At 45.3% G+C, this 72,089-nt stretch overlaps 1 protein-coding gene across 1 annotated transcript; it reads right to left on the bottom strand.

The window, feature by feature from the left end:
* Nucleotides 1–42,146: 42,146 nt before the first annotated feature.
* Nucleotides 42,147–66,343, bottom strand: LOC142903036 (cadherin-10-like). Its single transcript, XM_076048457.1, has 12 exons — nt 66,038–66,343; nt 60,481–60,827; nt 53,751–54,045; nt 52,198–52,317; nt 51,087–51,254; nt 50,803–50,984; nt 49,928–50,181; nt 48,423–48,559; nt 48,182–48,303; nt 47,552–47,660; nt 47,168–47,419; nt 42,147–44,803 (listed from the first exon to the last, which is right to left on the bottom strand). Exons 2-12 carry the CDS (start codon nt 60,691–60,693, stop codon nt 44,313–44,315), a joined length of 2,343 nt encoding a protein of 780 aa, XP_075904572.1. The 5' UTR covers nt 60,694–60,827; nt 66,038–66,343; the 3' UTR covers nt 42,147–44,312.
* Nucleotides 66,344–72,089: the final 5,746 nt, after the last annotated feature.

The raw sequence follows: 72,089 nt of genomic DNA, 5'->3' as shown, positions 1-72,089 counted from the left end.
GTTCATAAGCGGCGAGCGCATTAAAGGCGGCAGAGAGTCGCCCGAGGATCGCTGCTTTTCCTCCGAGTGAGTGATGATTCGCCATGGAGCAGATTATGATGCCATCTCATATTCATGGCCTCTAACAACCCCAACTTATATTTAAGAACCATTTTGAACTAATTTCAGTCTCTCATAAAATGACAGTGTCGATTTATCACGGATGGGATCTGCTGCTCCTTCTCTTCTTTCCTTCTTTCCTTTCTGTTTGGTCCGGGGTGCGTGAATGCCTCCCCATCAATCGAACGAAATTTGGCTTCACACAGCCTGAAAACCAAAACTTTCCTCCTCATTCAAGACTCACACTTTGATGGCCAGATTATCATTTTTCCATCCATCTAACAGAGCAGCAGTAGATCCTTCATTGGAGTCGAGGAAAAAAAAAATCCTGTCGCTCCCCAGAAAACAGCTCCGCTTCCTGTGAAGGGAAGGGGTGTGTGTGTGTGTGTGTGTGTGTGGTGGTGGTGGGTGGGGGCACCTGGCTGGATGGGGGGGATGGTCACTGACCCAGGAGAGGTATCACTGAAGAATCAGTGGCCTTTGTGACCTCACAAGGGGCTGATTGGTGATCCAGCACACAGTCCCTGAAAAGCTGAGTCAACAGAAGTGAGATGGATTTTTTTTTTTTTCACCGATAACATGGGAACACTGTTACCAGGGTGAGAGCGGCGACAGCCCATAATACTAAGGTACGGCACACTGTGGCAGGGAAGTCAATATGATTTTAAGAGACCCTAAAGATAAAGTAATAGTGAAAAAAAAAAACAGAAGAAGCGTATAAATTAGCATTGGTTTTATAGGACAGGGGCTGCACGCTTTACGAGGAGACATCGTAGACGTGTCGCTGTTTATTGGAGGCAGTGGACACGGGATTTTCACACCCCTCTACTATTTTTTTTTTTCTCACGCAGCCGGATAGAAATGTGGCATCAGCAGAAATCCTCCTTCCGCCTCATTGCTCCCATCTGTCCAGAAACACCAGCAGTTTGCTGCCAGATGCAAACGTTACTGCCGGACCCACCGGCCCACCGACCACCTGCTCCACTTGTTTTTGTTTGGGAGGGTTGCTTGCCAACATGGCATCCTGACGCTGTCGGATGTTGCATGCCTCACCCCGTTTTGTCGGCATCCTGTGGTCATGCCACATCACTCAGGGGTTAGAAAAGAGTTTTGAAAAGAAATCAGCATCGGACGAGCAACTTTTGAAATGACTAGTTTGGCTTTTGAGAGGACAGAGTTTGAGTTTGTCCAAGAATGGAGCAATATTTGCATTTTCGCTCACCCCGGCCCGAGCTGGGGGTATTTCCCAGGAAAATATCCCCATTGTCCTTCCTTTGAAGTGTTCTCTAGGAAATTTCCATTTCAAGAGCCTTCGCCAGTGCCAGGATCTGGACACTCTGCGCTCGACCGTGAGCATGCAAAACAAAAAGGATGAAAGGGGCAAAATGGGATCCAGCCAAAATGTCAAGCCGTGTTTTTTTTGTTGTTCTTCTTGTTGTTACAAACTCCAATCAAGCGCAGCTTTGTGCAAGAGCCAACATCAGCGTCCTCAAAACTCTCTTGCTCCAAGCCAGACTGTTTGGAATGTGCTGTCTCGCTGCGTCGTCGCACCGCAGACTGTGAACCCGGAGAGGTGTGCATTAGTGTCGCTCGCTCGCTCGTGACTCGTTATCAGGAAAGGCTTGAAGTGGGGGCTGTTAGCAGCGGGAACGAAGCGGCGGCGGCGGCGGCGCCGCTCCTGCGTTGAGTGGTGTGGCACCGCTGGGGATCTTTTTCTTGATCGCTGCGGATTTCATCCGGGAGCCTGATATTCATCACCAGCGCGGAGATAAACCGCACGTGTCTGAAGTGCGACGTCGCCTCTTGTTTCCCCTCGCGTGCGTCTGCACGCCGTGTGCGCTGCGCAGCTTTCAAGAGAAGGTTCACCCTGAGCGCCGCCGACAGAGGCTCCGTCTTCTGAACCGTGGAAGCCTGCCGCAGTTTGTTGGGTTTTTTCGGGTGTCTAGAAATCCACCCCCTGGTTGCCTTCAAGTCGCTCTTTGCACTTGATGCTCTTTTTACTGCTTGTGTGTGTCGTGCACGTGTCCACAAGACTCAAAGTGTTGATGCTAAATATCCAATATAACACCAAAATATCCGCCCTGGCCTCCTGAAGAGGAGCATCAGCGAGCATTGCAACATTTCCCTCCGACGTTTTCTCATTTCTTGTGCAGTGCAGAGTTTAAATGAACTTCACACACCGTCTCCCTAATGTTCCACCGCAGGCCGTCTTCCAGCAGGGTGTGCACACACACAGCCGAGTCGCCTTCTTGCGCTCGCTGACATGAATGTTGATCCCATGCAGCAGCTCTCAGTTAATGTTTTGGTGGGAAAAAAAAAAACAATGTGGTCATATTGCTGCTGCTGCTGAGAGAGAGAGAGAGAGAGAGAGAGAGAGAGAGAGAGAGAGAGAGAGAGAGAGAGAGAGAGAGAGAGAGAGAGAGAGAGAGAGAGATTGGAAACTTGCATGATGGAGCCATGTGTTGTTTTTCTTTTCGCATGAAATCAGTGAAACTCCAGCTCATCTATAAGCACAGCGGTTGATATATGTGCAGGAATTTTCAATTTGTCCATCCAGGAAGGAATGAAGGAAGGAAGGAAGGAAGGAAGGAAGGAAGGAAGGAAGGAAGGAAGTAAACATTCCTACGTGGTGGAAAACACCTTCATGCAAATTGCTGCCTGGCCTGACTATAAATGACACGATAAGCGCGGACTAAGCGTCTGACGGGTTAGTTGCACGTCTGCTCTAATTGGAGGCTTCGTGACTTTTCTTTTTTTTTAATCCCCTGAGAGCGATTACAAGCATGCTGCAGCCTAATCCATTGACTTTACAATGTGGCTGCAAGATGAATGTTTATTGGCGCTAATCCCCGGCTGTGATATGTATACGGGCGTTCCCTCTCGTTCAGTTCCCCCTTTAAACCCCCCCCCCAAAAAAAGAAAAAAAATAAAATCAGGCGCTCCAAGCTGTTGTTCTGCATTGCAGGCGCCATCCGGCTGTCAATCTTTTCATACAGCATGTATTTATTTACCGGCCGAAGGCTCCTCACCGTCGGCCTTCATAAAGTATTTCTGATGTAGGCGTTGACACCTTCTTAGAGGAGCATCAAGGCTGTGTCCGGGTGAGCTGTCAGCGGAGCCTAACGGATGTCGGCGTCGTCCCTTCACCGCCGCGGCCACACGGCTCCGTTACAGAGAAGCAGCGGCTGAACTTCCACCACGTTTTTCACTCCCTCGCAAAAATTAGATGCCCTGAGGGGGGGGTATACGAGGGGTATACGAGTCACTCTTCTATCCGTACGGACAGCAAGCAACTCCTTCAAGCCAGTTTTCTGTTAGTTGCTTCACACCACTGCGTTTGCTTTGAAGGAGGCGTTGGTTATTTGAGCAGGCGGCTGCACGTGGCTGCTGTGATTCTTCATGGCACACAAAGCGGATGGAAGTCGGGGCACAAGTGGAAGTGATTGCTGAAGCGCTTGACAGCGACCACCGTGAAATTCAAGGGCGCCGCTATTGCCGACCGAGCAGTCATCAGCTCATTAACGAGCGATGCTCACTGACAAAGTGAGTCCAGCGACGCTTCCTGCCGAGCGCGACTCGGCCATGTCTGTTTTTTGGACGATGCACAATGTCAACAGTTTTCTCTTGTACATCTGCAAGCGGCTGCGCGAGTGAGTCGTCACATTTCAAAGGCGGTGGCCGCTCAGGGGACGAGCGGAGAAACGTCTGAGGCATCAGCATAAAAACAGCTCCGTTCCTGGACGAGCCTCCGAGGGTCCGCGACGGCGGCGAGCTCAGAGGAAAGAGGTCACCGTTACCAGTTCAAACCTGCCATTAGCGTGTCTGAAGTGGTTTGTGCTTGCGCTGTTGTCCTTGCAGTGCAGACCTTGACCGGGTCCAAGGACTCCCAGAGTGCACGGCCAGGACCATGATGAAGGCAGCGCAGGAACCCGCCACCTCTCCAGCTCCCGGTGACACTCAAGCTGTGCTGTGCGCCGTGCACTCACTCTCTTATTTCATTTTATTTTTTTTGACACCAGCGCCAGCTAATAATGTGCCGCCACAGCCAGCCAATGCATGACGGACACGAGGTGTGAAGGATGTGCACCGGGTGCAGTTGTCGAGGCCGAGAGGGCAGCTTGTCGGCCAGCTGTTGGCTCGGCACATCGAGTCGTCTGCGGGTCGGAAGATGTGCACGCGTTGGCTGGACTTGCAAGTAAATGAGAAGGGACAAGTGGAGGAGCGCCACATCGTCAAGGTGCATCACTTCTCTGCAGCCTTTATTGAACGCACATCATCGGCAGGTTCGCTGCATTAAACGAACAACCAGTGCCAAATGTTTAACAAAATGATAATGCACATCGTGTCCACCTATTTAAAGTGTGCACATGTGGGCTGAAGGTCGTCCAGAGGACAAACTCCCCGTTTGCAGCTGCAGTGAGGACTCAGTGATGCCCGGTCACTGCGGCCCTTGAGGGATTCTGCAGCAGCCATCATCCAGATTGCTGAGGGCGTTTTAATCAAACCCTCCAAAACGGAACCTCATACATTGGTCGAATGTGTGTGTGTGTGAGTGTGTGTGTGTGACACACACACACGCACATATGCAGAACTGCCCAGAAAGAAAGAGAGAGGGGTGAAAAAAGACACCGGCAAAGTGATTTGCCTATTTACTCTTTTTTTTTTTTACAGACGCAGCAGCGAATGGATGCAAATGAGATGCATCAAACACATCGCATGCCTGCGTCTCGTCGGAATGACTTCAGCGCCATCAAACAAACAAGACGGCAGATTAGGTTCGCGGGAAATAACGCTCTTAAATGAAGTGTTGTGATTGTGTGACATCATCAACTCCCTCTCTCTCACTCTGTCGCTCTCTTTCCCAGTCTCTCATTTAAAAGAAGCGCACCAACAAATCCATCACTGGAAACGACTCTTCCCATCACAGCAGGCGAGACGCCAAGCGGTTGCAACCTTATTCCCTCTCTTTTTTTCTTCAATGTTTGAATTTTCAACCCATTTGGTTCTGACACCAGATAAGAATAAACAAGGCTCATTAGCATGAGTCTAATGAGATCTCTACCACGTCTGTGTAATTAGCTCCAAAAAGATCTTTTCACATCTCTCAGCTCACATCAAAAGGGAATCTCTCTCTCTCTCTCTCTCTCTCTCTCTCTCTCTCTCTCTCTCTCTCTCTCTCACTATCTCTCTTTGTCTGCCGCCTCCATTTGGATGCAGACTCCCGGCTTTGTTTACCTTTTTACGGGTATTTTTTTTATGGTGCGACGCTCGACAGATGCCGTCCATACAACCACCGTATTTCTGCTGCACCTCCAACTTCAGGGTTCTATTTTTAGATGCTCGGCATCCTTTTCTTCCTTTTCTTCCTTTTCTTCCTGCAACTGCAAATATTTACCTTCAAAGCCAAGTGACTTTAGCTCTAAAGCCAGTGAGTGATGATGAGTTATGAGTGCACCCTGAGTTTGCAATCTGTCTCCTTTGGACAATTGTGAGGCCCTTTACAGGCAGCGTGCAGCGGTTTGCTCTGGATTTACATGTTTGAACGAGTGACTGGATCATCGGTCCTATTGACTGACTGTTGAATGAAGCGCCCACAAAGGCTCATTGATTCCTTTCTCGCGAGGAGCTGGATCACAGACTCAGAAGTTGTAGAAAAAGTCATCGCATAAAAAACCTGCCGGAGTTCCGTTTCCTTCCGTCGCTGCGTCTTTTTTCTTCTGCATTTATTTTCCTCCAGCCACGCGTCACCACCGCAGCCCTTTCTTTTTAATCTCCAGTCATACATTGATTTTCGCATGGAGCTGCAAGGAATAAAGGGATTTGTGAGTGACCGCCTTTATTAATGGAGAATTATTCTGTCACTCAAGCCTTTGCCTTTCACCACAGAAATGTCATGGATTTTTTTTTTTTTTTTTTTTTTTATCTTTGTTTTTTCTTTTTCAATTCTGACGTTTCTCACAGGGCATTCGTACTAAACCTGTCATCCGACTGATTTGCCGAGAGAGGCCCCTCTTAAATATGGAGGGCCTGGCCATCATTCAGTGGCATGTTGTGCAAAGCGGGAAGGTTGCAGCACTTTCAGACAGGCATTGTGTCATTGCGTTCCCACTGCAATCAAATGAGAAAGTGTGACGGCAAGGCGAAAAAATAAATCGCTCACTGAAACTGCGGCACAAAGAAAACATTGTGTCTAAAGTCTGTAAGATGCTGCTGAATTCGAGCCTCCTCCCTTGCTTCCTCCTCGTCAATGCAGACATCGTAGTTGACCGAGACAGAGTTGCTCGTTCAGTTAGAGATGTTTTGGAGGTTTTCACCTCAAATCCAAGACGGTTGTTCTTAATGGAAACATCTGCACATGCACCTTGCAGTACAGCTTTTTGGTTTGTTTTTTTTTTGTGCTTTGGGTGACGTGAGCGCCGTCACTCGCCAACCATCAAACCAATCGCACGGCAGGAGCCAACAGACGTTTTGACACGTGCAGTCCGAACGCTCCTGCTTGCTCACAGCGTCTCATTCAATTAACGGGCTGTTCTCATCAAAAATGACACCGAGACACATTTATGTGCTCCAGCTATATAATCTATACTTCTGTCTGAGCCGTTGCCCTGTCCATTTCCAGGGTAGCAAATTCAATCAGATTTTAAGAGGAGAATGGCGGCCTTATTAATATCTCATGTTGCTCCCTCCCTGCCCACCGCACCAATTAATATTTCAAGGGTTAGTGGGAGAATTACATTTCAAAAGTAGACGGAGAAACCAAGATCTAGTGAGATCACTGTTTCTAGTCCAATACATTCTGATTGTGGAGGCGAGTAAATTCATTTCACCAGAAATGAGGAACTCTGAGTGTTTTTTTTTTTTTTAATTGTACATAATAAAAAAAAGTTCCAGTTCAAATTGATTGGAATTTTCCATCACAAAAGAATGAACTAGGAAGAAGTGGGTGAACTTGAATCTTGTCTCTTGGACTTGAAAAGATGCCAGCATTTCACATCCAACATTAAATCATGACATTTTTCCTGCTTGTTGCGCAGACAGTCTGGAAGACACCTTTTAACTTATGCAATAACCAAATCAATAAGTAAAGATGTAAACAGACGCGGCGATATCTCGGCTGACATTAAAATTAAAATAGGAAAAAAGAGAGAGGCCAATAAATCAGGAAGTTAATGCAGAATGGGATCTGATGCAGCAACGACGTCTCGAGCAAGATGGGCTTTCTTTTCTGACCGAGCCTTCTGATTGGAGCAGATCCGGCCCAGGAGTGGATATAGAGTCTAACAGCGGTGGGGACTCCTGCCTGTGTGCTTCAGTCCCCACCAGCCACCCAGTAGGCCTCCTCATCGCTTATTCACACCAAATCCCGCCGGGCGCTGCATCAAAACGAGGCTGACGACAGAGCGGTGCGAGGGGACGCGTCGCTTAATTAATGATATGAAAGGAGCCACCGGTGGCAGCGTCGGCGTCTGATCACTCAGAGACCAGATTAACCACGGCGCACGTTGAGCGCGTCTCAACTTCTGAAGCCCGCCAGGGTCCAATCCAGAGAGAATCCAGATGAAGCAGGAGACCGCAAGACGGTGGCTGTTGTCGCCGCCCGCCACAGTGACACCTGCCACGGTGCAATCAGCGATGATTAGCGCTGGCTTTGGCCACTTTCTGGGACTTTTTTAACTTTAGCAGAGCATCATCTCAGACTGAAAATGTTTGCCGTGCCTTCCACGCTCAATTTGAGCGACTGGAATAACTGAAGGACCTGGGGGAAAAAAGTTCCTATCCAGAATCTGATGTTATTCTCAAAACATGGGGTCATGCAAAGGGTATACTGAGGTCATTCAGCGGTTTTCATACAATGATGTATCATATCATTGTGTTCGGGGACACGCAACTGATGCCCCTGATTCACTGCTGCGGAATCCCAATGTGTAATTACCACTAATTTCACAGCGGTATGTTAATGAGTAAAATCTAAGGGGGGGAGGGGGAACCTAGCGGGTACTCATTTATTACCCCTGCATCATAATTTATATTTTCTCTCCCCCCCCCTCCCTTACCCAATTAGAGTATACCCCCCTCTGTGCCGCGAGAGGCGAATCGCGACCAGTCGGTGTGAGACATGAAGAGAGAGACATAATTAAAGGTGGAAAACAGCAGCAACCTCTGGCTCTCGTTGTAGAAACCTGGTGAAATCGCACCACGCTGCATAATGCATGACTTTTACTCCACTGTTTGAATGGATTGCCAAACTGGGAAGGGGGGATGAGGGCAGGGTGAGGGCGGAGTGAGGGGGGCTACCAGACCTACAAACAGATGTAGGGTTGTGTTTTTCCAAGTGAAAGGATCACACAGATCCAAGATGTATATGAACTCTCTATTTTTTTCAATCACATTTGTATTTTTCTTTAACATTCCATTGCACTATATGGGTTTTAGCCTTTCCTTTTTTTCAGCACACATTTCTATTCCATTGCTGTGTATAGTTTGTGTTCGCACCTGCAAGGCCGATTCTACAGTATTCCAACTCTCCAAATCCATCAGCAGTGGACACAGTTTGCACAGATTTCACTGAAATACCCACAAGAAGGCGTCGCTGGGAGGAAATCATCAAATCAACAACGATGTTTTATTGCGCTCATGCATGTTAATGTCTGGTGCGAGTGGCCCCGAATACAAAAACAGTATAAAAATGAACACAACACGCTGGCACGTTGAATAAATGAATAAATAAGTCAATTGCGTTGTTGTCTTTGGGGGGTAAAAGACAAACACTGGCATTATGTCCTCAGAATCAGTGGCATTGTTTAATTTTTGTTAATCTTTAGCCACACAACATCTTGTTTTGCGCACGCTATCGTGCAGTCTGTGACATTTCCCTAAGCCTTCCTTTGTCGACTGGGGTGAAGCAACAATCATCAAAGCCAGCAATGAAAGAAAGGAAAAGAAAAGTTGCCATGTTGCCTGTGTGATATACAGTCATCTGTGGCAGCTGCTGACAAAGTGCCTGTGTTCAAAGCCACTTGCACCACCGCAATGTATTAGCAGCCAGCAGGGGGAAGCGTGGGAGTGCGAGCTCCAGCTGCTGCTGACTTTGCTCTCAATCTGAGGCCCACCACCACCACTACCCCCACCACCACCAGCTCACCCCAAGCACCCCCTGCTGTCAGGCGTGATGCACGCAGGATGTTGGAAAAGAGCATGCAGGCCTGAAATGCTAACAGGTCTGGAACAGCGGAGTGATTGGTGTCCCACAGCCGGCAGCGGACCCCCAGCACCCAGTGCTGCCCTTCAGACCAGGAGCTGCAGAGAAGACAGGCACTCCCCCCCCCCAACTAAAATTAGCTGCCACCGCACTGGGCTGCAAGGGCCTGTGTCTGCAAATAAACTAAACTAAAATAAATGAGGCCGCGTTGGAACTGATGAACCACGGAAACAGATGAGAAGCTCCAGTGAGAAATAGAAGTGTGTACTTTCACAGCACTCCCCGGTTTTGGCAGCTGCCAGTCAGTAACATGATTTTCAGTCCAAATAAGAGATAAATGGCTGCGGCAACAGCTCACTGGCATGCGTTGCAACATGCTCTTGACATTTTAGTGGGGTTTGTTTTGGTTACAAAGAGCTCTTCAACCAATGAGCCGTTGATAGCTGCTCGTGCAGTCGTGTTCATCCACGGCTCCTTCACTGATGTTGGATTATTTTGATTTTTTTTTAAAAACAATCCAAAAATATTGACGCCATGATTCATTTGCAATCATTTCTGTGCTGCTTGTCACTCGTTGGAGAGTCTCGACATGTTCACTGTTCAAACTCAAGAACAGTGTGTACCCTGTTTTTATTGTCCTAAATCTAATCTGAATATAAAAAGGAGGGGAGTGGAGGCAGTAAAAACTTGAGGATAATTTGCCTTGATTAGCCCCTTGAAAGAAATGCAATAACTGTTGGGAAACTGAATGTCCTTATCTTGGGGGATTTTGTATTTTATTTTATTTCTTTTTTAGGTCTTTTTGCGCAGTCAATATACAAAGAAAAACCAGTCAATCAAGTGTGTGGGCTGCGGACTGGCAGCTCCTTTCTCTTCTATTTTTCATGTCATGGCCAGCGGGAGGATGTCAGAGCAGCCACAGTTGCTCAGTGCATGTCCACACGTACACGGATATTTCTTTTAAAAATTCATGTCCTTCAGTGCAATTTGACCCTTTGTCTTGTGTGGCTGGAGATGTTTAACTCGTGTTAGGACTGTAAACAAAGAGGTAAATTACCCACTCTTACATATATTTCCATTTGACACATTCTGCACCAACCAGGGCTCAGTGCCTCTTGTTCCCAGCTGTTGGGATTTCACCCGATGCCCTTTCCTGCTATTGCCGGGTCCACTGGGGAGGTAGCGCTATGTAAGTTTTAGTTTTGGACATCCAGTGGGGCCAGGGGGCCAGTTGAGGAGCAGCAACCTTTGAGACCCCTCCCACCCCTCCAGAGCTGATCCAGGCTGGACCTTCTGGGAGAAGATGCAGGGGCACAGTCGGACTCACTGAAGGGATTTAGATATATACATGTATATACACACACACTTACATACCGGCTGGCCTGGGAGCTCAGGAGGAGGAGCTTCATGGCCCTGCTGCTGCCAGTGCAACCTGAGGTGGGTGGAGGGATGTTTCCTTGTGGTCAGAAACACCACGAAACACCTGATCATCCGACATTTGGCATTTGTGTAAAGATGAAGATGGAGGGCAGCCCCCCCACCCCCACAATCACACACACACACACACACACACACACACAGTCTGAGTCTGATTTTTTTGGGTTTTTTTCCACCCGCAAGTGTAGCTGCTGTACGGCAACTTCTATCGCTTAGCGGGGCAACTTTCATCAAGGGCAGCCTTTAAGTCAAAACCATTAAAGCAACTGCTTTTAATTGAATTACCTTATAGGCCTGGCCCTGCATGCCCGCACAGGTTTGTCGAGGGATGGAATGGGAGCGGAGCGAGGCTGGGGTGTGGTGAATGACTTCTAAATCTTCCCGCAGAAGAAAAGAAGGGGCCGGTTGTGATATTGCATTTCCGTTTAAGTCTTTGAGATAATGAGCTTAAGTGTAGGAGCCACGCGGCAGACATGGCTGCCGTGTCACCGGCGGAGGAAGCAGAGGAACTCGAGGGGGATACAGCTTCTTAAATCCCTCCTCTCTTTAATGTCGGAACTTTGCCCGCGCTGGATGCAGATTTAAGCGTGGACGCAGGGAGACATTTAAAGGGGGGGAACATTAACAATTTGTCACGCCTCCCCACAGTTAAAGCAACTAAAAGTTTTAAATAAGGGGTGAGGACTGCAGAGGGCCTGCCGTGTCTCCACGGAGCATGATTTCAAGTACTTATTCTTGAAACCAAATTAAATATATTGCTCGGTGTCTGAGCGAACTTGGGAAGAGTTGACCACAAAGGCAAAGAAAAAGTCATTGAAAAAATAAAAAAAGGTGCTTAAATTGGAACCAGCAGCATCCTCTTAACATTCCCGGAATTTCATTCTGCAGAAAGCACAGTGAATTAATAGTTGAATTGCTCAACTGTCATCATCGAAGTGGTAGTGCAGGACGTACGGGAATATTTGCTCATGTTAAAAAGCTGAATCCATTCAGAAAAACTGGTTTTGTTTTGCTCATGGTGAAAGTGACATCACTGTTTTGAAGAAGCCAGAGACAGAGGCGGTTCCGGAGGTCCTCCGAGCCCGAGTTCATCTCAGCTTCCTGCTACCAACAACAGCAACAACAACAAAAACAAAAGAAGAAAAGAGGCTTCTCTGTCGCCTGAACTCCTGCAGGCAAGGGCGAGAACAAACAGAGAAGTCGGATCCTGCCAAGAGTTGCATCTTGCATAACTTCTTTAAAAATAACTTATACTTGTCAAAAACACTCTTCCTCTGCAACGGCGGTCTGCAGAAAGCCGCAATGACAATCATTCAGACAGTGCTGGGTGCCAAAAGTGGCTCCCGCCTCTGAGAAATAAATAAATCAATGCATAAGTAAATAGAAAGTCAAAGAATATTTGGAAGGAAAAAAAAAAGATTCCCTGCCCTCAAAACGACAAAGTCATGCTGCTAAGTCAGCAGATGATGAGAGACACTTAGGAGCACTACACTTTGTTGGGGACAGCTGTCTCTTTCTCTAAACAGATGTTCCCTCTAATCCGTCTCTTTTTCTGTCCTCTCTCCGTTTTAGTCCCCGCTGCGTTGATGCAGATTTGGTCTCGTGCAGCCACGGCCCGACCCAGGCTGTTAAAGAGCTTTCCCAGCCCCTGCTCACGGGCCCTGCACGGCCTTTTCTTTTTTAATCCAAATCAATTAATGCTGATAGAGACGAGCACAGAACGTCTCTCCTTCCAGATATATGCCGCTAGTTCCCCGTGGTGACAATAGGCCTTTCCCCAGACATCAAACGGCCCACGGTGCTGTTGACATCCAAAGGCTGCGGCGGAGTATTTAAGCAGTCAAAGGCAACTATTGCTCCGACTGACATGGTGTCCCTCAGGGGAGAGAGGGGGAAAAAAATGAAAAATAAGAAATGCTGCATTTCATCTGGCAGTCTCATCCGGCAGTTAATGGTATTCTAATTCTGTTCAACGGCGTCAACAAGAACCCTGGGAGCGCAAAGCAACGTACCTATGTTAATGAAGCTACTTCACGCTTTTTTTTTTTTTTACATTTTTTACGTTTTTTTTTTTTTTTTTTATCCAATAGAGACCACTAATGAGACGTGGATTGGCAGTGGGGATTGTTATGTGTTTGAAATGCTAATTAAATTTAGGAGTGAAATTAGAGTTGGGTCACACAGCACCACCCAGATAGTATGGTTGAGAACTCGGCTAATAAAAGCGGAGCCACGAGAGGGAGCAGGCAGCATGAAAGAAGAACAACACAATGAACACTTTTTTTTTTTTTTTTTCTTCATTTTCTAACTGTGTTCTTCGGGCTTTTGTGAATTATTCCAATGGACGGCAGTCATTAATTTCTTCCACCGCCAGTAGCTTAACTTCCCTGCTGTTATTACTGCAAGTCAGATATGTTCCCCGGCTCGTCATTTTTTCTGGTACAAATGCTCAACATGGTCTTGAGGTTGCCGGTGTTTCTGGGAGAAAACTCTTCAAGTTTTCCACATAGTTTAGATCCAAAAGCCGCAAAGGCAAAGAAGGCAAGGGGGGGGGCACTATTGATCACATCTTGAAATCATAATTGGCGGTGAATATATTGACGATGTTCTACTATTCCTTGTGTCTTCAATAGTTTGTTCGATTTGTTGTGTTCGATCTCTGACATATCTACAATTTTTGTAATCGCTGCAATTCTGTTGTTGTTGTTGTTGTTTTATTTTTTTAAAGCGGTCATCTACTATGATTACACACCCAGAGGTCTACATCCAATCCTGTCACAGCGCTGCCAAAAGAGCAGCGGCGTTTCGCTGGAGTGGCCCATTGTCTTGCTGGCAGGCCTGTGAAAAAAAAGCAGCACATCCGCTGGGACTTGCGGGACGGGATAGATTCAGAGGTCAAGCCATCCCTGCCTGGTCAGGACTGCACTCTGTGAATAAAGGCTGTTAGAGCATTTTAGCTTTTACAGATATATATATATATCTGTGAAATAAATAATTTAAAGCTCAAATTGGTACCTCAGCCTCGCTCTCGCCTTTGGCCCCTGATGCTCGTATAGCTGATGGTTAGTGCTCGGGTCTGTTGGTCGGCTGTGATTGACACTGGCTTCTGGAATGAAAGAGTGTGAAATGAGTGAAGGGATTAGCGCTGCTGCTCACTCTGTGTGTGTGTGTGTGTGTGCTGACTGTGGCCCACGAGAAGAAAACACCACAACTTTGCGGCCACGCTGACAGCCGAAGAGCGAGTGTATGGACAGCAGCCCTGCAGGCTGATAAAGCCTCGTTTTCCACGGTAATTCATAAGGATCCTGTGTCAATAAATAAGCAAACTTTGCATTTCAATCAGCATATAAAGACGAGTACTTTTCATTAAAATGGAAATGAAACAGGTGTGTTGGTTCCGGTCGGACAGCTCATTAAAAGCGGTGATTTATATTACTGTCATAGAAAGTGGAGGAAGTGCGTGTTGTGCCAACCAGAAGCTATGTAGCTCAGACTGTGGATTTCATCAGGCTGCGGTGATTTGGCCATCATGTCACAGCTGATGTAAGAAGAGGTGACATCAAGCATGACGTCAAAAAACAGGGATGAAGTTCAACATTGTTTGCAATATAATTATTTCCTATAGGTGGAGCCAAAAAAAAAAAAACAGTGACTAGCATGTGTGCAAGCATGCACTAGCAAGTGCATGACTACAAATATAGCACGTCAAAAATCCAAGTCTCAGTTTAAACAGCCATTTCTTTTATAAAAATGAGGAGGAGGAGGAGGAGGAGAGGGGGCGGAGCCTTTTCACGCTGGCCGTCTTCGTTTAGATCTGCTTTGAGGATGAAGAGCCAAGCGCTCGTAGCGAGTTCCTGACACCTTGGGATTAGAACGTGTCTTCACCCACCGGCACTCACAAATGCCAAACTAACATTTGCTCTCTGAGACAAGACAGTGGCTTCCACCGTCGGCAGGACGTCGCAGGCTTCTCAGAAGAGGAGGTTGACCGCCAGGATATTTTTAGTCCTTTAGCGCTGTTTTTAATTGCTCTCACCTGGTTGAGTCAGCACGCTTTGTGTGTGTGTGTGTGTGTGTGTGTGTGTGTGTTCTACTGCTACTTTTATCTGTGGACTCTGCTGGTTCAAGGGTCACTCCTTCAGGGCTGGAACTTTTGTGTTGACGGGCAGATTAAATTGCATGAGAAGATGAACTCATGCAGCCATGTGACACCACACGTCCCTTTTTGCTGGCTGCAAGTGGAAGAAGCGGCTACCTGCCAGTTTAATTGCGTTTCTCAGTTTTGGCTAATCAGGCCAGACACGATGGCCCTCTGGGCAGCCAGCCAGCTGGAGCAGAAGGACACCCAGAGTCAAATTTATTCCCTGGCAACAGCAATGCGGCAGGAGTGCGTGCCACCACCTCCCACTCTCCATGTTCATTTCATTCATTGTGTTTATTGAGGTTTTGTTTTGTTTTTTTTCCCCACGTGTCCTCCAGAGTGCACATTTAAAAGATGGCTGAAAGCAACAAGGGGCCCTGCTATTTTGGGGCGGGACAATCACACATTAATTGGGGAGAACGCAGCTGTGTCCTGGTTTCCTCTTAGCAAGTGATTCATGATAAATGAGCCCCCCCCCACCCACCCAAAAGAGCGGCCGTAACAAATAAATGACAAAATAAGTAAGTCAAAGCAGCAACAGCCACTTTTACACCGCTTTAACATGTCATTATTATGGAAATGCTAATTGCCTAATGTAATGGCTGCGAAATAATGAGGCCATAAAAATTTAGATTGCTTCCATAAACCCTGCTCTCACTCTGCAATTTTTTGTTGGCAGGCGGCGACTTAATCTGCCGGTGGAAATGAAGGCTGACTGGTCGGGCTGGTGGTGGGGTGGCACCATTTCCACCTGCTTTCAGAGGTCTCTATTAGGGAGTCACCCTTTTGTCCTGGGCTCTTATTGGTCGACCCAGTGGAGCGGCTGAGCGGCAGGGCTACTGGCAAGATTTCGGGGGGGGTGGGGGGGGAGAAAGTGAAAGAAGAAACACGGGAACAAAAGTGTGAAGAGTGATAAATGAGACAGCAGTGGCATCTCCCCAAAAAATAATTGAAAAGGTTATGGTTGTTAGTGCAGCAAGTGTGTGGACTGTTGACCCTTCCTCTGGGAGCCTCCGCAGCTCCTCTGTCACGCTGACCGTCACTGCTTTGATGAGGTTTGGTGTCCTGACCACTAGGAGGAGACACTGATGATTGATCTGCACCGTTAATTATTATTTTCAGGAAATGCATGGCTGCCATTTGGTGCCAACACTTTTTCCATGATTTGCATTTTTGTCTTTATTTGTTCCCCCCCCCCCCCCGCACCCCCCCTCAGCTTTGCCTTGATGCTGTAATGTGATGGTTTCCTCCGTCTGGTCGCCAATAGAAGACAGCAGCCTCTGAGGCGGCTTTGCCTTAGCATTAGTGTGAGTCGCTATTCAATAATCAACAAAATGATTCAATTTAGAAAAAAGCTATTATCTCCCACCGTGCACTGGGCTGAGCAGGGTTTGTTGTTTTTTTTTAATGTTATTGCAGGCAGTCTTTTGGCCCCGGGCCACGGCTCTTATAAAAAAACAGAGGCTCTCTGAATCAATGTTTTCTGACATCTGTGTCCATCGAGTGCTCGCCGCAGCTCTATGTATTAATGGAGTTTGTTTGCCTCACAGCACTTTATCATTTTCCAGCTGTGATTGTCTCTCTCTCCCACACACACACACACACACACGCGCACACACACACACACCTGTGCGGCTGTGTGTCTGCCTTGTGCTGATATAGGACAGCTATCTGCAGCGGATAGAGAAGGTGCTCGCCCTTTGCCCCGGCTCATAAACAGCGAGCTGGCCTTGCCGGGGCATCATGGGTAATCTTGTGCACGCTCAGCACTGCCCCAGATTGCCTGGCTGGCACTGAGGAGGCGGCAAAGCGGGCGACCGCCGCTCCGTCGGGTGTAATTACATGCAGTGGCGGCAGCGGTGGCGGCGGCCGATGCTATCTTTAGGCCAATTGTGTTTTCCGCCCTTATTGCACTGTTGTGCACATGATTCCTGGGAGAGGATGCAGCAGCTCGCAGCGGATTAATTGGCCGGCCGGAGCTGCGCAGGGAGCGACGCGTGTCCTGTGTCTGACGTAGCCCGCTTTTTTTTTTTTTTCCAAGTTGTTTTGGTAATTAATCTTTGAGGAATTTTCTCGGCCACTTATTTTAAGGCCCCTCATTATCCTGCCGAAAAATCCAAGGTCACGCTAACGAAGCGCTAAGTGACTCACCGCTATTGCCCCTCTGCTTAACAGTCAACTCATCACGGGTTTCAATTTCCTCATTATGGTCACCATCAGTATTCCACGACGGAGCTTTAATCTGGCGGCGGCTGTTTTCTCGTCTCCCTCTGCTGACTTCCAACTCCACTCGACAGCTTTCTTTTTTTTTCTCTTCTCTTTTTTTTATTTATTTATTTTTTTTCCTCTTCGACGGACCTGTTCAAACAAATAAAGCTCCAAGGAAAGACAGCGCAAAAATAATATATATATATATATACATATATATATATATAAAGATGTATAAAACAATTTCCAAATCTGCTGAAACGCCGAGTGGAAACAAAGAGAGAGTGCTTACTGCGGCGGATTCACGGCCCCGTGACGGCATCGGAGATGACAGCGGAGGAGGGTTTCCTCAATTCGCTTTGATCTCTTCCACTTACTCACCAGCTTTTTCATAATTAAATCCCTTTAAGTTGAAGCTGAACCAACATTTCACAGGAGAGCGTGAAGAGGTGAATAATAGTGCTTCTTTTTCTCATTTGGATTGGTAAAAAACTAATGAGCGCACGAGGAGGGCTTCTCATTTCAACATGTGCAAATCTTTTGAGTTTCCTTTGTTGTCTCACCGCTTCGTACAACAGTCTCCTCTGTGATTTGTCCTGATGAGTCCTCTCCTGGCTGATGTCATAACTCGGGAAGATGCGTTCGATCATACTTGACGTGCGCCAAGTCTTTTCTTTTTGGTAGTTCCTGGAGAAGTTCCTGTTGAGAAATATTTTTGCAAATCGGTTCTGAGCGGAGAGCAGCCTCAATGTTGATGCTGCAAGTGTGCGTACAAAGTTACCGGAGAGTCCTGCCGTCTGCGGAGGCAAAGCTGCCTTTTGTGCTGCTCGCCGGTGCCACGTGCTATCCCCTCTGTCTAAAAAGCCATCTTTCATTTCTCTTTTTTCCCGTGCAAGGCGGATGGAATCTGCCGCGGAGACAGTTATTGTCAAATACCAAGCAAAGTATAGCAGCGGCGAACTGTGTGGCAATAGGTGTGTTCCGAAATGTCTTATCTTATCATACAAGCGCTGTCCTCTGCTTCTGTAACAGCTGAGGGAGGTTGTCTTGTTGTTGTCTTGTTGTTGTCTTGTTGTTGTCTTGTTGTTGTCTTGTTGAAGGAGTCGGTTTCCAGAGCGCTAGAGAAAGTGAGGAGCGGCGCAGTCATCGTGTGGGTTCGCGGGTTGCTTTTGTGCAAACGCAGCAAATGGGACAACAGCTAAGCCGCATAATGGGATTCATTGCAATTAACCGTACATGGGAATTGCACACAATCGGGCCGGCCTTGTGTTAGACATTAAAAAAAATGCCTCTGCAAGCCATACAGGCGAGAGGTTCACGGTACCTTTGAAATTACAATAGCTTATATAACAATTTAATGAGTGGCCTAGCATGAAATTAGATCCTACTCAAGCCCTAAAAAGGCATTATTGGATTTCATCTGTGCAATGGTGTCTCTCGCACCGCCCCTAATGCCAGAGCTGGGCCAGATGTGATAGCAGTGTAAGCGATACGCTCCGGGGCGGCGGGCAGAGATTAACAAATTTAATCTTGATAATCAAATAACATAAGGGGGGAAGAATAACAAAAGCGGCGCGGTTGCGATGGGTGAGTTGATGACTGGCGAACGGACGAGCCCCGCCCGCTCACCTTTAACTCCCCCCATCTCAATAGCTCACCCCCGGGTTGTCTGGAATGCAGAGTCATGCCCTCCTCCCGTCTGCCGTAACATCCCTGCTTTGAACGGGGCCGAGCGCTGAGCGTATTTGCCCACGCAAATGCTCACTTTGCTGTTGTTTGAGGCGACGGCAAGGCGGCTGGCACCGCCGCGGAGGGTACCGGCTACAGATTGTTACACAATGAAGCAGTGCATTATGCTAACTAACTGCAACAGCTCCTTTCATATGTTCGGCGGAATAAATTGTGGCCGGCGCTAATGGCTAAATTTTTCATGCGTTAATGTTCCGTCCATTCGATTGGAAACACACGCAGTTCATTTGTTTAACGCTCAAACGCAGGCGAGCGAGGGGCTCGCTGGCGCAACCAACAGCCTGTCTGGTGGCAGTGCATTATGGGGCGGGACGCCGGCGTCGTCATTTGGTTATGAGAAATCAGCCTCCCATGATAATTGTTGTCGTAACGGGCAGATGTTTGGCCTTGTGGATTTATATATTTTTTTTAAATGCCATCGTTGCCTGAGCTTCTGTCCCTGGATGTGTTTCAGTCGTGTGCCACAAAGACAGAAGGCGGCAGACGGCGGCATTAAAACATCAAGAAATCAATTTTTTTATCGATCTTATTTAGGAGAAACTCGTTTTTTTCCTTGTGTGATTTTCAGCTTGCTTTTTTGGCTTTGTCGAGTGAAGACATCCAAATAATAGATAATGGCCCTGCTCTGTCCGGCACACAAACCACACTGCAAAAAGAGGATCATGTCTTGACAGAATCCTTATTTCACCTCACATTTTTTATGTTTTGTTTTTTTTGTTCTCTGCTAGCAAGCCTCGTCTGTGTTTACCCAATCTCTCTCATTTGCCAGCACTCCGTCTCTCTTAATGTTGGTTCTCACTCCTTTCATGTTAATATAATGAAAGCCGCTGCTGTCCACCATCTGCTGCCTTCACAACAGCAGCAAGCAAACACGTCCGTATCAAAGAATGAGAACTATTCCGGAACTATTCCCCTCTCACGCACAATGGTGGAACCTGAGCCACTAAAGACACGAGGAGAGGTGAACTCTGGTCAGGTGCTCATGTGAGATATATAGACACTGGGATAGAATTAAAATACAGCACAAGTCACTTTAAAGACCTGCCTGTTATGTTCTCGTTGCTTTCTTTGGTTTGTTTGGTTGTGTTTGTTTGTTGTTTTTTTTCGAGTTGGCAGCAGCTTACAACCTCGTGGCTGTCGCTCTTGGTTTAGATGTGTTCGCTGTGTTGTGACACTCATCCATCATCAATCATTCTTCAGTGGCACCGAGGACCTGGCCCACGGTTTGTCAAATCAGAAAGGCACTGCAGGGACGGAGCCCATCTTTCACAGGCACTTCACGGACTGCATGGATTGTGCTGTATTTATTTAATGAGACGGCGAGAGATAATAAGTTGTGTCAGACTGTCAATACCGTCAAACACGCCCTTAAATCCCTCCTACCACTAGGGGAGAGTCTGGCTACGTTTTAACAAAGGTCACAAGCTGCGCATCCTTTTAAACAACGGGCCCAACAAGTTCAACATCAAATCACTGTGGGGAACTTTCACAACACTGCCGTGTGTTTATTTAGCCGTCGACAAGAAAAATGGCCCATCCGTCCCCAGCTGTTCACAATATAACACATAAATATGCAGAAGCCGCCTCTAATTTGGACCTTAAGGTTGATTGGTTCATATGCTTTGCTTGCCAGATGATTTGATGCAGTAGCATTTGGTGTATTCTGACAAGAAAAGTCAAGACATTTCATTCTGGCACCTCGGTGCCCTTTTGAAAGCACTGCATCTGCTGCCTTCCGTTGCTTTTCATGTCTTCCAACTTTACTTATTCTTTTTTTTTTTTTTTTTTTTGCCGGCAGTATTACCTCGCAGTCAGAACCCAATGTCTCTCCCGCTGACGTTCGGCACCGCCCAAGCAGATAACTCATCCTGAATGTTAAACAGATATGACACGGAGGTCTGATTGTAAATAATTTGGCTCAAGCTTTAGGGGTCAGCCAGGCGGAGAGCCTCCACTCGCTCTTCATATCAAGGCCGTCTGTTCCTCCAGCTGCCGAGCTGCCTGTGTCTGAGACAGGTGTCAGCGTACAGCTATACGTGAAACACCTCCACTCCACTTGATGCTATTATCACCCGACCGGCTCGGTAACTCAACCTACAGGATGGATCTCGCAGCTTCCAGGAATACTCGCCGCCTGTGCCTGCCGTTCTTTGACATGAGTGATTATGTGTGTGTGTATGTGTGTGTGTGTGTGTGTGTGTGTGCGTGCCTGTGTGCGTGCGTGTGTGTGTGTGTGTGTGTGTGTGTGTGCGTGCCTGTGTGCGTGCGTGTGTGTGTGTGTGTGTGTGCGGAGCTGACCCGCTGTAATGTGGTTCCCTTTTGAAAAGAACACTGCCGAGCGGAACCTCCACTGTTATAAATCAGTGTGTTAAACAGACTCATATCTCATTGCAAGGGGAAGGGGGGGGTGGTTGGGGGGTTGCATCCACCTTGGAAGTTGCAGAGGCTTTTTTTATATATAAAAATGAGTATACTCTCAAGAAGAATAAATACATCCATCTTAAAGCAGGAGAGGAAGGCCCGGGACGTTTGTGAAGCTGCCACGAGCTGATGCACTTGGGCTGATGCAGTGGTCAGTCCACTTGGTTCCTTCCCTGCAGACTGATGAGAACATGTGTTTTTCTGTTAATTAAAATCACCAGTGGCGGCGGCGGCGGCAGCGGCCTTGCATGATTAATTACCTCGTACATCGCTGCTGCCTGCAAACATCGACGAGCGAGGCACTCGCGCCTCGCCGGTAAGACGCGCGCCATCCATCAGCCCGCTGTAAGGTCAAATCCTGGACCTGCAAGTGTGTTCTGTAATTACAAGTCGCCGGTTCCTTTCCGTGTTTCCCCCAGCGCCGGCTTTTTGATTTTGACAAAATACGCTCTTGACTTCGCCCCTTGTCGGAATGCCGATTAGCTTGCCAATTAGAGCTCGCTGTGTGCGCGCGGCGCAGGACATCATGTCAGACGCTAATCAAGCAAATGTCCTCTCAGCACCGCCGCTCTGCCGTCATGTCGCAGGAAATCAGGAGATTCTCGGGTATCTCCGAGTGACGCGGCTCGGATGTGCACCAGAGAGACGACGAACCAGAGCCCTTCCTCTCTTCTCTCCGTCAGAACCAGAGCCTCTCCTCTCTTCTCTCCAACAGAACCAGAGCCTCTCCTCTCTTCTCTCCAGCAGAACCAGAGCCTCTCCTCTCTTCTCTCCGACAGAACCAGAGGCCCCTCCTCTCTTCTCTCCGACAGAACCAGAGCCTCTCCTCTCTTCTCTCCGACAGAACCAGAGTCCCTCCTCTCTTCTCTCCAGCAGAACCAGAGCCCCTCCTCTCTTCTCTCCGACAGAACCAGAGCCTCTCCTCTCTTCTCTCCAGCAGAACCAGAGCCTCTCCTCTCTTCTCTCCGACAGAACCAGAGCCTCTCCTCTCTTCTCTCCAGCAGAACCAGAGCCTCTCCTCTCTTCTCACCAGCAGAACCAGAGCCTCTCCTCTCTTCTCTCCGACAGAACCAGAGGCCCCTCCTCTCTTCTCTCCGACAGAACCAGAGCCTCTCCTCTCTTCTCTCCGACAGAACCAGAGGCCCTCCTCTCTTCTCTCCGTCAGAACCAGAGTCCCTCCTCTCTTCTCTCCGACAGAACCAGAGGCCCCTCCTCTCTTCTCTCCGACAGAACCAGAGGCCCCTCCTCTCTTCTCTCCAGCAGAACCAGAGCCCCTCCTCTCTTCTCTCCGACAGGGGAAGAGCATCGCATACCTCCGTGGCTTTGGAGAATGCCATCCGGCAAACGTGTCTCTCTTGACACCGTGACTTAATGATCAGCCTGATTCCAGATAGGCAATGCATTTTGAGTCACTAGCGAAGCGTGACAATAACCTTTAACATTATCATTTACACGCATATTATACAGGGGGACAGATTGTCTATAGGTTGCCGCGCAGCAATAAGTCATTCGGCGCCGTCCTACATTCCTCCACCATAGGGTACGTGACTTTGAGGTGGCTGGCGGGCGCCCCGGAGTCGTCCATCTTGGGGAATTTCATTTTTGTCTTTTTCCAGAATGTGTCTCTCAAGGTGAAATATTGCGACATCGCCGCGGGCATAATGTTGGGGAGATTAAAAAGAGGGAAACATGCGGAGAAATGAAATAGAGTGAATCTTATCACGGAGCTTGTCAAACAACATTAGTTTATGCTGAGATTTGAATTACTGTGCGCCTGGTGGCTGCCAGGCAGGGGCAACGGTTTCCTGGCCGCCGCCGAGAGAGGAGATGAAATATTTCGGCGGAAATGCGGATTGACAGGCACCTCGAGAATCAAAGCTGCCGGAATGCGACAATTTGTTATGAATCATGCCAGGCAGCCGCTAATGGTGGCGCTCACTGATGTTGTCTGCTGTCTGTCATTTCTGCTGCGGCAGGCCGTCGTGACGGCACAGCAAATCTAATCAAAAGGACGCAGGGAATTAAAACGAGCTTTATTAATGAAATCAGACGTGTGGAATTTGCCTTGTAAATAGGGGATAAATAGAAGCCTTTGATCGTTATCGCTGTTTAATGCGGTTTACGGCATAATTGGTGCCAGCACCAACTGGGGTTTGCAGGATTTGTTCGTGGCACAAACATGAAAATCCTTTTTTTTTTTTTAAAGCCAACATGCTCTTCTTTTTCAGGCTTAATCAAAGTTGAGTTGAATAAAAATGCAAATATTATATATGTTGGGGATGCATAGGGAAAAGGATGCAATGGTAATCATGCATTTTTTCCTCTCTGTCTCAGTTATGAACCTGTCAAGACCAAAATGCATGCTTGCTTTGGTCTGAACCTGTGCACCAATCCAATAATCAGGGAAGGAAAAGCAAATACTTACATGTTAAACAATAGCATATTTTTCTGAGAGGGAAAGATTGTCTAAATACACACACACACACACACACACATACACACACACACACACACACAACCGGTGCCAATATTTTGTCAGCGCTATGTGGCCCATCTCTCCTCCTGGGTCCGCCAACCCATCACTGATAATCACCGACTGCTTGCACAGTCAACTCTGTCTGTTGCAGATGTACTTAATTAATCCCTCTCCATCCGACAAACGGGCTACAGGGAGACGAGTTAAAGGAGCTTTATTTTGTCTACAATTAAAAGATGCCCTTCCACTCAAACGTCCTCCTTAATCGATGGCGTGAGGCAAAGCTGACGCAACGCAGAGGAACCACCAAAAAAAGAGAAGGACTTCAGTAAGTCACACCATGACCTTGGGGAAGCTTGTTGGTTGTCACTCTCTTGGCCACTTTCTGTTCCACTTTGGTTTTTGAGATGTAGTGCATCAAAAAAAAAAAAAAAAAGAAAATGAAATGAAATAAAAACAAATGAAATAAAATGAAAACAAAATGAAGGACCTACTGGTAGGTGTAGGTGTTGCAGGTTCACCATTCTGATTTTTTGCAGGCTGTTGGGTGTAAGCCAGACCAAGGCAAATATATTGTCATGTCATTCATTTATTCATATGAGTCATTCAGTCGAGACATTTTGGGCAAAATTTGATTTATTTAGCTAATGGTGTTGCAAGCAAGTTGCAGGTGGAAGGATGAGTCATCACAGACACACACAGACACACATGCACAACCACGCAGCCGCACTTTGCTCAGGCTGCTCGCAGAATACATGAATGGACAGGAAGATGGTTACCGCAGCTTTATTCCCAGTTGTTTAATTCCTTCCTGTGATGGGATCTGCTGTGTATGTTTAAGAAGAAACCAACAACTCCTTTCAGTTAAAGTCAAATATGATCATTCCAAAACCACGATGTCAGGTGGAAGCCAATGCGATGCATGCACCTGGCTTCGGGTGAGAGGAGGTGATTGAATGCCGTGGGATGCTGAAAGGTGTTATATGCGGCTTCCTCTTTCCTTACACAGTGCTGCAGATGTTGCTCTGCCGTGTAAATAGCAGCTGAAAGAGAAACAACTGGGACGCCTCCAGCTCGCAGGGGCGCGCAGCTCTTGCAGAGAGCAGTGCCGTGTTAGGAACGGAGCAGAAGGAAGGGTGGCAGGGAACATTCACTCGCGCCACTATTTAGAGGAATAAATGCAGCAGCTGAATTGACAGAGGGTCAGCTGCAGTTAAATTATTCTGCACAAAGCTGCCTTTGACCAGTGAGCCAGGAACAAGTGACTGACCTGCACCAGTCGAAAAGAAACAAAAGCAACAACAAATGCACAAGAAACATTCCATTGCCTTAAGGGGTTTATTCAGGTCCAGTCCATGTTGAAAAAAAAAAAAAAAAAAAATGGTGTGAAGCATTTCGCAGCTGAGCCGCCGGCGGACTCGTACAGTGACCCGTGCCAGAAGGGTCAGTGCGGCTGGAAGGTTTAATAATTAGATAGACTGTTCTGGAATGGAAAGGCCACAAGTTTAAGTTTCCGTGAGACTATTTTTACATTCTCGCTGAGTGCATTTCAGCAGAATTCTGAATTTTTATTTATAGTGTCACATTGGTGTCAACTTGCAATTTCTAATCATCACTGCCAAGCGCAAATATAAGACTAAAATGGCAAAAAGGTTACCTGAGTAATATTCTTCAGGGCGTTCATGAAAATTTAACCTGATTCTAAGAAAGAATAATAATTCATTGCTCTGAAAGGAGACAACTTCTCACCAATGTTCTCATCTTGAGGTGATTTTGGGCAAGGCACAGCACACCTTTTAAATATTCTTCATCACTTATTACTCATCCTGACTCAAACTACTCATTAACACAGCAAATTAAAAAACAAAGTGGTCATTGCATGATTACTGCGGAACTTAACATTGCACGCCTCACATAAGTACACAGCAGGTACCAGTAACTGTCCTCCTTCATCCTGTCACGTCAGCATCACAGCATCCAAACAAGGACGGCCTACATATGGCCTTCTCCCCTTGTCTCTCTGACTGCTTTCTCGTTTGACCATGCAAATTCTAGAGGGAATGCCCCTTTAAACTGAGTTATTAAAATAAAAAAATAAAAAAATAAAATCAATTCGTTATGCATATTCGCATGGTTAGACTGAATTTCAGAGTTTCTATGACGTCGCAAAGTCCAGATATTTATAAGAAGATATAACCTCTGCCGCCCGCCTCCTGTAGGGGGCGGCAGAGGTCGACGGGAGAGCGCCGGCGGCGGGGGGAAAAAAAAGGGAAGCTATATAAGAGGGGGGAAAAAAGGGGGGAACGAGCCTGGAATACGTACGTGACTCATGTGCTTGCTTCACTTGGGAGAATGGGTCCACTTAAGGTGTGTACGAGGAGGAGGTAATATGTAGATATATGTAAAATATGTAAATAAAATAAGTGAATAAATACATAAACGAATGAGGAATGACAAAGCTGAATTAAGGCTCTAATTTTCTCTGAAAGGTGCCGACGAAAATGCTCCGTCACCATCGTCAAGGAGACGGCTCGTTAAAGCCGCAGAAGAAGAAGAAGAAGAAGAAGTAGAAGAAGAAGAAGGAAAAAAAAAAAAAAAAAAACCCTCTTCCCTTCCACCTCAACTGACCTGTGTGAGTTTGTATAAAATATATATACACACACAGACCTTATGTGGCGCTGTGGTTTCACTCCTTGAAGGCGAAAGAAGAAGAAGAAGAGGACCTGGAGCCTGGTATAGTTACAGAAGTAGCAGTTAAGCTAGCATAGCACGGTAAAGGCGGCAATGAACGCGCGCAAAAAGACGGTAAAGACGGTGCGGACAGACGACAAAGTTGAATTTCTGCTTCGAATTACTTGCTTACTATCGCCGCCATTTTTGCAGCGTATCCACAAAGGTTTTTGCCCCAAACATATGCAGGCGCAAAAACGACCTAGACCGTCAGATATTGGAACGTTGGTGCAAACGGGGGGGGGGGGGGGAATAAATAATAATAAAAAAAAAATCACCGGATGTTTAACTGCCAACGGAATATTTTATATTTTTATTGCTGTCATGAGCATTGGCTTTCTCCTCGAACTCACGCCAAGAAAGATACAGTTGCAAAAATCACCTTAGCCTCAGGGCTCCGTCACCTTCTTAAATAGGCAGTATGTTATTTGATGGCAATTGGGGCATGGTGGCTTCTTTGATAGTTAATGTTGCCGACCCCTGGTTTATATATAGCTTAAAGGCAATAATAATAATAATAATGATAAAAAGTTACATGCAGCATATTGTTTAATTTTAAATCTCAAAAAAGGTTTTGTGGCTCCCAGTGTGTTCTTTTCCTTGGGAAACGGGTCCAAATGGCTCTTTGAGTGGTAAAGGTTGCTGACCCGTGGCCCTGCGATGAACTGGCGACTTGTCCAGGGTGTCACCCTGCCTTCGCCCAATGACAGCTGGGATAGGCTCCAGCAGACCCCCGTGACCCTGAATAGGAATAAGTCGGTATAGAAGATGAATGATGAATGAATGAGGTTGCTGACCCCTGCCTTACAGGATGTACTTGTTTAAAAACTTAAAATAAATACAAAAAATAAAAAAATACGAATGAGGTCGACACTTTGAAAAGAGTTTCAAATGCGATTGATTGGACACATTCAAATGTTTATATATGTTACGTAATTCTTAATGTATAAATGTATACTGCATCTGATTAAAAAGTAACTGTAAGGTGCTCTGTGTGTTAGTGTGTGTGTGGTGATGGAAGCTGTTGTGATTCTGATTTTTCATGGTGGTTTCCTGGCTTGCAGCAGAAGCATCAATGGAATGCCGTTGAGCTCCGCAGACTCGATGGATGGCATGCAGATGTCCCATCCTGAGACCGTTGGCTGCAGACAATGAGACGCTACACTCATCCACCTCCTTGGTGCATCACTGGTAGCAGATCGGGGCAACCTTGCGGTGTTAACAACTGATCTGTTTGCTAGATAGAGGTCAGTTGTGACAATTGCCTCCACACAAACCTCTCCACCTTTCAGACGCATAGCAACGAGCTAAAATCAAGGAAAGGCACAGGCTGATTGTTGAAGCTGAAAGAGCCTTGGAATGATGATCCTTTCCCAAGTGAAAGACACCACGTTTTTTAATACGTTGCTCTGTTAACTGTGATTACGTGCCTTTATCTCCTCGGTCATGTTTCAAAGTCAACGCAAAGACGATCAAAGCCGGCAATCAGGTTGATGTTTGTGACTCTGTGTGTATGTGTGTCTATATTTTTACTTCTGCTTTGATTGGATTATATTGATGATCAAGTCACGTCGCCTGACATAAGTGCACTCCCCATGGAAGAAATTAGGGCGGCTAATCAACTTGGATGCCAGCGAGCCCAGATCACCTTCACGTAAAGGGCTAATTAATTATCATAATGGTTATGCTGGGCTCTCAAACAATGAATGCTCATTTGTCACTCATAGTTAGGAGATGTCTTTTTTTTTTCTGTTTTGGGCATTTGAAACTGCTAACTCCTCCTTTTTGCAGGTCTGTTTATTTTGCATTTATATTATCCTTTAACCAAGACTATTACTTTGATTATTTCATGTGGCGTGATGATGCTTAACCTCACAATGGAATTTGTTGACAGCAGCAGTGCATAAACACTCCCTAACTCTGCACTTTACCCAAGCTCTCATGTTTAATTACGAGGACCAATTAATTTCTTTTTGTGTACATTGGGCGCATCCTCTCCGTCCAAAGTAAACATTACTGTGGGCTTCAGACGTAAATTGTCTGTAGTGCCGTACGTCTACTGGAATGCGGTCATGGGTGAAATTTGTTATAGCCTTTGAGCCATTTTGTTCAAAGTAAGCAAGCGGATAATAAACTTGACGTATAGTGGGTAATCTTAAATCTGTCTCCATTTTCATTGCCTGTAGCCGTGCCCGTCTTCCCCAGTAATAAAATGATTCTGTCGCGCAGCCAAATTAACGTGACCTGCGGATTGCAGAATTGATTGTAGCAGAACAGATTTAAAAAAACAAACAAACAAACAATACAGTCAATGACGTTTCTTGGGGCACACTTCAGTGTAAACCTGGCGGCTTCTGCGCTTCAATTAAATGCTTCAAAAAAGAAGATCATGTGAGGGCGTTAATTATTTCTCTATTTAGTGCTGCAAACTTACAAATTCAATAAACTCCGATGCTAATATCTTGTTTCACCAGAATCTATTTCTTCATTAGGCTGTGTATCGGTGTTCCAGCGCCGTGTGTGTTATAAAATAAAGACATAAAGGGAGTCTTCGAAGCGTACCCCTTTTAGTGGCCCCATTTGTTAGCTGCTAATAAAAATGAATGATTCTTCCATGGTTGGCAGTCCTCTGGAGACTTCATATCTTTACGTCAGTGGGTTCAGGATGGAGGAGCTGGAGTCCTCTAAGAGCCTTTCATTACTTTAATTGCTGTATCTGTCCATCACATGGGCACTACTCAAAGAACATTATCTCTCTTTTACAACTATGAGCCCTAATGTGGAGGAATATGCACAATTTGCATTATGCTGACAAGTCACTTGGCAGAAATTTAACATACTGTTACGGTAATGGTTCATCTGAAGAAAACCTTTTTATCTAATTTTTTTTAGTTTAAATGCACTGGCATGAGACTTGTCTTCTCATAGTAATAACATCTTCTTTTATTTATTTATTTATTTATTTATTTATTTTTACAGTTTTTACCATTTGCCACTGCACATTTTGATACAGTATGTGTGGAATTGTTTTGATAAAAACTAACCACATCCTGTGCGTTCGGTTGTATTGTAATTGTCATTGAACTGTTGTCTTATCAGTTGGTGGTGCTAGCAATCAGTAGTTAGTCTTGTAAGTCCAGCTGTCAGCTAAGGTTGATATTAGCTTTTCATCATCTAAACATCTTCTTACTGTTTTAATGGCTAAATATTGTGCTTGCATGCGTTGCAGAACCTCTAATTTGCCAAGATTGAATTCTCCATTTCTCTGACGAGGGAAAGAGCCGACCAACGGCTTTTAATTTCCTGGGTGTGGCGTCCAGAGACACTTTGGCGGCTCTCCACCTCAGCGGCATGCATTAACCGCAAATAACAGCAGACCGCTTGAGTTTACCGTTAAAAAATAAAATAATAATAAAAACAAAAAAAACAGTCGCAATGACCCAAGTTCGCCCTCTTGTGCCTTAGAGCTGTGAATACAGCCTATGTCTCTCTCAAGAACAGGATTTCTAGATTTCAAAATAAAAGTACAAGTACAAAAAGAACCCAGAAGTCAGCGGAGTGTGTTATGAATATCTAGTTCCCCACATTATTTCTCCATCCGCTGACTGCAATGCCCTTTCAGTGTGGATCTCTCTCTCTCTTGCAATTTAGCTGCCTTGCAAGATTAAACCTTTCCACTCGTTGGTCAATTATGCAGGGAAATCATGTTCCCCCCTGCAGCTGTTCTGACAGGCCTAAATGTCTTTTTCTTAATTGAAGCACATTCTGTGTCAACCTGTTAGAAGTGTTTAAAGCAGTTGCTTATTGTGACAAGACAGTCTGTGCATCTGTGACTCACATGTTAAAAGCATGGCCCATGTTGATGATTACATGACAACGTTAGACCTCGGTGTCAGTCAGTTTCATTAGAGTTGCTGGTGTGTCTTTGAAATAAGAAGTTGAAGAGAAAAGTGCAAAACACATGAAGACTCTGGTGGTTCCGCTCATGGAGTGCCTCTGCTGAGGCTCAGAGGTTCACAGAAGTAATTTGTGTTTGTGTATCTTCTTACTGAGTCATCAGAAGGATCCGAACAATAAACTGCTTGCAGACGAGCAGGAATATAGACATATAAATAACAGGAAGTAACGGGAAAACGGTTGCCAAAGTCAGCTAAAAGTAATGATTCATTACGAGCTTATCATCTTCACCCTTTCAGATATACGGTGTGTGGTGCGTCGCGGCTTTGGCTCCAAGGTTGTCAAACGCCGACAGACAGACAGACACATTTAGAAAGTGTCAGCGTTTTACGAGCTGGGGAATGAGATTAATCGTATCGCTTGCACAACACGGAACCCTGTGATACTTAAAGCGTCGTACAGGCTGCTGGAAGTAATTGATAAATGACTCTGTCGGTGAGATGATATTACCCAGGAACACGCTCGTGAATCCCTAGTGTGGTTCTTCTGAATCCAACACAGACATGGTGTCACCGCTTGCAATGTTTACGACTTGGCTTGGACATTTTGATGCCTTAAAAAAAAAAAAAAAAAGTTCAGAATTTGTTCTTTCTTATCTAAAGTTTAATAGGGTTAAGTTTTATTGGGATAAAACAGTGATGTCTTTGTTATTTTCCACCATAACTGCTCATTGGAATTAGTTGTGAAGTGCATATCAACCAAAACACAGAAACAAGAATAAACAAAAACCAACACTGGAGTGCTCTGAGCCAGTTTTACACACAGGGATGTCAGTGGAGAGCGGCACTTTCCTCCTTGATGGGCCAGACTAATTAATGGCGAGGATAATTAACCGAGTCCCATTTCATTGGGCACAAAGTGCAAGGCAGCAGCCCCATTATCCTGCTGATAACTGGAGTGTCCTTCCTTTCATCTCCACCCTTAATGCCATCAAATGCCATTACTGATTGTCCAATTCTGCCCGCGCTCTGGGATCGTGCTGCTTGTTGAATCAAGGAAGTGCATCGTAAATAGGAGTTGAACACTTGGCGAGGCTCAATCAGTGGTGGGGATCGCATTGCACATGAGAAATGTTACACCTTGTCTCACGCTACTCTGGGGTCCTGATGCGGGGGGAAATCCAGTGCACAATCTCATATCTGACGCCCGCCTGGAATGTGTCACACCTGACAGGGCAGTATGTGGGAGTGAGTTTATCGGAGATTAGCTCTGCTGGGATTCACCACCATTAAATTATTCAGTGTCCAACACGAACTGGCGCAGCTTCCTTAAGAAAGCTATTTTAGCTGGATGGCAGGTGAGGCAATATCCCAAGCACGAGAGATAGGAGAAATGGCGGTCAGAGTTCAGTAACCTCGGCTGGTGGGTAAGTGAGCCAGGATTGAGCGTCACCTGATGGGTACTGATAACATATGTGCATCGTGGACTTCCGTCTCCTTGGCAAATGTTGATTAACCGTTGCGTTTCCCGAAAGCAGTTTCCTGTTGCAGAGATCTACTTTTTGCGACATGTGTATCCATGTGTACAATTTCAAACTAAAACCTGGTTTGAGCTTGAACACAAGTCAACGCTCCCATTGTTAACAGATTTTTTTTTTTTTTTTTTTTTGGACAACCTTGAGTGTCGTGAAAGGTGCCCTAACAAATAAAATGTATTATCATTATTATCATTATTAATATTGTTATTATTATTATTTTCTTTCAATAGCCTTTCACATCTTCATTACAATTTTATTGCATGCATGTCAGCAAAATTTTATAACAAGTTTTCTCAACATCAGTGGCCAAAAACGGCACAATAAATATTATGCATCCTCCCCCCCCCAAACACAGCTGCAAGGAAAACACATTTGCTAACTTTACTAGGATTTAGAAAAAAAAGCAAGAAAAGAATCGGTGGTGCCGCGAGGCTGACTATAAAAAGCATTTGCGATACCATTTGTTGTAAATAAAAAGGGAAAAAAAAATAAGCAAATGAAAGAAAGGTGATAAGTACTAAAAAAAAGCTTCTGTGTTGATGAAACACTACTGACAGTTGTGGAAGCATTAGCAAGGTGGCTTTATGTTCTTTGGGGATTATGAGGAATCACAACAGCTGCAGCAAAGGTAGTGCTAACACAAGCAGATGGGATTTGTTTTAATACATTGCGGGTGTTTGTGATGGTGCAGGAGGCACTGCTGCAGGGCTTTTCCCTCACATTGTTGTTCTGCACTGCAGCTCCATCTCTAATAGCACACCTGCGTGGAAAACTGCATTCCAGTGGGGCCAAAGTGTTCATTTGCATAGATTATAGGTGAAACCTTTTGTTTTCTTGACTCTCTCTCCATTGTTTTTGCGATTGCATCCAGACACATTTAATTACCAGAGCAACCTTCCCTGGAGTAACGCAGTGGTGCTGAATCGTATATGCTTCAGAGAAGACCTGTGGTTGCTGCCCTCCCAACTTTTGTGGTAGTAGCAAGATTTGGCCAAGTTTTTTTTTTTTTTTTGCTCTCCAGAATATCCTCATTAAAAAGCAGTCTTCTGTCCATTTTCTTGTTTGATCGAGTGTGTATTCCTCCCTGCCGCTCAGACAAGCTCAAGGTCAAAATGCTTTTTAAATTGACTGCAGCACAGGAAAACCCTGAGAGCAGCGGGCAGGACATTAACATCCATTATCAGTCAATGTGTATGTGTCTGCTCAGATGAATTCACTGGGCTCGCGTGGAAACATCTCATCCTCCCAGCAATATTAAAGTGAACGGGCAGCGATTACTTAAAGGAGATAGCGTGCGCATTAAGGCGACATAAGCTGCAAACTTAACCAAGGTGAAGCTTCAAAGGTACACCTCTAAGACGGGGCTGTGCGTAATATCTCAGCAGCAACTTAATGTGGTCAGAGATAAGCGTGACATGATGTATAGCACACGCCAGGCTGCATCACCTGAGTTATTGGCTTCACAACCTGTTATATCAGGCTTGGAATAAATCTTAAACACAGGTGACACCCCAAGCCTTAAATGTCCAACCTCTTGAAGGAGACAGTAGCTTGGTTTCTATCTTGGTGTAGAGGGGAGAGGAGATGAGTTACGTTAGTGTTGATGGCTGGAAGAGAATCCAAACTGGAAGCAAAACTCTCCCTGGGAATGTACGTGTACTAAAACTAGGCTCATGTGGAAAACAATGTGTGAATATGTCAAGGAATCGTTTTTTGGTATGGTGTCTTAACAAATCAAATTTGTTGTTTGTCATTATTACGCTGTGTGGACACCAGAGGGAGCTATAAACCATCAGCAGCCATCACGTGACTATATTGTTTGCTTTGTCGCATCTTAATTGGTAGATATGTTTCTGTCTGGCAGCATGCAAGTTTCCTGTTTCTTACAAATCCAAAACACTTCCAAATCATTTCCGCCACTTCTTTCTGCGGTACTCCGTGGATTTACTCGCCTCATAGTGTCTCGTCTGGGATGGCGATCGTCCTTCCTGCTGCAGTGATTTCCTACACGGGGTGCCGTGCCGTATTTTCTCATTTATTTATTTATTTTCAAAAAGAAAAGTGCTGATCTGAACGTGATATTGACAGGAGCTGAGCCAGGCGAGGCCTTTGGCTGTGACACCTTAAGGTCATATTTCTTCCCACTGCGGCCTCTCCGCCTCCCTGGCTGGGCTGAGTGCTAAAGATAGCGCACTGGGGCCGGTACCCGAACCCAACTGTTACAATGTCGGCCATTAAAAATTCATGGCTCTGTAATGTTAAACATGGCAAAGGACAATGAGACAACACAGGCCATGGATGTGAAAGGAGTGCAGGGCACCACTTGTGAAGCTGATATATTGAAAAATACCTTTCATTGTAAATGCTACAGTGTATGACTAAATACCTCATTTATTTCCTTTTTCTTTTTTTTTTGATTATCCTTGCCTGGTTGATGTGAATCAGTGCAGTAAGCCCTGTGGAATCGACCACTCACCCTACTGGAGTGTCGAAGCACCATTCAATATATTGTCCCGGCAGCATCAATAATGCAACGCAGCCTCTTAGGGGCGAAACAGAGATGGGCTATGGGTGTAAATATGAAAGATATGAGTTGCATTGACCGGGCCCAGCCAAGCTGGCACCCGTCATCAGCAGAGAAGCCGGAGAGTGAAACAACAGACAAATGTCCTTTATCGTTGGCGACCTTCACCCAACCTGTGTACAAACCACGCGAAGGTTAAAATCTGCCCAGATGACTTAACGTCACGCCAAGCTTTGTACAGATCTTTTTTTATTTTTTAGTGGCAGTGTGAGTGATGGACCTCATGTTTCTCTATAATGGCCATCACAGACGCCCCTCAGCAATAAAATGTGTGGATTCTCTGGACACGTCACATCTCGTGCATCTATTTTTAGTCTGGTAAACAGCCGCAGTGCCTTGAATATAAGTCTGTTGTCTTGGCTTCTCCTGAAGACACGAGGAAGAGACGCAAAGTGCATCTTTTTGGAGAGGGGGAATCTATATTTTTAAATGTGGAGAAGGGTAAAGATTATTTTATTAGAAGGAGCTGCTGTCAAGAGCTAGTCGTTAGCTGGATCGATGATCTCTCACTCCTCGGACCAAATGATTCCTGGAAGGCTGCATTTGCTACACTCAAAGGGCAACAGATTCTGGAGACAGATTGTGATCCACAAACTGAGCATCGATAAGAGAAAGTAGTGACTTAAAGTCATGTCATATTCACAAAGAAAACCTAATTCATGGTTATACTGTATGTGAGATGAAGTTGGTATTTTTGCAAACCTGAAGGATGGTCCACAATTAACAAGGAGGATTTCAGGGCCGATTGTTGGTTAGCAATGAAACCATTTTCACATTTCAAACTAAACTTTGCCCACGTGCTAACCGCTACTGTTTTCCTTATTCATCAGCCAGCATTCAGGTATTTTCCTCATCTTCTCCACTTTTTTGAGAGACAGAGGATGCATGCGAGGAACATTGTTTTCAAAAAAAGACCAAAAAAGTAACTACAGCAAGAAAAGGAAAAAAGGGAAAAAGTCTTCAGGCTACAACTTTGTTGCCAAGCTTTGGTTCCCTGGAAACTTGTCTTCACACCTGGGCAGTTGAGAAGAATGTTCTGTTTTTCTTTCTATTTTTCCTTTCTTTCTTTCTTTCTTTTTTGCAGCTTGCTTGCACTGCTGCTGGACAATGATGGTTAGCAGCAGAAGAGAGGAGCTCCAATGTATCTTTAGGATGTCTGCTGAGCTACAGGCTACACGCTGAGCTTTTTATCTGGCCATGCAACCTGGCCGGATGGCATTCTGACTGTTGGCGTGCCATCCATGTGACCAGCCACTTTGGCTCGTGGCCCAGGGATATTTGGCCGGCTGTGCATAGTGGAGTCACCCGATCGCTCTAATTCCCCTCTCGACTTCCTTCCCTCCCTCTCTCTTTCTGCATCTCTCTCTCCACTGGCCACATGCCTCAGGACAACTGCAGTGCTTTGTGTGGCCCGCCATGTCTCCTGCTATTGGCTTCACGGCGGTGGGGCTGCTGGGAGGAATGTGGCACTGCGGTCGCCACAGACAACCCCACAATTACCCAACACAGCCGGTGCTCTCTGTGAGCTGGCTCTTTGTGATGCAGGAGGCCCTATCAGCTGCGACTTAGCAAGACGCCGGTGTAATTCAATTGTGCGGACGGCCTTGGGTGGTGCAGGATCCGGGGATGGACCGTGCGCTTGGTGGCTGCCTATTATATCCACCTCTCTGTGACTGTCGATCAACTTGATAGCTCACTCTGGCCGGCATCTCATTGACATTGTGTTGAATGTCCTGTGTCTGCCGTGCTTAATTGAACACAGAATTACCCTATTTGGACACGCTTAGCAGAACGGTGCTTAACGATCACGGAAAATAGGGGATGGGATTGGGCGTTGACCTCTGGAACACACTTTAGGTGGCGAGATGAAGCTGCCAGGGAGTGAAGACTTTGTAATCCTCCAGTGCTGACACTGGTAACTAAACTGAGAGGAAAAGGAGAAACATCTACAAATATACATTATGTCCTATATACACACACATCTATATAGGAACCAATTTAATCTGTTCAGGAATTTGTTCAACAGTTTGATGAGATGGATTTTGGTTTGCAGTCAGTCAAATCATCGCTGAAGGATTGCAGAAGTGTAACTGGTTTCTCAACACAACTCCACTACACACAATGACCACAAATGGAAGCTGACACATGCTCACGGTCACACGTGGTTAACACTCATTTCTGCCTGTGGAACCAAGGACAGCCTTATGGATGTGGCAGCCCGTCGTTCCCGTATTAACCCTGATAACTTCAACCCTGAAAGGCAAACGGTGACAGTAATTTTTTTACCACCTTATGTGTTGTGGGCAGCGCTTCATCACTAACTGGATTATTCTCTCGAATGGAGTGTGAATTGAGAGAGGGTGCAGGTTACTTGGCAGCCAGGTGCACACAGAGACTTCGTAATTGGCACTAATTTTGAAAAAGAAAAATTGTGCAGGATCGCTCACCCAGGGACGAAATTGAGAACTTTTGGAAACACGGTAGACTGTCTCTAAATAAATGAATCTACGTCTATGTTAAGGATTGCCAAAGTCCAGCTCAGAAGTTGGGGGAAGACTGTGATGACATGGTAGATGGTTCTACATGCTGGAACCATTAGAAACTGGAAAGAATTCAACGCCCCGTTTCTTGACACACACTCACAGGTCTCTGCTGCCCTCTGGTGGCAGTAATGGATTTCAAACGAAGTCATCCACGAATGTCTGCAACAGCTCATCGTAACAAGACCTCTGTTTCTAGCCAGCTGCCAACTGAAGCTTGATTGGACGTTCCATATGTTTGGATGAGTGCAAAAAAGGCAGGTGTTGGAGAAAGGAGGGAACCTGGAAGAGATTATCAGTGTCCCTAGTGATGTCACCCAGTGGTTATTTTTGGACTGTGTACACATAGTACACACTTTGTGGAAAGTGGAGGGGGAAGAAGAAATAACGGATGGACTGTTGTCATTTCTGAGGAGTTCACCAACAGGATAGAAACGCAGAACGCTTTGCAAGGAATGTGGCATAATTTGAGGGGAAGCCAGGGGAAAATAAGGATGGACAGTGTTTGGCCTATATGTCTTTTACCATACAGTCTCCATACTGGGCATTTCATCATCCAAGAACAGTTGCTAAGCCTAAAAAGACTGAGGAATTTGGAGATGGATTTCATTGAAAACCCTGCATGCATGTTGTTCCCCCAGATGACCAGAGGATGGAAGCAAATACCAACTTTTGGACTCCAAGCGCTGGCTCAGCCCATCAAGATGGGAGTAGGAGGACTGGAAAAGCATCAAAGCCGCTGTTGAACGAGGGAAAAAAAGATGAACATTTACATTTTCCTTTCAAGCTGCTCCTAGAACTGAACTGTATGTATGTCAACCGACTGACTTCTGATATCTTGATCCACGCCCTCACTGCACATATGCACTTACTTTACATGCAGCCTGCCAGCACGGCAGTCCATATTGTGGCAACGTCAGTGCTTCATTTGGCTGCTGTTAATGTGTTTATGTGCGCATATGCGCGCCTACACTCTCCGCAACAAAGATAGTATGAGCCATTTCTGAACAGCAATTACAGTTCCCCTAAGAAAATTATCCAGATGGGTTTGAAATATGCAACAATTTGTTTGGTCATTAAGAAGCCCATTCAGAGCTGCCTTTGCTTGTAATTATAACAGAATAGGCAGCGTGCCATGCTACTGACGCATTCTCTTTATGCTCGCAAGTAATTTTCTTTTCCTAAGGGGATGGGGAAAAAGCTGCGTCCTGCTTTTTTTTTTTTTTTTTTTAATGTTCAGCCCACGTTCATATATTCAACAGCGGAGAACCAAAATCACTGAAACCTGGAGGAGCGGCTCCAAGACTGCAAGACCTGCAAAAAAGAGAAAATTGCTGGATTTTATTTATTTATTTGTGTACGAGGGAAAAGTTAATTCCTGATTAATTAAAGATGTTTTAAGTCAAGCACCGTTTCAAATGTCTGCTAAGTGCTGAGGACGCTACGTTTTAAGAGAGTCTCAAGTACTGAAGTTAACTCTGCACATCGAGCCTTTAGACTCGTCCTTCTCTCAGAAGTGCCCTCCAGATACACTGCAAATTATATATTTTTCTCCGCAGTGCCATAAATCGCTTTTAAGGTCCCATATCCTTCCCATTGTCATGTCAAGCCATGCCACTGTCTCTCCTTTTAATTCTGCACTCCAGTGGAGCAGCCTGCTTTGTACAGTATCCAAGGAAACCAAAGCTTTGTTGGAACAGCTACATATTTGGAGGATGATGACAACGCATTTGCATGTTGTCGGCAAACAACTGCCCATATGACGTATTTGTCATCAAATGTGAATGTTGTTTTTGCTATTTGTACAGTCTCTCATAAACATTGTCACTTTCGCATTTCGTGAGCATGTGACATATAAAGTTCTTGAATTTTGAATCCAATCTGCTCATACGTTTTAATTTATGAAACCCTCCTGGATTCAATTGGGCGCACTCGCAACAAACCAGATCCACTGAACGTTCCTGCTGTCTATTGAGTGACAAGCGGGTTCTCAGCGTCTCCAAACAAATGCTGTCCTTGTCAATACCAATAACGTTCTCCGTCCAAAGATTACACGCAACTGTTCGTCATATCTGCAGGGACTCACTAACAGATTCTGGCGTCCAGCATCATCAGAATTGCAAGTGACGCGTGTGACTCTTCAAATGAGTGACAGTTACCACATCAGAGATCCTAAAGCTCCCTCTTTGTTTTAGAAAGGACTGTCGTCATGTGTTGTTTCTGTTATGTCTTCGATGGATAAAAAGCAGAATCTCTTCCTCTTTGGCAGATGAAGCGCACGAGTTCAAGGGAGATTCCGACAGTGTGTGAAGCCTGTTCTTGCAGAAGGCTCGTTATAGAAGGCGGCCGAGACAGAACAGGTGTCGCCGCATGTCAAGATCCCAGGGATTGGCCTAAGCCGCTCGCTCTTCTGTTCTCCTCGCCGGGCCATACTGTGACATGTCTGGCTCGCAAACATGTGACATTCTGTCCTGAGGTGTACAACCTGGCCGAAAGTGGCCGAGCCAAACACAGTTGGACCTGCCATTATAAAGAAACCTGGAATAGGAGCCCCTGACATTCTGCAGTGATGGAAAATGAAAAACACGAATGCCCCTTTTACAGGTATTTTTCCTTATAAAATCAAGCTGTGTAAATAACAATTCTCTTTCATGTTCCAGCAGCAGAACAGATTTATTTTTTTTACGTTGCGACACATTATAGCGCCAAGGTTGTTGTTTTTTTTTCTTTCCCCCCCCTCAAGTTTCTAAAGGTCAGATAATGGAGAAATCAATTCCCACACTCAAGCTGTGCAAGCCAGGCTTCCACAAGTTACCAAATGGACAGTTACGCGATCGATATTGTTAAAAATAAACAGCCTTCCAGTTACCTTTCAGCAGCATTCAGCCGGGAGATGGCTGATAACTCTGGATCTTGTGTCTAGTTTGGGGGGAAATGTTGTTCTTGAAAGGTCTATTTTCTGCAGTCCAGGCACAGGCCAGGAATAAAAGCCCCAGTTGGCCCGCCGGTGCTGTCACATCTTGTCTGCATACCAATATTTCACCTGCATTATTGATTGCTGCACTTTGCATCTTTTAGTCTTTTCCAGCTACAATAGACCCATATGAAACATCATGCATTATGAATCTTGACAGAGGGCTTTTTTAACTTTTTTTTATATATATTTTTTTAACCCCTTTTCCTTTTTTAATAGGCTGACAGGGCGGCACAAAAAACACCCCCCAAAAAGTCTGCAGCTATGACATTCACCTGCTGTTCCTCTTCTCTGGGACAATTTTAGCACAGCTGGAAAAATCGGGAAAGAGGGTTCTGTAAATTCTTGCACCAGCAGAAGAATCATTTGCTCTGACTTGCTGATCACTGACAAAACACAACCATTACAAAGGCCCAGTCTATGCCCAAAGGCTAGATTTGCTCTGCATTTCTTACACGCGTATTTCTGAACACATCCTGCAAGCTGATGGAAACGGCTGGAAAACCAGAGGACCAATGAATGTTGACAAAAAGTACACACGGCAACAACGAGCCAAAAGGTTTCTGACAGAATATGTTAAAGGTTGGTGAGAAATTCTGATCATTGTGATATTCTGGAAAGAGTTACAGGAGTCATATCAAAAGCTTTCTGAACAGGTGAACCTTCGGACTGGTTTATTGATGTTAAGTCTGAATCTGACTAGACAAGGCAGACACAGGTCCCCTTCCACCTGGATCCATTTTGAAGAAGTTCTGAACCCTTCCTCTGGGAAACTACTCGTGCTGGAAAGTGCTATATATTTCTGTATAGCTTTGTCAATTTTTTGCTCGGTGGATTAACCTGACGTGTTGGACTGCAGATCACGTGGGTCTTTGACACAATTTGTCGTTCATGATTTTTGGGTTTTGGGCTCAGCAGCACTAATTGGATGTGCAGTGTATCTTTAAAAAGGGAGGTGAGTCACGATCCGACCGTCACTGGAGCGAAGTAGAGTCGGGATGTCTGAGCGACACGATAGATGGAGTCTTTCATGTCTCGCTCGTGCAGGAGGATGTGGTCAGTGACACTTTTGACCTTTAAAACCCATTGATTTCATTTTAGCCTTGAAAAGGCGTCCCGCCGTGTTCAAAAATCAATGAAAAATAACAAACAAGCAATAAACAACCTGCTATATGTCGGCTGGCTGGAGATTGTGGCCGTCCTTCGCCTCTCATGGACATCAGCTGAGCCATTAAAGGCTGCGGAGGCCCGAAAGACGTTTTAATCATCAGGGCTTTAGACGTCATGTATAATTCCCTGTGACATGCAAATACTTTCCTTACATCAAATGGGAAAATGTTCCACTTTTCAGGCTTTAATCGTGCAGTCACATGACTTATTGGATTGGAGGAAATTTCTTTTGCTTCTCTGCTGGAGGCCCACAGAGACCAGAGGAGGACGACTGTAGATGGACTTGTCATGTCATCTCCTCTCTCACAAGAAGTCACTGGCAAGTCACTGATTTTTTTTTTTTTTGGGTCACAAGACATAAAACAATATTAAGGATGAAAGTATTTTTGAAATGATCGTCACAAACTGGGAAGAAGAAAATCTCACGCGAATAAATCAATACAAAACATCCTGGATGCATTTCTTTTGTGCCTAGCATCGCCAAGTCACATGACACAAGGCACTAGACCTCAACTTGACAGTGATTGATATCTGAAAACTGAAACTTTTATTTGTGCAGATTTAAACCAAAGATTAAAAACAGCCTTGACCAAAGGTTGATGCTGCAGTTTTAAATCTTTCCACTGGTACTGGTGATTTTTTTCACTCTTCCTCCTCGGCAACTGAACACTGAGAGCTGCCAGCTGTGGCAGGTGACAGAACACAGGAGAGTCACTGGGGTGTGACATGAAGAATCTGTGGGCTGCGCCGCTGTGAATCCAGCTAAAGACATTTAGATTTTTTTTCTTCTATTTTTGCAGAACTGCTGCCTCCTTTGTCCTTCCTCTCTTCCTCTCTCTAACTTTCTGATTGTCGCACAGTAGCAGAAAACATCTCATGCAGCACTTAAGGAGGCCTGAGACAATTTACAGATGATCTGGATGTTATTGCAGGATGCAGGTGGTGCACACATTAAAAAAAAGAAAAGAAAACCATTACCATTACCATTGTGAGCTTGTTGTTTGCCTTGGTGGAAACCACATCTTTTAAATAAAAATAGCCGGATTACATTTTTTTCAGTTTATTTTGCATTTAGAGTCTGAATGAGGCTGAGAGAGAGATGCTTTTAATCTTCTTTAAAAGCACAAATTATAGTTCATCCACATCTGCAAGTTTACTACAACCGTTTGATGTTGAGTACGTGGAGCACTCCAACAATTCCTGCTTTTTACTTTGAAGGTAATATTGAAGTAAACACTGACAAAACCATGGTCTTCAGCTAGCAATGGTCTCGTTTGTTGTGTAATTTGACCATTAAACACGAGACGATTTGAACACATCAACCATTCTGCCTACAAAAAGTAATGAATGGCACACCCAGTGATTTACCTCCTCACTGAGGAGCTGAAACTGATGGGTTGCCTTTTTTCCAGATATTATTTGGAGGCTCTTTTGCGGAACAGTTGCATCTCATCTGCAGGCTTACTAGCCCAGCCCATTGGCTGTAATTTGAAAATTGTTGTCTTTGAGATTGCCCGTTTTCATAATTTCTAATCATGTTGGTCCAGTAATATCCCGTCTGTTCTCCACAACTGTTGTGTTGTGTTGTGTTTGTTTGTGTTGTTTGTTCGCAAAAGCTAACTCCTTCCTTTTTCCAAAGCAAGATCATTTGCATTCTATGTGAAAATACAGATGCTCAAGTCCACTGCACCGGTGGAGAGAGGGCTATGTCGTGGCCAAAAGCGTCCGTCTGTTTTTCTCTCCTTTGCCACTGTTGCGCTTTCACCGGCACTCGACCTATTGACAGGGGAATGTCTGGAACCGTCGGCTTAGATGACAAACGAAAAAGGCACATAACTTATTCATATCAGACAGCAGATTTATTTTCCACACAGTAGAGAGGCCTGACTCTGAGCTCCGAATGCATGGGCTTCATTTCCCCTCCTGCTTATACATTCGAGTCATGTATTCTGTCCCACATAGGACAGAAAAATGAAAAAGAAAAAATAAATCAGTATTTGGTCACTTTTCAAGGCAGCTTTATAGACCCAAAGTGTGGAGATGACTTGTCCCTGTGCTGCTGGTCTTATTCCCGGTTTGGAGCTGAGCCGCCATCATGAAATTTGTATTTGATTACGGTGCTCCAATGAGTAGGTCTTGGGGGAAAAAAAAGACGCTTAGCGACAGATACAGGCAAGAGCAGAGTGGAAAACGAGTTGCATCTCTGTCTCTGTCTCTCTCTCTCTCTCTCTCTCTCTCTCTCTCTCTCTCTCTCTCTTTTTGCTCCCCCCACGTAATTTTTATTACAAAAATAAGTATAAAAATATAAATATAAAACAATATGACTCAGCATTCAGACGGCGTGAAGTCAGTGTATGACAGATTTGCCCTACAACATACACTTTTGCGGTACATATTACACCTATATAATGGGATGAATTCACAGTTTGACAAATAAACTGCACCAACCACTCACATGAACATTGCTTGTCAAACGAAGATAGCAAATAGTATATAGGATGTCCATAGTTGTTTTTTTCCTTTTGTTTTTTAAAAACACTTTGTACAGTTACAGTATTGAATGGAGGTGGCTGGAAAAACCACTGAACTCCTTTCCTACCCGCCCTACCCAACAAAAACTTGCTCCAGTGCCATTAAACATTGATAGTATACAATACTACTATCTCTCAAGTCACTTACAAAACACGTAATCCACACCATTGTTCACAAAAAATCCTAAGATTCAAAGGCATCTTTACTGATTATGACAAAAAAAAAAACAATCAAACTTTTTGATTTGTTCTGAAGGTTCATTAATAATAAGAGGAAAAAAATCCAGCCGAGTTCAAACTTTTGGCATCCACGAGAGGATTCTATACTTTTTTTTTTAATTATACAGTGTGTGTGTGTGTGTGTGTGTGTGTGTGTGTGTGTGTGTGAGAAAGAATCAAACAAACCCTTTGTTTGACTTGCCAGCAACGTATAGCTAGAAAACTAGACGGATAAACAGATAGCTTGGTAGTTCAGGCGGACAGACACTCAACTAGCTGGCCAGCTAACTAACGAGACAAAAAACAGCTGCCCGGCTAGCTAGTTTAGCAATCGAAACAGACAGAAGAGAAAGAAAAAAAAAAAACGGAAACCCAAGTAGGAGAAAAGCAGCTAGCAAGTCTAGGTTTCTCTGTCGGGGCTCTTCCCCAGGTACATCTCCGCCAGCTTCTTAAACTGTGGTCCCCAGTTGCTGAGGTAATCGTAATCGTGGTCACCCTCAGTGGCGGCTGACTCCAGCGAGCTGAGGGACTCCGCCAGCGACCCGCTGCCCTCATAAGCGTACGTGGCCAAGGAGTCGTAAGGTGGCGCGGTGGGGTCCGAGTCGTTCTCCTGCAGCCTCCCGTTAATGAAGTCCCTGACGTCCGTGTTATCCTTTATGGGTGAGGTCCTCCGAAAGGGAAACAGCATTTCAGGTATGATGTCCCGCCGCAGCTTGTTGGCGTCCATCACCTCCGGGTTGCGCAGCGTGCCGATATCAAAGGCCTGCGTGTCCTCCTCTCCACCCCCCTCATCGTTGTAGCTGACAACGTTGTCTCTCACGTCCTCTTTGGAGATGATCAGAGGCTCCTTCTTCCTCTGTCTCCGCAGGGCAGCGAACAGCACCACGATCACTGCACACGGGGAAACAGTTGGAGAATGTGGACGAGGGGAGTGAGGGGAGTCGGAGGAGGGAGGGCGAGAGCTCAGCGAAAGATGTGCACTTGCTAACATGTGTCATGCATTAAAAAGAAGTGCCGGGGAAGCGGGAAGTGCAGAGTGGGGACACATTTGCTACCAGTGATAAATCCCCAACACTGCCTCAGGCATTCACCTCCTATTATTAAAGATTCAGTCAAAAAGCCCCCTTTTCCTCCCTTTTTTTCTGCGCTGAACGGTACATCCGTTGCATAAAATGCACAGTAGCTGGGATTTCTCTCCCCCGCCCTGCCCCGCACCGCACCGCACCGCCTGCTCCCAGTTTGCCACACTTTCATATCTCATCTTCAGTTGTGTCAGTTCTGTCTCAGCAGCAGAGAGCTTTGCAGTTTGCAGAATGATTGTGTTTCCAGTGGGAGCCACTGTGTGTCTGCCATGTTTCCAAGACCATTTCGTGTCCAGTTTGGCCTTGTCTACCAACGCAAGCATATTTTTTGGTGACTGAAACTTTTAACTTGTTTTACTCTTTGCATCTATGCTGGAAACATTTAATGTGAAACGCGCATGTATAACCTCATTCCCTAAAGCTATTGCAGAGGTCACACCTGTCATGGTAAATATACAGTATACTGAGATGTAAATGGACATAGCTTGTTGGCTGTGATGATGATCCCAGAAGAGAAAAGGCCAGAGGAAAAGATGATAATGTTGTATTTTTCCAAGCTTCTGATTGGCCAACGTGTTGCTTACTCGCAGAGGTTATAGTTCCGAGCCCCGTTGGCGTGACATGCTATATCATTAAAACATGCACAGACTGTGTTGTACCTGTGCACCTTTTCTCCTCCCTGCCTCCCTTTTTCTGTCCCACCAGCAGCTCCCTGACTTGTCTACTTGCCTCCCGCCTGAGTGTTAATTACAATGCCGTGAACACGGCTTGGCTGGGGAGCCAAGGTTGCTGTTTATATCCCGCCTTTATGAGCGTTTGTGACTGACTTGTGCCATTTTTTTTTCTTCTTCCCCTCACTGCGCGGAGGGATGCGGTGAAGAAAGAGCAGATTAGGGGCGAGCCGCCGAGCTGTTGCAGCTCGGCACCCGCCTGCCTGTCGAAGTCAAGCGGAGGTGAATGAGACAGTCTGTCAGGGGGGCTTCGGGCGCGAGAAGGTGTCAGATAATGAGCAGATGTCACTTCTTTTTTTTGCTTGAGAGGAGCGCGTGCAGTTTAACCTTCACTGCACTCAGAATCCGAGAGACGAAGCTGGCAGACGGCAAATTTAAAAGCCACCAGATGGAATTAAAAGCCAGTTAACTCTAATTTGCTTGAGTCAACAGTTGATTCTTGGGTTTAAATCAAATTATTTCAGATGTTCACGATATGTGTTTCCAAAATGTGCACTACTCATAATAATAATAATAATAATAATAATAATAATGATAATAATAATAATAATAATAATAATAATAATGATAATAATGATAATAATAGTAATAATAAAAATAATAATAATAATGATAATAATAATAATACATTTTATTTAAAAGTGATGAGACTGTGGACTAGGATAGCAGTGGTGTGAGGGGTGAGAGAGGGCGGAGATGATGTATGTTCCAAAGATGAAAGTAAGCAGAGCGGGTTGCATTGTTGATGTGTGACTGGAAAGACAGTTTGTTATCGAGGATGACACCCATACTCTTAACCTGAGGGGAGGGAGGGGAACACTGTGGAGCTGTCAATAGTAAGGGAGAAACTGTTGGCTTTGGATAAAGTGGATTTCGTACCGACGAGGAGAAGTTCTGATTTTTCACTGTTTAAGGAAATTCGAACAGTGAAAATGAACACCAAATCCTTGGAAAATATTGCCGAGTGGGAGGAGGTGGATAATGAAGGGGGGGACAGAATAATGATATTGTTGGAGCTTGGACTGTGAGTCCTTTTCCCCAGAAAATCAGGTCAACCTTCCTTCAACTTTGACACTTCAGAATTATGTTGGGTGACTGTTTAACATTTGCCTGGAAAATCCAGCTCTTTTTGACAGCTTGCTTTCAAAACTCCAGTTGTCACTTTCTCTTGACATCACTTGAATAGAAAATTAAAGACTGTCTTGATTGCCCACTAATGCTATGTGATTTGTGACACACCTTTAGAGTCACTACCAAGTCAAGTGAAGAGATTCAGGCTGTGGATTTGATTTCATGGATGGTAAAAGAAAAACACGATTTGCTTTGAATGCTGCAAATAAAGGTCACCAAAACTGAGCAGGAGAACTGAAGTCACACCAATTCCAAGCAGAGAAAGTGGAACAGCAAGTTTTGGCCGGACTTGGCACACGAATGCGACTTACTGAGGAGGATGATGACACAGAGCAGTATGGCCACCAGGGCTCCAGTGGTGAGGCCATCTGAGAAGGGCAGGACCTCGGGGCTGCAGGACTGCATGTTGCCGCGGCTGTCGCAGGCACAGACGCGCACGATGAGCGTGCTGGTGCTACTCTGGATGGGGTAGTCGTTGTCTGAGATAACCACGGGCAGGAAATACATGCTCATCTCGCGGCGGCTGAAGCCTCCTCTCCGTGTCAAGATATTGGCAGTGTTGTCTGGGGAGTGAGTCAGCAGAGGAATCAACTGCAGAGACAACTTGCACCAACGTAGAACGGCCTATGTTTTTATTTTTACCAAATCAACCAAAGGATTAAAAACAGACTGAAACATTGTCAGCGTCATCTTACCTTCCCTGTCCACAATGGTGAAGTTGGGGTTGGTGGTACTGATAGTGAAGACAAACTTGTGGCCCACTAGCGGCTCGTCTGTGTCTACCGCACTTATTGTCTGAATCAGCTGCAGACAGGAAAAAAATGCCAGGGAGTTCAACACATCTCATTTTCAAAGAATGAGACAGAGGCATTGCTTTGCTCTTTTATGGATTTCCTTTTTCCTTTTTAGCAGTAAATAAAAATGACACCGACTAAGAATAAAGGATCCTCAGTTAAAAGCTGTCTTGGCACCAAAACACATCTATCACCTGACATGCTGCCGTTTACACCGCAGGCTCGGACTCTGACTGTTCTTTAATTACGACCAGTGTTTGGCTCATTGCCTGACAGAATGTCTGAAAGCCACGGCTCCTCCAAGACCATGTCTTACATGCCTTGTCTCACTTCACATTAATCCACTGATATAATAATATTTTTTTATTCAAAAGCAGGGATATGTAAGTACTAATGTCCACATTGACAAAATCCCTCTGGACTGACATCTGGCTATTTCTGCTCACTTTTTCGCTTTGACTAACACATTTAACAGCTGCGCAAATGGTGAAAGTGCTAATTTTAGCATTTTGCTCAGCGAGGTTCAAGCACCTGTCCTGCTTTGACGTTCTCGCACACAAATGTGTCGTAGGACATGGCAAACTCTGGTGCATTGTCGTTGACGTCCAGCACCTTGATGAAGACTGGCACTCGAGTTGTCTGACGCGGGTTATCTGAAGAAAGAAGAGAATGGATCTACAGTTAAATGCCCAACATCTGTTAAAGGCCAAGGATGATGATTATCTTTGTTTTTCTTTGAACACAGCAGTTGTTGGAAGAAAAATGAAATTACTTATTTCAGTGGCCACCACGGAGATGTTGTGCCATTTGGACATTTCCCTGTCCAGGGCCTTTAGTGTGGTAATAGTGCCGTTCACTGAATCAATGTTAAACAGCCTCTCGAGATCAGTGTGGCGATCAATGGAGTACCTGCAAGAGCAAAAGGGGGATTTAATCGTTTTGGAGGGAAAAGGGAAAAAGGCGACTGATTTGATCGTCAGAAAACGAGCGTGCTCGCACATACACACAGTGTGTTTCTAGTCACCTTGAAATGTTCAAAGTGAAGTTAGAAGTGGGAAATACGCCAAATGGAATAGCATCAGTTTTGGAAAAGAATTCCCAAGGATCAAAAAACAAAAAAAAACAGAACAGCAGTAGGAACATTTTTTTTGCTGTCACAGTTCACAAAATGTGCGCCAAGGACTCAGCAGATTGCACGGCCTCGTAAGAGGAAGGAGAAAGAGGCTTTGATATGTCAAAGTGTTTTAACAGATAAAAAATGAGATCACTGTTACATTAGATTGGAAATGTCAGAGGAATTCCTCTCTTGTTCCAGTGAAAATGAGGAAAAAGGATTTTCCAGAAGCCAAATGGCAACTGCAAATCTAACAGGGGATCAAATGGAGGGAAAGTGCTGATAGTTGCAGTGGATATTAACCTGAGGAGGATTTAGAACTTCAACAGCCTCTATGCCTCATGGAATGACTTCACACCAGAGAAGAAAATATTTTTTGTTATTGTGCGACGTCACTTGCGATTGGTAACTTGCGTGTCTCAATCTGAAAAATGTCAGATCTCCAGTGTCAACCCAACCCTGACCTCTTGAAAAAATGTTTAACGCTGCACATCACAGGATGCTCTTCCAAAAATACAAAAACATGTTATTCACACGGATTGTCGAAACAAAGGCTAACATTTTTTCTCTCTTATGCCTGCTCATTTGTCATTGTCGACTTTCATACGCGACTGAAATTTGAATAGGCAACTCGATGCACCATGTGGCACGCGCCAGGAGTGGCATTTCAGCATGTCAGCGGCAGGCAGGCGCCATATGTTGCAGAGCGGCAGCACTGAGCTGCGTGAATCGATACCGCAAGTTTTGACTTTGGGCCACGCCACAAAGGGCTTACATAATTCTGGGAAATAAACAGTGTCTGTTTTCACTTCAAGCAACGGCGACGGTGGCATCCTCCTCTGGGAAATGACCAGGAGGGAAGCGTGAATAATATCCTCTGCTTCCACTCTGACACATGGCAGCACTGACAGATTAGATTTAGCCAAGTGGGCACATTTCCATATTCCCAAGATAATAAGAGGAGACTTTCTATCAGGATCTTGTCCCGCCTGCTAAAACTGAAAGAATAAATTAAATGACTTAATTGCTGAGGAAATCTTCCACCAAACTGGCCATTGAATAAAAACATTTGCAAGGGATTCTAAGGAGGGCAAATTTCTTGTCAAGAGCCAGTAATGGGATTTGGCTGCGACTATCTGCACTGAGTTCCAAACACTCCATACTTGACTGCCTTGTTGTCAGCATCAGGGTCCCGGGCCGACACCACGCCAACGAAGCTGCCGGCGGCCGTGTCCTCGTGCACCTCAATGATGTAAGGGTTCCTGGTGAAGACTGGCGACTCGTCCACATCCTCCACCGTCACCCTGACGGTGGCGTAGTCTTTGAACTGCAGGCCGTGAATGAAGCGGGCATCCAAGTAGGTGTTCCGCACCTCCACTCTGAACTCGTAGTCTCTCTTGCCTTCATAATCCAGCGTCTGCAGATGAAAGAGCATCAAGAGTCAGAGCCGTAGACTTTTCTCTGTGAAATCAGTCCGTCTTCAGGATTTTCTGATAGGCAACTCATTGCCTTTCATTTGTCTGTCTTTATCTTATCCTCGCTACTAAATTCCAAGTTACAAATCCAAGCGGGGGAATATTGATCTGGGAGATCCTGAGGCAGAGGCTGGAAAGACTTTTCAGCAAAAGACTGTTTTATATTATTCATTTCAAGGGCTTAGAGAACCTGATCCAACACTCTGCTTCAAAAATAATTCTGTCGCACGCCTCTCTCGTATGGATAAACCTTATCGTACCTTAAACCGGCTTCTGAGCTGAATGGCGCCGTTGTGTCTTATAATTGAAGCTAAACGCACATAATAAGACAGGTGGAGAAAAAAAGGCCAGGCTTTAAACATGTGCTTTGTGTTAAAAGAAGTTTTCACTTCAGCAGAAATTTCCAAAAGTTAAAGTTTCTTTTCCAGAAATATGTCGATCAACCAGGGTGAGAAGAGCAAAGAAGTGAGAAGTTCACTTGACATCAACTGGAGATTCTTATGTCTTATAAAACAACTACAATTTTCAACACTCTGTACAAAAAGCACAAAAATGTCAGAAACCTTTTTGATTACGATGACTCCCTCCTGTGTGGTTTGGTCCGTGACGATGTTGAACATGTCGTGACCGCCAACAATGCTGTACTCCATCTCTGCATTGCGTCCGACGTCTGGGTCCTCCGCCTTGATTCGACCAATGGCGCCTCCAACCTCTACGGACTCCAGAGATGTCACGCGGAACGAATCTAAACAGGGGGGTGGGGAGGGTGGGGTGTAGGCACTTTAAAACAGACATGTTCGGGTGAAATGATGGGTTAGCAGGACCAGAGACAGGAACTGTAACTTACGGTTGGCGAAGCGTGGCGGACTGTCGTTGACGTCAGAGAGGGTAATGCTGACAGTGGTGGTCCCTGAAAGCCCACCCATCTGTCCAGCCATGTCTTTGGCCTGGATTACCACCTGGTAGTTCTCCTTGACCTCCCTGTCCATGCCTGGCAACGCAGTCTTAATGGTGCCTGGAAACCACATATACCAACATGGAATTCACCATTTTAGTGGATCTAACTTCTTCACTTCTTTTCCTCTTTCTATGTGGTGGCGCCTCACTGATTGAAGATCCTTTTGATTGGGCCAAATTAGGGAGGTCTGACGGTGTCTCAGGAAACATGCTGACCCACTTAAGTGTGATCACGTGGTCTGGCAGCCTGTCTGTTCATCTGGCTGGCATACTGGATTATCAACTGATTGGCAGGCAGGAAGATGCTCCGTCTGATGCAGAACTTGAACTCACTAGAGGGCTGGCTGCCGGTGGGATTATAGACCTTTCACACCAAATTCAATACCTGTACCTGAAGGGGAAACATATCTTGTAAATTGATCAGGGAGTACTTGATTCTTTTGGTTTCTTTCTGCTGCTTCACTTGCACTACATTTGGGAACCATTTTGTTGGTTTTTCCCTCTTCTGATGTGGAAGCTTCCAGGTGTTAAGCCTCCAAAAATCAATACCCATTAATTCATCATGGCCACTGCTACGTTGTCCTCTCCAGCATTTACTTGCCAGCATTATGGTCTCAAATTTTGCATTATTCATTTGTCACAAGACTATGTATGTCAAAATTCCCCAGCAACTACAAGGTACGCTCTGGACTTATTTTCCTTTGTTTCCTGGAGATTTTTGCATGATAACCCTGATGAGGCTGCTGCCCTGGATTCCTAGCTGTAAAATAAGTGTCTATACAGGATGACACAAAGAGTTATTATTATTATTATTATTATTGAAGCTCACAGATGGATCCAATCAAATTGAAGGAAAATTACCCAAACATGCTCACTGGAGGGACTAAAGACCACTTAGGACGAAAGGACATTAATCGAAGGCATCGGCAAAGTCAAGTAAAAATACAAGACAAACTGCATGACGAACTGAATCCCAGCAGCCCTGCAGGGTTGTAGCTCACCGTTCTCAGAGTCCACAGAGAAGTAAGGCTGTCCCTGCAGGATGCTATACACCAGCTTGGCACTGTTACCGTAAGTCTGATCGTCTGCGTCACTGGCAGTGATGGTGACAACAGATGTACCTGCAAACAGAACATCGGGTCAGGATCAGGACCGCTACAGTACTGGCCAACTGCTCCATCACCTACCCACCACTCTGAACTACCAAATGACAGTAGTTGTTCTGCAAACAGGAGAGGATTGGACTTGTGTTGTTGTTTGACTCTGACACAGACGCGGCATGCATCAAAATTCCTTTCAGCTCCATTAATCTCCTGAAATCATCTGGGCCACTCCAGTGTGTTCTTTGGACTGCGTGAAGGGGTCCGTTGTGCTCATTTCAAAAATGTTTCCTATTTAAACCCAGACCAAGGATCAGTTCCTCCTTCATATTCTGCCACTGAGTCGCTCCCACATTAAGTCCCGCATAATCCACCCGAGTGCTTGCCGCAAATACTGTCCTTGGCATTCAGAGGACCTCTGCAGTGCCCTGTTTGGGTCTGACTGTCTCCGTGCATACTAATGAAGCCTTGAACATCTGTCCCACTTAGTCTGGCCACTGACGGCATAAAAAGAGAGCTGCTTATTTTTTCATGGTTGGTTGGCTTGATTAACCACTGTGTTCAGTCCTGACATAGAGGGTGGCTGTGAGTGTTGTTGACCCCTGACACACCTTTTGCCAGAAGGATATCTAAGCAGAGTGCACTGCGAGTCAGGGACAGTCCGTTGTTATTCGTCCCTCCACAGACAGTCTATTCTGATGTATCCATGATTGCTTCAGTGCATGAATTAGCACTGGCCTAATTGAGGATTGATTTCAAATTGCATGCATTATGAGTTGTTGTCTGTTTGTTGTTTTCATGAGCTCTTTTTGTTTATGAGTGACGCTAATTTGTTTGTTTCTATCATTTGAATGGAATGAAGTGGAGTGCAACGAAGCACATCCTTAATTGGAAAGAGTGTGACGATCTAAACTTTCAATATTTCTGCTGCCTATTAAAAAATGGCAAATGGCATTACTTGGCATGAATGCCCAATGAGTCCAGGCCAAACAAATACTAATCACAAACAAAGAGTGTGCACTCAGCACAGCTGAGTGGCTTTGGAATTGTGCTGCAAATTACGCCAAACTTTACTCTGTCTTTTCTACTTCCTTGTTATTGCCCTGCAACCATTTGGACCAAAATGTGGCTTGTGTGTCATTACTGAGCTGCACTTCACAATTAACTTGAAATATTTTGTATTCACTTGTCAAACAATTCATTGACGTTGGTCGCATCTTCAAGTTTCGAGCTGTCTTTTTTTGTAAACACAAAGTACAAATATTGCTAATATTGAGATATTCTGTGAAAGATGGAAAGTTCACAAAGGCTAATGGGGCCTGTCGTATTGAAGGTTTGAAATATCACAAAGAATAAATCAGCTGTCAAAATAAGGGGCAATTTTTCATTCAGATCAATTTTTCATGCTGGCCAATTTGTTCTGAGTTGAGGCTAAAAAACCTGCCATCACTTACCAACTTCGGACATTTCTGGGACACTGGCAAAGTAGATCTCCTTGGCAAACTTTGGTGCATTGTCATTGATGTCATGAATTTTGATGTTGAACTCTGTGTCAGGCTCCAGCTCCTCATTGGTGTTGCGATCCAGCACCTTTGCGTTGAGCGTGTACATGGCCTTCTCCTCCCGGTCCAGCCTCTTGGTGGCATGAATATCCCCAGACTTCTCGTCGATCAGGAACAGAGTGCCCGCCCCCTCTCCTGTCAGAACATATTTCACATTGCCCTCACCTTTGTCCATGTTGGAGTGCAGCTAAAAAAACAAAAAAAAAAACAAAGAAAAAACAGGGAGATCAGGTCAAGTCTTCAGATGACATCATGTTGGCGTGTTCAGGAGCAGTTTCTGTTCAAGTATCGACAGTCGGCCAGTCAGTGGCACAGCCAGGGCTGAGACTCCGTCAGTCACACTGGGACGTGACGCACAGACATGTTTACACACTGCAAGACAACACCAGAATACACAAGAGAAAGCAGTAACTAAACCCGGGATCTTTAGCTGCGAGGCAGTTTTCCTTATGCGTTTGTCTTTGCTGTTGGTCATTTCAGCAAATCTTTCAGCCTTGCATGCGATCAACGCTGACAGAACTATACATAAATAGAGGCACGGCACATTAGGCTGTCAGAATCCACAAATTGGCTTTTAATGTTTGCTGTCGCTACATTAGAAACGTTTGAAAAAAATATTTTAAAATCCCTTTGAAAATGGTATCCGTGTGACTCCCTGAACAGGCCGTCGCCTTTGCAACCCACGGTGTCAAACGCGACACACTCCATTAGTTCAGATCAAATTAGTCTGCAATTTTTCTTCCAAATTGCGCCTTTTGACAAATGAGCACAGAAAGAAAGAAAAAAAACCTGACCTCCAGCAATTATTGCTAAAATTAGTCACCTCTGACCTATCCATCACCTTGAAGCTGCTGCTACTGAGCGCCACGGAGGAGTAATGGTGGCGCACCGTGACAGACACTTGATTCAAGCTCATTACGGTAGTGCTTTCTGTCAGCAGATATATTTAGAGCTCTGTCTCACAGGCGCACGCATAAAATCGACATGTAGTTAAGGACGATGAATGCACGTTGGTGACTTATTAATATTAATATCTGCATGCTGTGAGAAAACTAATTAGTGGTTGGGGCTTTTTTTCCACAGCAGTTAGATGACTGATGTCAACAGTGCAACTTTGCATGGAAATCAGAAATGTTGTGCCAGCGTGAGATTTGGCAGTTCAAAAGAAAATAAATTAATAAATTGATTTGGAAGAATAATGGCAAGAAGCAGGGATGCATGTTAAACGAGACGCTGTCAAGTTCAAATAACTAATAGACAAGCGCACTTTAGCTCTACCTGAAGTCCACTGAGGACAGATGCCTCTAGGATCCAGTTTTCACATACAAACTCATTGTAAATCTATATTTTAAATACAACCGATATATTAATATGTTTCGGGGAATTTTCTTTTTTTAACCTTTACAGTTTATTGATTAGTATCATCTATTGTAAGCGTGGCACCAAATCCCAAGTCCGGGCAAGCCATGTGAGGAACCAGTGAGGAAGATGAGCCTAGATAGTCCTCATTAAAGCTAACGCTGCATAGTCTGGGAGAACATCATCCCAATAAAAATGAAATAGAGAATATAAATTATTATGGAATTTTGAGGAAGAAAATAAAGCAGATTTGACAGGGCCGCAACTCTCTGTGGCAACTTCTTATTACTGGAGTCACTGCACACTCTTCCTACTTCTGCACTCCTTGTCTAATAATTAGGACAGTGCAGTTTCAGGCGGTGTCAGACCACACGAGCCGCTGTTTTTCTTTTTCCCAAATCTTTTGATTATATCCTCCAGTGGATTTTCTTCTGATTATAACCATATTTACTGTCCTGATTGTAAACAGCGTAAGAGGGAATCCTGACGGGAGCAACAACAAACAATAAGCCCTGGAGGTATTTTACACATTTTCCTATGTAGGAGTGAGACTAACCTACTTCTCCCTCCTCTTGCTCTCTCTCTCTCTCTCTTTTTTTTTTTTTTTTTTTACTAATTATGGCCTGTCTATATAGCGCTGCTAATCACATGGGTACACAGATCATCTCCCTATGGTTCCATAGGTTTCCCCCTGGGTGGATGTGCAAACAAGGATATATCTTACAGATGAATGGAGCTTTTTACCGGGCCATTGCGTAGATGACGACTCAACTGTATGTTGCTAAAAAAGAAATACAGCCAGAGGCAGTAGAGGAATGTTATTTGATTTGACATAGAGTCATACAGGTTTGACAGTAGTCATAACCATCCTTTTTACATTGCTATAATGACTTCGAGGTCATAAGTATATGGTTAAGTGCGTCATTAAGTGTTTACAAAAAAGCAAATTAAGACATATTTATATTTTTTCTGAAGGAGAATATTAACTGGATTATTCTCTGCTCGTAAATGGCATGTTCACGTCAGCCGTATCAGGTTTCATGAACCAGTGGACACAACTGCGAATATACTGTATGCGTAATCCACAACTGTGGTTATTTTTTTATTTTTACTTTTCACTTCAAACTTTTGCTGCTCCAGCTTGGTTAGACTTGCAGATGACAGTAGTACGCCAGGAGCCAAACCGTGTATGAAAGCAACCTTGGTAAAAAATGTTTTCTTGTAATATTCTTGCTTTCCTTGCAAGGATCCTGAACCGTCAAAACCACACCGTACCGATGGTCCATCTGCATAACGGGTGTGCTCCAGCATACATACGAGGCAACTTCAAAATGAGACACACAGTGCAAAAAAGAAAAAGAAAGAAATCTGCTCCTGTGCGATATAAACGGTAAAATGTGACTCGCGCTGTCGCATTTTTATTGACATGTTGCAGACAATCTTCTGAGTCTACAAGGCAGGCAGGGAAAAGCCAGTGCGTGTTGAGAAGAGCAAATACGAAACGGTGGCATTGATACTCCTGACAAGTGTGGCACAGAGTGTCTCCACGGAGCCTTTCACAAAATCAAATGTTAGCACGACTGCGCCGCAGTTCGCGGGGATTTGGAGGCTCTCCTTTCAAGGCCTCGCAGCACAAACACAGCCCTTTTCAAGGCCTTACAACACAAGCACAGAGGAGAGCCTTGATGAGTTAAATCGCTTTGCACAAACACTGAGGAATTGTCAGTAAAGCAGCAAAATCATTGGCAATTCTTGTCAGGTCTCGGCTAAGCATTGCTCGCCGCTGCAAAGAGGAGATAGTGAAACAGAGTGCAAATGGATACAGAGTAATTACTCTTCCTCCCTCTCTCCCGCTGTCTCTTTAGACGGACCAAAAAAAAAAAAAAAAAATCTTCAGCGTGCTGAACCAGTTGTACCCAAACCTTTTTATACTATGCAGGTTAGACCCACTGTATGTTGAGCTCGCCGGCTGCATTTCCACGGCAGGTGCAGGTTCTGCGGTATTCATGCTGAAAATTGATCCAGCAAGGTTCTTACAAGAATCTCAAGGATACATGCCGACAACATATTAACACAACAAAGCCAATTACCTTGAATATTCAAATTCAGGGCACAGCATTCCTACCCACCCTCCCCATCCCGTGCAAGACAATGCAGTGTGGCGGGATTTTAATGGGATTTTGTTCACTTCAAACACGCCACTCAACCACTCCACAAGCACAAAAGTTTGCCGTCGTATTGCTCAGCATTGCAAGTGCTCGCACTTTGACAGCCCTTTGCTTAAGAAGTAGGGCACAGCACCACAGCTGCACGCGGCAAACGCTCACAACTCATTAATGGCCCCCGTGAAAGTCAGTTAAAACCAGATTTGAGGCTCCCCCCCCCGCCCCCCCCGACCCGCTCCGCTCCGCTTTTGATGCGTGCGCAGCTCCGCCGCAGCGCATTCACGGTCATAAAATACAGCGATGCGCCCTCACAGCGGCTTCTAATTGTTGTAGCGTGCGAGTGCTCTCAGTTCCTCTACTGCCGTGACTTTTCTTATCTCTCCACCAGCTCTCAGTCAGCACTACTCAGTGTGTAAGCTTCAAAGCAATGTGTCTTTTTTTTGAACACCTGGATAAGCAGCACTTGCTGCTGCGTTTGCATCGCGCTTGCTGTTGCCACGGTTGCACTGCTGCAGCCGCGCCTCTACTGCTGCCTCCTTTCATGCGAGCGAGCATGGTGAAGGGAGTGCGGCGGCGGTGTTGGTGGTGATGTAACCGCGTGTCTGTTCTTTACATCAAATGTGATTGCCTTAATCACGAAATCAAGCTCAAGTGACAGCCGGCGAGTCTGTGTGGGCTGATTGGAGGGCCTTGATTGAATGCGAAATAAACAAGGTCTCCCGCCGACGCTGTGCACTGCAAAGGCCATTAAACGATCTTTATGATGAAGACCATCAAGGCTTTGATGGCCTTGTGCCAGGAGGGGCGAAAGTGCTTCATGCATTTTGTTGTGGTTCCCCCGTCTTTTCTCTCGGTCTGTGTCTCAGCCGCGGGCTCGGCTCTTTAATCTGTTTGTCAATGGGTTTTACAATCGACCCATTGAGCTAGCTAGCCTTGCTTTTCACCCCTCTGCCTGAAATATATAATAACATACTGGCTGTTGCTACCTTACACTTAATATTCATTAAAAAAGAGAAGAGTATTGTGAGCAACGAGCTAAGAAAAGAGTGTTTTCTGGCAAAAAGAAGTGACTCAACAGTCATTCGCCACAAACTCTCAGCTGCCTCGTATGTTTGTCTGTAAGGCAGCTTTTTCTCTCTGTCAGATCACAGTCCATTTCTTAAGGCTGATGGAATCACAGACACGGATCACCAGCTTTTTCTTTTTTTCAATGAGCAGTTTCTTCAAGCTCTTACATTTGTGTGACACTTTAATGGTGACTCACATTGTGAACACGGGCAGAGTGGTAAGCTGCCGAACGAGTTGCCATCACTGCTTCAGAAGGCTGCTGTCAGAAAGCATCAAAAGAGCAGAGAAGAAAGGCACATGGAGCCCGCTGTTGACATACCAGCACCTCTCATGACTAGCATGTGCTTTGCTGCTCCGTCATATATACAAAAAGGTGAATTTCACCGGCTGCAGTTTGATTGATATGTTTTCTCCCCTCCATTCCATCTCTCACTTTTACACCCCTCTCCCATCTGCTTTTTCTTCACCGTGCCATATCAAGATGATGTTCTTTGCAAAAAAAAAAAAAAAAATGTCATATCCCCCTACTCAACCTCACACGCGACTCTTGTTTACTCGGGGGAATGAGGTGGTGTGATGAAAGCCAGCTTCCTCAGAGAAAATTGGCTGTCGACAGGCACCTCATTTCCCTCCCCGGGGCTGATAACTGTGGCGTTTCCCCATCACACCTGTCTTTAAAGCGCTCGCACGGGTGAGCTGACAGGAACCTCTCAACCTAGTGGGAGGAGCGGGGGAGTCAATTGTCCTCAAACTCGCTTCTCTTTGGCACTTTGAGGCAGAAAAGTTTTTTTTCCCTTTTTTTTTTATTAAAGCGTGCACCATTTTGAAGGCCGTCATCTGAACTCCCCCAACCTGATTGTTTAGGGAATATCTCTCTTATCTGCATCAGACTTGTTTACTGCATAAAGAAAAAAAGCTGTTACAAATGCATTGGAATACAGACTTCACATCGCACTCGTGAGCACCCTGATAGGGTGTGCATGACCAGGGTTTCTTTCACTTTGATATCCCCGTGTGCATTATGTGCACTGGCTTGGTTTTTTCACTGCACATTGCAATACATGCGCACCCTTGGAGCGATGCTGAAACAAACGTGGAGCTTCATTCAACACCACTCTTTTATTTGTGTAGCATCTCGGGCAAGCTGAACCGCCAACCCAGTCAATTGTTATTGATTCCACGACTACGGACCTTGTTTTGCTGGTAGTTACAGCTGCAGTTGTGAGCCAGTAACACAATGCATTGAATCATTGATTTACCTTCTGTGTGTATAGTGCAACAAGATTGAATACAGATGCTGTCGTCAATGGATTTGACCCTTCCTCTTACCTGAGAGCAGCATATTTTCAAGTGTTTTGTAAATTGGGGCCTTAGTACGGTTATATGGATAAAAAAATGTTCTTTTACATTTCACATTGTTGTGATTTGGCTGACACACCGGTTGGAATCTGTGAGCCAGTCTGTGTAATTAACAACCTCAAGCACAGGAGATTTTGGGCAAAACTGGAGAAACCTTCATTTGGCGTCATCCGTCATAGTAGTTGTAGTAGTAATAGTAGTAGTAGTAGTAGTAGTAGTAGTAGCAGTAGTTACTGCATAGCCTCTATTGCATTGGCTTTGGGTTTGCCAACAGCTCAATGAGCTGCTTGTTGACTGGTCAGAGCAATTAAAAAGTTCTTTTGGTGAAAACATTCTCATGCTAGCTGTCCTTTGAAACCTGTGCTTATATATATATATATATATATTTACATATATGTTTAGAGGGGGAGCCATTGTTATCACCAAACAATGGCACCTGCCCAACAGCAAATCAATGCAGCTGTGACTGCGATACAATAGCGTGATTTTCACTGAACAAACGGAGTGATGAAACAGTCAAAAGAACAGCGTAGGCCTGTAAACAAAGAGCGCACTCTGCGTGCACTTCCTCTGGATGCCATCCAGTCAGTTTCCTGGCAGCTCGTCGCATCAGAAACTCTCAATTGCGCTCCTAGAATTACTCTGTGCATCAGGTGCCAGGGACACATTACCTTGCCCACATATTGGTGGTCATTTCCTGTGTACTCCTCCAGCAGAAAGAACTGATTCCACATCCATCCACGCTTGGAGCGCTGCAGAACCCTCCCTCCGTCGCTGTCCGGCATCCCAAACAGTTTCCCAATATTCCCAGGCGCGATAGGCATGGCGGTGCTGGGCCACAGCATGGAGAGCGCCAAGAGAAGCAGCAGCTGATTGGCTATCATTGTATCCAATCAGTTGCAAAATGTCCCGAATGACTTGTGAATTATGGTAATAGGCTTCTGATTGGATGAACACTGGAAGGCAGTGTCATCAGAACAGACATTGTATTCCTCTGCGTGTGATGTCGTGCAGATACCTGCAGGGGGGGAGATAAAAGATAAATGTTTAGTCCAGCAGAATGTCGGACACTTTTACGTCGTTTAACCTCACTTGAACGGTCACGTGAATCGAAGAGAATTGTAACAAAAACATTGTTTTTTTTTATCTGCAGCTAAACTAGATTAAAGCTTACCAAACACAATCTGAGCAGACATGCAAATTTGTATTTGTAATTCTTTTTTTTTTATGTCATATTAGAATTAATGTGACAGGATTAGATCGCGGCTCCAATGTTTATGCAGTGGATGTTCAAGGACAGGGCGTGCATTTCATGCACTGAGCTTTTGATAGCAATAAATCATTGTGACGTGCATTTGGGTCATTGTCAACTATAAACCTCCGACCTGCGGAGGACAGCGCCACGCCTAATAGCAGCCATGCTGCGAAAAATGCTTGTATCCAGGCCATGGCTAACCTTAATTCCCCTCCTCTCATGCCTCAATGGCTTCATAGTTCTTATTTTCATTTTTTCCTGATTGACGTGTTGAAGCATTTTGAAGCATTTTTAGTACAATCAGGGGATTATTCTGATTGTATGGACGCCACCTCTGCTGTAAAGTTTGAAAATAACAAATCCCACCTTTTATACGTTAAAATCCCATACTATTTTCCCTGGGGCATAAACCAAACCAGAGGACACTAATCATCAGAGAGAAAAGAAGAAGAGGGAAATCCCTGCTCTTACACTTTCCTGTCATGTTCCCCAAAGTCAAGAAGTGAGCATCACTTCTCTAATTACCACAGTCACGTCCCTGATGACGCGCAAACATTTGTCTGCCGCGGCAGAGTGGGCGTTTGTGTGTTTAAATGTTGCAATGTTGCCCATTTCCCGGATCCCTCCGACAGCAGCAGAGGAAAAACTCTTTGCATCTGCTTTACATCTGCAGCACTAATGAGCATCCTGCGCCGGCGCAGGCGGCCTCGGATTGTCTCGCCAACGAGCCTCTCAGCGTCATTGCTGTGTATATATTAGTGTAATCCCACCCCAAAGGTGTCACAAGGTGGCGTGTGATGAGTTCCCTAAAACCCTCAGATCCCTGCTGCAGGTATATACACCGTCTCACACACTCTGCGCCAAGGAGGTTTTGTCCCCACCTGGACTGATCCTGATAGGTAATTTGGGCATGCATGAATAATTTATGGCCCTGTGGACGTTAATCCCAGTAAATCTGGCCTCTCTCTCTTCCTAATGAAGCCCATTTAGACAGTTTTCCTGCGTGCGGACGAGGCTATCAGAGTTGGCGACGGCTGCGAGGCACCGGCCGAGCGGGTTTCTGCTGCTTTTTTATGCGCCGCTCTCGGTTGAGAACGATGATGTTCGTGCACAGCATCCGTTGTGAGAAAAGAAATAAAAAAATATCAAGGCTGCTCCATTGATGAAACTGAAGTGGTGCAAAAAAATAAATGAATGTAATTTTCTTTGAATAGGAAAATCAAATAAGTGAGCTAACAAGATCTCAGCATAAAAGATTCCTCATCCGGCTCCTCACTCTTACAGTTTAACTGAATTTCATCATCCATTATTTCAGAGTAAAATCCAACTTTATCTTTTTTTCTTCTTCTTCTTTTTTTCCCTGTCATAGCATATAAGAGTTGGCGAGTAAATTAGACTGGCCACCACAGCGGAGTGAGTCCAAAGGAAAGTCTCAACATGCTCAACCTGATAATGCAAATAGGGATTTTCTTGCAGTTTTAATTTAGCTGATTTAATAGGAGCAGTGAAAAAAAATACAGACAGTGCTAAATTGCATGTCAATACATTTTTTTTAAATGTTATTTTTCCTCTGCATTGCTGCCGATGTGGCGTGAGCGTGACACCAGCCTCTCCTGAATCAGGAGACGCTGCCTCCCAATTAATCTAGTCTGATGCTTGTGATTGCATTTTCTAATTATCATCGCAGCCCGTCCTTGAGTTTTAATAGCATTCTGGATGTTAATCTTTGATGTGGCGCGCCTATTAAGCATTAGGGCCAGTGTGTCTTTTTCACAATTCCTCCAAACACGCCGCTAAGAGCCAGAGTGTGAGGCGCTGAATCCCTGCCAAGATCCCTCCGACTCCAGATGAGGATCCCTAACTCTGAACCCAGCCTATTAAAAACAAGGCTTTACTTGGGGTGCGGAGGGGGATAAAAGCTTGTTTATGATGAGATGAAGTTGCGTACAGCTCATATGGCTGCAAATGAAATGGGAAAAAGTGGCAGCATGAAGACACAAAATTGTTAAATATGCTTTTAAAGTCAGGTTGTTATTCTTCATGCCAGTAAAAACCGACTCTGGCGGCAGCAGCAGCAGCACTCCCAATATGTATTTTGTAAAATGACACATTCTTGTTTTGCTGAATAAGAATATCTTTGTTGCTTATCGGGATATGACTCCCCAGGAAAGGAAAAGTGTAATAGTGAAATAGTGCAGTTTCGCCAATGTGAATTTGAATGCACGAGACAACAAGGCGCTTTGAATAGCCTTCTGTGACTTTAGCCGGACAATAATTGGAGGTGCAATGGGCAGCAGTGGTCTGGCCGCTAAAGCTCTTTCAGAAGTCTTGCATGCGTAATAAAGTGGCCATCATGGAAACATTAAGACATGCTTCAGCTACTGCGACCTTTGACCGGGTTTTCATCAACAAACGGATAAAAAACAATAATGAATTGAAATGACCGACCGCCTTCTGCAAGAATGTAAAAATACTTGATCCGGACATACCCAGGTGTAATTATTTCCTCTATTAAAACAGAGCAAGAGACTTGCTCTGACGGTGGAAAAAAAGAAGAGACAGATATGGAACGAGGGCACCGGGAGGAGAGCAAGGTCATGATGCTGCTGTCAAGATCACTCCTGATCTCTTGTACCTGCATCCTCAAACCGTGTTGTAAGGCGAGTTTTCCTCTGGTGTGAAAGCGCTGCGTGTCTGACAGGAGTGGCAGAAGAAAGAGTGCTCTGTGATTGGCACTTTGAGTATCGTCGGTGATTGCCCGCTTCGCGCTGACAGGCCGGCAGTCAGAGTGTAAATCCGGCAGTAGAAGGGCGTTGATGCGCATGCAAGAAAGGCATGTAGGCGCGCACGCACGCACGCCACTGACCACTTGGTGGAGCCCTAGACCTTCCCCAAGCGTCTGCCTTGGCTGGCTGCAGCCCTGGCCAAACCTCTGCAAGCTTTACTTATTATGTTTTGAAATCCTTTAAGCAATTTTGTGATACAGTGTGCACTTTCTTGTTGAAAAGCTACGACAAAAGAGGGAGGGCCCCTCTCTTTTTTCCGATTTGGAATGGAGGATGTTTAGCCCTGAAACCAAACATATTAGTCACTCTGTTGCTCTCAAAAATCCACCTCTCATCTTCAGATGCTTTCAGGAAGCTGGACGCATAATAATCATCTTATCATTTAGCACTGAACAATAGTGGAGAAACATGTTTTCAACATTAAGGAATATTTACCTTAGAAATATTCTACAATATCAAAAATGGTTGCGTAAACTGCACGTACACCTCTGATTCCCTGCACTGTATGTATTATTGATAATGTATGCATACAAACACTCACTATGCCTTGTGCCATATATATATATATATATATATAAATATTCATCCCTGTTCCTTAATCCCAAACCAGCAGTGCTAAAAGCCCGTGAGAGCCTCAGCGTGAGCGATCATATTCCCACCTCTTTTTCATCGCCACCGAAAGGTCACTCCATATCCCACAATAATTCAGGGAGCGTGTTCGCGGATAATTTGCCTTAAACAATAACGCTGTTATGTGGCGGGTGACCCCGGCTCGCACTAATACAGCCATAAATTATCACGCCGAGGCTGCACACTGAGGAGCAGGCGGTTAGCGAGGGCGCGGAGGCGGGGGGGGGGTGGTGGGTGGTGGTGGTGGTGGTGGTGGTGGTGGTGGCGAAGGGGTTTGGGGGGCAGAGACGGTAAAAGGAAAGGCAAGAAGCGTGAGAGGTGGATTAAGTTTTGTGTGCTGTGGAGGATATGCACATGTTAGGGACCCGGCAAACTCTGCTGGCTGCTCCTCTGCAGTGATAAACACCTCTGTGCATTTTCCAGAGATATGAACGCTACACTGGATCTCCATTGCATCTTCCCCGGAGCGTATCACCAGCGTGACTGGCCCCGGCAGCTTCTCAACAGACCGCGGGCAGGCAGGCAGGCAGGCAGGCAGGCAGGCAGGCAGGCAGGCAGGCAGGCAGACAGATGACAGACAGACAGACAGGCAGTCATGCACAGAGAGTAGGTAGAAGATAAAGGTAGGCAGGGAAAGGTGGAAGAGTTGACATGTGTGCAACAGAGAGGACGTCTCTGCAGAGAGCAAAGCCTCTCTGGAACAAAGTAACACTCAACCTTAAAGTTGCACAACAATTATTGTTTTTGTTTTTTTGTTTTTTTTGGGGGGGGGTGTTAGGTTTGATTTTGACAGATGTCAGGAGTTAAATACGCTTTTGCCAACATTTCAAACTTGTGTTTCAAACAATGTTTAATTCTTTTTAAATGGAGCTTAATTTAATATTTTGCTATAGAAGAAATATGTTTCTGTCTATTTCATTGATTTGTTTATTTTATGTTTTTTTGTTTTATTTGCACATGAGTGCGTAAATGCATCAGCACTGAAGTCTGAGACATATTTGCTCAGGGGGATAATAAAGTGCATCGTATTGGAACCGAATCGTATCGCACCCAAAGTTGAAATCACCCTGTTCTGTTCTTCTGAGACGCACACACACACACTCTCACACACACAGACAGATACACATAGACACACACTCCCTCTCTCTCTCTCTCTCTCTCTCTCTCACACACACACACACACACACGCGCACACACACGCACACACACACACACACACACACACACACACACAGGTCCATTCAGCCATTTATTTCTCCAGGACAACTTGTACGTAAGTCAACATCGGAAACAAATTCACATCCAGTTGTGCAACGTCAGTAAAATACAATTCCTGCATCAGCCGGCGCAGACGGTCATGCCGTGATCGAGCTGCTCCGGGAGTTGTACCACTTTTTATTTATTTCCCCTTTAATTTGCCGACCGTCCACACCAGTCTGCCAGTCTTTTTTTGTCACAGCGCAAGATGCAGATTAATCCTCTGCGCAGTTTGGAGGAGCACTGAGTAGAAGTGATTTAAAAAAAAAAACCTAAACAAATTGGAGGAGCAGCTCTCACCTTGTGGTTTTGCGCAGCACCGCATCCGTCGATGTCACTCAGCAGCGGCTGCAGCTCCTACTCCTTAGCGGTGCTTAGCGATGGAGAGTCTGACTCCTCGCGGCAGTGCTTACATTCCAAGACTGACAACGGCACAGCTGGTGCACGGCGGCGTGTGTGCGAGAGAGAGAGAGAGAGACGGAGAGAGAGCGTGAGCTAGAGCTAGAGAGAGAGAGAGAGAGAGAGAGAGAGAGTGAGTGTGTGTCTTCCTGCCTCCCTCCCTTCCTCTCTGCCCTCCCCTCTCTGCCGTTGCTGCTCTTCCTCCTCTCCACTTTTCTCCCGTCTCTCTCCCTCTCTCTCTCTCTCCCTCCCTCCCCATCTTCCCCCTCCTCCTCTTTCTCGAGCAGTGCATCACTTCTGGCGCTGGATGTCACAGAGGCTGAAGCCGAGGCGACTCTGCTTGCTGATTGGCTGCCATTCACTAGTTGGCGATAAAGGAGGTGGGGGAGGTGGGGGTTAAAAAGAAAAGGGAGGATGTTTGGTTGAGTGGGTGGTGGGGAGAAAAAAATAGTTGCCCCTTACGTCCCAGTGAGCACGGGCTGACTGTGGAACGGAGAAACTGGAGGAGGCTGGACGGCGAGACAGTGCACACACACACACACACACACACACACTCGCACACACACACTGTTTTCCTTTTTTTTTTTTTCTTCTTCCTCTTCTTCCGCCGTCCACGTACTTCCTGTGAACGATGCCAGAATGCTGTGCTCTGCGTTAGGCAGGCAGGCTGCGCTGCGCCGGGAAAGCTTTTGACGGATCGACTCTATGATGTCTGATGTCAAAAGCAATGGCCGTCCCCGGCAACCCTCTCACATCTAATCTCTTTTTCAATGACAGTGGAATGAAGGAGAAAAAGGCCATAACTTGTAAATCAGCCACACAGCCTGGAGGGGTAAGAAGGTGGGGGGTGAATCATATTGGGAGAGAGGGAGCCTGCTCTCTCTCTCTCTCTCTCCTCTCTCTCTCTCTTCATCCGCTCCTCTGGACGACTTGGCTGCCAGTGTGTGGCAGGTGCGCACGGCGTCTCTGTCATCTCGTCTCATTACACGCCCCGTGTAGGATGCATATCAATACGTCTCCATACAGTCTGCGCTGCCGAGAGTGCTATAGCATTTTAATCCAGCAGAGGGGAACGGATGGAGGGCAGCGATACGTCTCAGAGGTGTTTGATGTCCAACTCTGTTGCCAGACTACATGTGGCTGTGGGCGTGCTCTCCATCTAAACTGTGTGGTTGTGTTGACACGCATACGCGTGTTCAAACTTGACTGTGTTTTTTTTTTTTGGTTTGTTTGTTTAGTTGAGTTTTTTTTTTGCTGCCATGTTTCTTTTCTCAGAGATTCAGAAATTCATATGAAAGGAGCTGCTGAAGTCAAGTGAAATCATCTGAGCAGTGCCAGAGGACATGTTGTCTATTTAATGTGTGTGTGTGTGTGTGTGTGTGTATATATATATATATATATATATATATATATATTTGTATATGTATATACACAGTATGTATACACACACGCACACACACACACACAATACTGTTTCTATTCTGCAAAGCCAAACTGTTTTGTATGATTCTTTTCCAATATACAAGTCTATGGATTATCCCATAATCATCTTGCATGTCTGACAGCGCTCACAATGTTGAAACGAGCTCACTGCACAGTAAATAATTATCCTGCTCTGAGGTAAGTGTGCTCCAGGAAGAATGGGAGGCGGCTCTTCTTTTGTTTTCAAATAGCTGGACGTATACGTCGCCTTCTCTTCCTATACTTTCATCCTACACTATACAACAAAACCAGGGTTCAACATTTTAGTGATGCAAAGGCATCCGCCTACGTGTTGTCTGGGCCTGATACGTGCTCTCCTATTTTTGAAGGAACCGGTACCTCTGAGAGGGTTGAGATTGGGGTTGAACGGAGGGTCACACACTCAGCACTGGAGATATCCAGACACCCACCGCAGGGATCGCAAGTCGTGTCAGTTTTGAGAGCAAACAGTGGCGATTGTTTCCTGAAGCAAGTGAAATGAATTTTGTGCCAAAACACGAGTGAATGAATGAAGACCTCCTTGGGGCAAAGAAGCGCTGGGCGCAAAAGTGTTTGCATGTTGGCCCGGCGCGATAGAAGAGAAGCGTCTCGTAGTCATGACCCCTTGAAAATGCCTGCTTAAGTTGCTACGGAATCTTAAAAGCAGCGAAACTCAGAACTGCGTTTGTTGTTGATGCCTGTGCTCGATGGCCTTCAGACCAACATGAGCCGGCTGCATGGAGACAGTGCCAGTTAGGAAATCCTGGAGCAAGTGCAGTTTCCTGCTTCTGTGTCGTATGAGTAATGCAAACAGTTTCCGACCTACTCGCAGCTTCACCTCGAGCAGATAAACGGCCGATTGAAGTGGGTTTTTGCGAGACGCTCTCACTCCCAAGCTGTGCCATCCATGAATCATTAAAGAAAAGCATCGTTTTACTGCTGGCCAACCTCATCCTGGCTCAAGTTTTATCTCCCAATATCAGTGTGAATAGATTATCAGCTCAAAACTCCCCGTGCCAGATAAATAAAAATGCAAACAGGCCAAACTAATTAACATCAGAAGGCGCGGCGAGGTCGCCTGCGTCTCATTGCGAGCCAAGTCCTCACAGTTCATAATTCAGTCCTCGGTTGTGTTTGTGGCGCTGGGAGATTAAAAAGTAGGTGTTTGTGTTTGTTCATGTGTGCATACGATGGCGTGTTTGTGTGTGGAGCTGCGGGAAGAAAGGAGTAGTGTGTTTACTTATACCCGCGCGTGTGTGTGTGTCTCTGGGAGTTTCCTCAGCGCGCTAGTGTGTGTGTGTGTGTGTTTCCCGCTAACAAGCCACGGGGATAAAAAGCAGGCTAATTTGTACATCTCTGCATAGAATTAGTTTTAATTTACCAGCTATCTACGCCCCTGGGACGTTAATAACGCTGTTGTTACAGAAGCCAAACAACTCTGTGCAAACATCAGAGAACACGCGCCAGTATTGTACACAACCGTTTCCGGGAAATATAGACACAAGCTCTCAGAGCAGCACAAAAATGCCCATCTGCTGGTTTTAACAGTCCTCTCTGTGCTAGCGAGCAAATCCCAGACACCCATTCTATCCCTCCTTCCCCACTGATTAGGACTCCATTACGTTGAATCAAAGTTTTCCCGGCCGATGAAACGTCTCCCGTTAAGCGAGAGTGTCTCCCGATCCTCTCCCAATTCCCAGTGTCAGCTCCCATCAGCGTCAGCAGCCTGTTGCACTGGCGCTCACCTCCGCAGTGCTAGCTGCTGCTGCTGCTGATTACTTCTCTGATCCTCCCCCTCCCTGCCTTCCCAAAGGAACGCACAAGTGGGGATGCGTGCCGCCTGTTTGCAGCGCTAGCATAACAGCTGCAGACGCTGATAGCTTTCCAGCAAGTCCCCGCCCCCCCGTGGCAGTCACTTAAATGTCCAATGTGTAATATTTGGCTTTATTTATGATTTTCAAATTGAGGAAAGCTTAATATACTGCCCATAGATGTATTAAGAAAAGTCTTCATGTAATACATTTTTCTTCTGGCATGCATTTAATATGCCTTTCGTTAACCAGGACTTTTCCTGGTTACCAGGAAGTTTGTGAGTCACGAGTTTCTTCACCAGAGGACAATTTTCACCCCACAGAGCCATTGTTATAGATAAAAGTGTTTTACAGGCTTTGTCCACATCATCAACGTAGACTTTGTTCCAGGCTTGTTGAATCAAATAATATTTAAAAGAATCAATCACCTTTTCAGTTTTTTTTTGCCTTATTACCCTGCATCTTCTCCCCTCTTTGTTTGTTCCTGTGCTCGAGTGTTGCGGCAGACTAGTAGTAACTCCTCAGCACCCATGTCTTTAACCATCGTATCAGGTGCAGCCTCCAAGCTGGAGCCGCGTGTCAGATGGCTCCTGGTCACATTCTCAAACCCACCTACACGATCAATGATCAGAGATTCAGGACCATGGACAGTTCCAATAGTGCACCTCCTCCTGATGACTGTTTAGAGAGTCATCACTTCTTGAAAGGTGGTGCACCGCCGCCACTGTTTCCTCCCTCAGCACTGTTACATTTTAAAGTTGTGCTTTTGAAAAATTCATTGTTGTTTCCTTTCCTTTTTCTTTTTTTCCCCAAAATTCTTGGAAGCCTCCAGGGTCCTCCCAAGACGCTATTCTTTTCCTTTCAAACAACTTTTACAGACTTTCAGGTCATAAGTTGAACTTCCCCTTCTGTATGCTTTCAGTCAAGTCTCAGTTTCACTTCACAAAAGCAGCTCTGGTACGACAAATTAAAAGTCAGTCTTCAGAGTCAGGCATGTCTGCTCCGTCTCTCTCTTCAAATCTGTGGTCTGCATCTTCAAGTGCGTTTTATTGTGAGCTTAATTCAAATTAAAGCCCTGATTTTCTTTTTGCTGTGTCAAATTAATATTAATACTATTTTTAAGTGGATAATGAAATGATCTACATATTTTGTTCAGTTTTCTTCTGTATGTGGCTGCCAAAAAGTCTCTGTTCAGCGTTTCAAAAGATTGAAACCGGCAAAGAAAAAAAAAAAAAAAAAAAAAACACACACAAAAAGTCCTCCGTCAAATTCCAAAGCAACTTGGCTGCCAGGTGTGCAGCTGTGTATTGTGTATTGTGCTTTGTGCGGCTGTCATCTCTGACAGCATTGTTTGCTGCAAGAAAGTAAGGGAAAGTCTGTAAGAAGAAAAGTGTAAAGTAAATCCACAAAAACTAACAAATATAAAGAACCCCTGGTGCTGTCGCGCTCACCGTTGAGCCAGCGAGGTCACCGCTCTTTTCTGAAATGCAGCTGTGTACGATTCAAAGCAGTCTTGCATGTTTTTCTTCCAGAGGATTTTGTCGGCTTCAGGAGCATCGCCTATAACGACAGAGCAAAAAAAAATCTCTTTGACTCCTCATTGTTTTCTGAGGATTTCACAGCGACGGCTTGTTATTACGCAAATGCCAGACACTTTCTCCGTCATTACAAACACACTCCGCGGCACAAAATGTGACAACTCGCTTCGTCTCGTTTCATCATCCAAAGTTGATTGCTCCGTAATTTTTCCCAATCAAGGCGAGAAACGGGCGATCCGGAGTGGATAGCCTCGCCGCAATGGAAGGTGCGTTTGACTCGAGCATCAATCTGGCTCTGAGCTGGAAATAAGCAGTTAGCTCACGTTAGCTGGGAGGAAATGAGGCATCTGCCACTACTTTAGCCATCTCCTTCAGAGGGTTTATTTTATAATTACGCTCCCAGCATTTTTTTTTCTTTCTTCCCGTTCTCAATTGGTTGGAGCGACCCTGCTCATAACAACTCACTTTCATTTTCATACATTACACAGAGTCATGCGAACTAATAATTGCCATTTCCCAGGCCTGGCGGTTGAGACGTATAGAGATGCATTTACAGTTTAGCTGCTTGTTGCAAATAGCCTTAGAAACAGCCCGAAGAGTCAAACTGGGCCCGGTCTAACTGAACTGTGTTCAAACCTGTTCCCGTCTGTGTCGTGTTAATTATTTTCAACAAATGTCCGTTCCTTCAGATGTAACACATGGTGAGACTAATGTTCATTGTTTCTGCACTTCTTTGTGTTTTTAGGGATTTTTGGGGAGGGTTTGGGTTTGCAACTTCCTGTGGTACCAAGGACCAGAACTGCTTAACCGCCATATGATCTTTCTGCTATGTGCCATGTGGAATAAATCACTCTTGTATGATTAAACTGGCCCTCTGTGTGAAGAAATCTTTTTAACAGAAGATGCAAAGTGAGATCTCAAAGCGCTCCCCGTTCAATAAATCCTACCTTAAATCAAAGTTTATTCAAACCACGGATGGTAATTAGCGTGTAGTTATGCAGCCCGTCTCTGATTCCGAGTTGAATTTGAAATTTAGAATGTGAGCGTTCCGTCGTTTTCCATGCCTCTTTTTTTTTCCCCAGCAAAAGTGTTTTCCTGTGATGTCTGGAGGATATATAATGAGAGGAGATGCATTTGCATATC

This window comes from Nelusetta ayraudi, unplaced genomic scaffold (genome assembly GCF_046127955.1).
Source record: "Nelusetta ayraudi isolate G7.1 ecotype Tasmania unplaced genomic scaffold, CSIRO-AGI_Nayr_v1 ptg000101l, whole genome shotgun sequence".
Taxonomy (NCBI): Eukaryota; Metazoa; Chordata; class Actinopteri; order Tetraodontiformes; family Monacanthidae; genus Nelusetta; species Nelusetta ayraudi.
Note: the sequence above shows the minus strand (reverse complement) of the source record. Positions and strands in the feature narration are given on the sequence as shown.

Excerpts from the sequence above, each read along its gene's own strand:
- LOC142903036 (XM_076048457.1), bottom strand. The coding sequence starts at position 60,693 with ATGATAGCCAATCAGCTGCTGCTTCTCTTGGCGCTCTCCATGCTGTGG. Across the intron at positions 48,304-48,422 it reads CGTGGTGGCCACTGAAATAA|ATAACCCGCGTCAGACAACT; the intron begins GTAATTTCATTT and ends TTCTTTCTTCAG. Across the intron at positions 47,661-48,181 it reads AGAACGTCAAAGCAGGACAG|CTGATTCAGACAATAAGTGC; the intron begins GTGCTTGAACCT and ends TCCTGTCTGCAG.